This window comes from Pelodiscus sinensis, chromosome 4, assembly GCF_049634645.1.
Source record: "Pelodiscus sinensis isolate JC-2024 chromosome 4, ASM4963464v1, whole genome shotgun sequence".
NCBI lineage: Eukaryota > Metazoa > Chordata > Testudines > Trionychidae > Pelodiscus > Pelodiscus sinensis.
The window spans coordinates 53,407,228-53,479,316 of record NC_134714.1 but is presented as its reverse complement, the minus strand read 5'-3'; the positions used below and the strand labels follow the sequence as shown (position 1 = coordinate 53,479,316).

At 43.6% G+C, this 72,089-nt stretch overlaps 1 long non-coding RNA gene across 1 annotated transcript; it reads right to left on the bottom strand.

Annotated features, from left to right (window-relative positions):
• Window positions 1-30,301: 30,301 nt before the first annotated feature.
• LOC142828980 (uncharacterized) lies at window positions 30,302-49,549 on the bottom strand. Its single transcript, XR_012903175.1, has 3 exons — window positions 49,302-49,549; window positions 42,764-42,933; window positions 30,302-31,175 (listed from the first exon to the last, which is right to left on the bottom strand). It is a non-coding gene; the product is annotated as an uncharacterized LOC142828980 (long non-coding RNA).
• Window positions 49,550-72,089: the final 22,540 nt, after the last annotated feature.

Below are 72,089 nucleotides of genomic sequence, written 5' to 3'. Positions count from 1 at the left end.
CATCGAGGTAAGTCCCAGAGGGAGTAGGATGGGGGGAGGGTGCTGCATTCCAGTCCCAGGGACAGCCAAGACTCCAGGCTGGGTCGCCCAGGGGTTTGGGCCGTCCCTCCCTTGCACAGGCCCGCTGGTGGTGGGGGGGGAGCGTGAGGTGAGGGGGGCCCTGGTGTGTGTGTGTGTGTGAGGACAGAGGGAATCAAGGGGGGGGGCCCAAGGGAGTTCACACTCACCCCTGGCTGTATGTGATGTGTTCCCTTGTGTTTCTCTGCACCCTTCTGCAGGTTGTCCATGCCATCAATGATGTCCTGCTCCCGCGAATCATCCGCCTGCGCGACGTGGATGATACCATGGCCGGCTTCGCTGCCCTTGGGTTCCCCAACTGCGGGGGAGCCCTGGACGCCACCCACATCGCTATCCAGGCCCCAGAGCATCGAGCAGCCCATTTCATGAACCGAAAGGGGTACTGCTCCATCATTCTGCAGGCCCTTGTGGATCACCAGGGCTGCTTCGTGGACATCTACGGGGGCTGGTCCTGCCGTGCACACGACGCCCGCATCCTCCGGAACTCAGGACTGTTTCGCAGGCTGGAGGCGGGCACCTACTTCCCCTGGCGGGACTTGACTGTTGGGGATGTGCCTATGCCCATCTGCGTGGTCGGGGACACGGCCTACCCCCTGATGCCCTGGCTCATGCGGCCCTACACGGGGCAGCTAGACCAGAACCCAGTGGAGCTGGGCCCGAAACCCAGTGGACGCTTAAAAGCCCGCTTCCGTTGTTTGCTCACCCGTCTCGACATGGGTGAGGAGAATGCAACGGAGGTACTGGCCGCGTGCTGCGTGCTCCACAACATTGTGGAGCGCAGTGGGGAGGCCTTCCTCCCTGCATGGGTGGCAGCCGAGGCACAGACCTTGGATCAGCCCGACACAGCTGCCATCCGCCAGGCGCGCCAGGAGGTGGTGCGCATTAGAGAGGCCGTGGTGGACATGTTTGCCCAAGCCCCATAGTAGGGTCACCTGGGTCACCTCAGACTACTCTGTCCCATCTCCTACCCTTCCCCACCTCCTCCCCTTACCTCCCCCCCCCCCAATAGTAAAGCGTCAGGTCACAGTACATCGGCCGTCATCGTGCCTGTTCGTCGGGTGCGTCGGGCGTAGTTAGGGTTTTTCTTTTAAGTTAGGCTAGGGTTTAGGCCACCATCGCCTGTCCTGAAGAACAGCAAACAGGATTTGGGACTTGTGCGGAAGGCTTACGTCAGTGCCATCTTCGACGGATCTCCTGGCTCTTCCTCTCCTGAGGCCCGGAAGGCCCAAAGGATTGACATGGCCAGCTTCGCTGTCATCTTCCATCGAGTGATCTCCTGGCTCTTCCTCTCCTGAGGCCCGGAAGGACCGAAGGATTGAGGTGGCCAGCAACACCACAATAGTCCCTCCCTGCACCTAGACTATGTTTTAGAATCTGTACGGTGCATCTTTTAACCATTTGTGCTTGTTTGTTGCCATGTAAATATAGTTTGTGGTTTACATCTTTACTGAAAAGTCTCAGTATTTCTTTATGCACCACAAACCAATGACCACTGAAAAAGGTCCCCCCCTCTCCCCCGGTGATAGAGTCATGAATTTGTTGTCCACAGTTTGTAACCCTGTTAAATTCAAGTGGCTAATTGGCATCTCACATCATTTCTTACAGTTTCTAGAGGAACACAATAACCACACAAGATTCAAGTGAAAACAGAACTTTTTAATTTACAAAGGGGGGGGGACCTTTAACTGGGAGAAGGAGGGGGGGTCCTTTAACTGGAATGGGGGGGACCTTTAACTGGGAGAGGGAGGGGGGGACCTTTAACTGGAACGGGGGGGAGACCTTTAACTGGGAGAGGGAGGGGGGACCTTTAACTGGAACGGGGGGGGGACCTTTAACTGGGAGAGAGGGGGGGACCTTTAACTGGAATGGGGGGGACCTTTAACTGGGAGATGGAGGGGGGGCAGTTACTGGGACGGGTGGCCCCTGTGAGCGCCCCTCCGGGGGCGGACCTGCCCACGCTGGGCAGATCGCGTCGGGGCAGGCTGCACGGTGAGGTGGCCATGAGTAGGAGCACGAGTAGGAGCACGAGTAGGGTCAGGGTCAGGGTCAGGGGCAGGGGCAGGAGCAGGGGCAGGAGCAGGAGCAGGAGCAGGAGCTGGGAGAGGAGCAGGGATAGGAGGGGGCATGGGCTGTGCTCCGGGAGGGATGGCGGGGGCATGTGGTCCGGCCATGCCATAGTGGATGGCATGCACTAAATGTGCTGTCAGCGTGCCCATTGTGGTGCGCATCCCTCGGCATTCCTCCAGGAAGGCAGCCCAGCCTTCCTGCCACCAGTCCTGGTTCCTCTGCACCCGCTCCGCAATTGAGGTCTGGATCCCCTCCACCGTGATGACGTGACGGCGGAGCAGCTGGTCCCGGTGTTGGAGCCTCGGCCTCCGGGCTTGGGCAGCTGGGGGTGCCGTTGCTGCTGGAGTCGCGGGTCTGGTGCTGAGTCCCGCTGCAGGGAAGAGAAGAAAGGACGGGTCAGTCAGGCAGGACATCCACTGTCCCCACACCGCATGCCCTCCACTCTGGAACCCAGGTGACTGCACAGTTGTGTGGCTTGGGCCCACTCGGTTCCCCTCCTGCTCCCGTGTTGTATGTTGGCAAGGAGGACCGCCCCTGGAGTAGGGTCCTCCCTCCAGTATTGTAAGCACCGGTCTGTATTCTGGCCCCGTGGAGGGCGGGACGGTGCTTGTGCTGCATTCACCTGTGGAACTCCCTGCCGGTGGAGACTGTGAAAAGCTTTGGGCTAATCACTGGTGTTTGACAGGGAGCGAGATGCATCCCCACGGCAGTGCCTGGGAGCACACCTGTCAGTGACGGTCTGGGCTCTCAGATCCCCTCCACGTGGGATATCTCCTGGACGGAACCAGAAGAGTGACTGGGTGGGGGATGTCCCATTCTTGCAGCAAAACTCAGGGGCCCTTCTCCCTCCCACTATCCCTCCCGCAAGACTGGTAGCCCAGGGACAGGTGTGGCCACAGTGGGGACTTCCCTCGGGGAATCTGCCAAGGCACTGGGAGCAGGTGAGGGGCTCGGTGGGGGTCCACAGTCACAGGACTGTGACACTGCGCTTTTCCCAGGAGCTGCTGGCTGTGCCTCACAGCCAGGCATGGGACAGTGTGCCGTTCTCTGTGCTGCACCCTTGGTGGAGCAGCGGGCTCTGGGCTGAGTCCCTGGGGCCCTGGCCGGTTCCAGCCAGCATCCACCCTTCCCCCTGGTCCCACCGAATGTGTGTGAGCAGCACGGTCCCAGGCGTGCCCTGCAGCTGCCTGCCACAGCCACCTGCCGCTCGGTCACCAGGCTGCGTAACCTGCAAAGACTCATCAGTGGGTTCCTCCCCGGCCTCAGAGGAGCTGCTGGAGGGGGCCTGCTGGGTGGCAACGCTGGCCTCCTCTCCTGACGTGCTGCCACTGTCCTCTCCCTCCTCCGGCTCAGTGGGACGATTGATGGGGGGTGCTGGCAAGTGTCCACAGGGACAGCTGGGGCTTGCGGGGCTGGCTGGCCCAGAAATGAGTTCAGCCGCTCAAAATAGGGGCAGGCATCAGGTCCTGCTCCCCTCCCCTCCGAGGCCCACACGTACCCCAGCCGCAGCTCCTTCACCTTCGACCGCACCTGCTCGCAGTTGCGGCTGGGGTGTCCTTGCTGGGCCAGGTTCCGTGCCAGACGGCTGTATACGTCTGCGTTCCGGCGGCAGGACTGCAGGTCATGGAGACCCTCCTCCTTCTCCCACAAGTCCAGGAGGGTCTCCAGCTCCCTGGGGGTCCAGGATGGGGCCCTGCATTTGCAGCCCCTGGGGGCTTCCTCCCCTGCCCCAGGTGACGGTGGCTGACCCGGAGCTGCCATGCCTGGGCTGTGAGGTGGCTGGGCAGCACAGTTGGCATGTGGCAGAGCTGGGAAGGGTGGTCTCCTGCGGGCTCCTGCCACGTGCGGCCAGTAGCGTCTGTGCTCTTTAAGACCTCGGGTTACCCGGAAGTCCGCGGCTTCTACGGGGTCTCCCACCGTCCAAACCGCTTTTTTCCGTTTCTTCTGCTTTTCCGGAAAAGCTGTCTACACTGGCCCTTTTCCGGAAAAGCTTTTCTGGAATACAGACTTATGCCCGAGCAGGAGCAGAATAGTGTTTCCGGAATAGCGGCTGATTTTGTACAGTAAAGCATCGTTGCTATTCTGGAAATTCAAGGGCCAGTGTAGACAGCTCGCAGCTTATTCCGGAAAAGCGGCTGATTTTCCGGAATAAGTGGCCCAGTGTAGACACACCCCTAGTGTTTTGTCCAAATACAGAATAGAAAAATGTATTAAACACTTCTGTCTTTTCTGCATTATTATAGATAATCCTACCATTTCTATCCAGTAATAGACCAACACAGTTGTCAGGATTCTTTTGGTTCCTATTTTTTTTTAAAAAAATTATATTATATATATAATTTTCCTTAACTATGATGGCCATAATTGCATAATTTTTGCCTTGTGGTTCTTGGCTTCCCTCCTCAGTTTTCTACAACCTCTAATTTAAGATTTATTTCCATGATTATTAATTTCCTCTTTTTTTCATTTACTATCAAATTTTATTTTTTTATAGCCAGCTTAATTTCCTCTCTAAATCGTGCCTTTTTATTTTCTAATCTGAATGGCTTTCTTCCTCAATTGTGAGATTATGGATTTGGGGTTATTTAAAAGACGTTATTAAATTATTCAAATTGTCATTCATGTTTTTCTGATTAATTTCTTCCTCCTGGATGAGCTGGCTCATAATGCCTTTCAGCTTTGATGCACCAAGTAGATATACTACAAATATGGCCTTTATTTTGCTTACACATTATAAATGTGATTAAGCTATGATCATTTGTACCTAAGCTACCATTTATTTTTTACCTCAGTTCCTCTTTGTTAAGACAAGGTATAATAAATAATTCTGCAGTGTTGGCTGCAATGCTTTTTGAGTTTGGAAAAATTGCCATCAATCATGTTTAGATATTTCAGTTACATATAAGTTTATACGCAGGTGGTCATCCTGTTCCCTACTTTTTTTGGAAGTCTGCAGTAGGCACTAACTAGTACCCTACATGGTACTCGTTATTATGTCATTGATCCATAAGTTTGCAAGATCATTTTTTCTGAAATTATCATTGATTCAGATACATGTAATGCCATTTTTGAGATAAGTATGCCACTTCCCCATTTCCTTTTCAGGCAGTATAGTAGAAATAGCACTTAGAACATACTAAGAGTCCACATCAGAGATTCCTCCTCCCCTGCAAAGCTGGTATCCAAGGTCTTCGTGATCTGGTGCTCCTCAGCAGTTTCAGACATCAAGTATTTATAAAAAAGTTAACCAAATTTCTTTGAATATCAAATTTTGAGGTTGGGTTAGGGACAAAAATTTTGGTTTTTTTTTATATTTCTTAATTTTGAGCCAAATTCTATCTTTATTTATATTTGTGCAGCCTCATTAAGCTTAATAGCTTTGCATAGAATTGCATAGCACCTTATTCTATGTGCAGAATTTGGCCATTAGTTTCTACATTTCATAATAGGTCAAATATGATCTACAATTGTCAAAACTAAGCATACCATGACTGATTAGTGAGAGAAAAATTGAAACAATGGAAGAGCTTCTAAATTGTTACAGGCTATTATATTTACTGTGTTGTACTATAAATCACTGTGATTTTCCCCCGTGTTATTTCTTTTTTAAATACAACACTACACCACTGCCTTGTTTGTAATTCTTCCCTTTGTATTTCTAGGAAATACATAATAGAATCAAAATTTCAAAATTTTTGTTTCAATTTCTTATATAACAGACTAATGATATTGGATTAACTAGATATATAAAACAAATATATATAAAATTATTTTCATTAATTTGTGCCAGGAGACCTAACACCTCAAAAACACCCATGTGTTTTATTCTGTCTTTGTATACAGTTTGTTTTTTCTTACTGGTATTTCAAAGGGATTTAAAGTACTACTAATTCTTTCAATGAATAGAGAAACATCAGCTCATCTTTAACAAGGAGAGTCCATATTGCAAGAATTACAGCTTGCCAACATAGCAGAGGAAAATGCTAATTCTTTGGATTTGCTGAAATCTGAAATCTTCCCTGCTGCTGATAGATATCATTTCTCCATTTGCAGTGCTGACATAAGCATGTTGGCCCCTGTATAGGAAAGAGGCAAGGTGGGTGAGAAGAACTCTGTATAACTACATCTCTGTTACTATTCTGTATATCTTGAAAGCTTCTCTCTTTTACTAGCAGAAGTTTGTCCAATAAAAAATATTTCCTCACCTACTTTGTTTCTCCATGGTGCCTCCATGTCCTTTGCTATTGGCATTTAAGCACAATCTGGAGACACACACAGGTTCTCTCATTCAAGGGGAGGGTGAATTATATAATAAACTAAACTAAAATGCTAAAAGAAGGTCAGAAAATATTAAACTCTTACTGAATAGAATAACTGATGATGAATTCTCTCAGCTGCGTCTACACAGCAGGACTTACCTCGAAATAAACTGCACAAATTGAGCTATGTCAATTGCGTAGATTATTTTGAAATAGCTTATTTCAAAATTGGGAGTATCTATATAGCGCTTATTTCGAAATAGAGCACTCTTTCTCTGACTTCCCTTACTCCTCGTACAATGAGTGTTACAGGAGTCAGAGTAAGAAATCCTCCAGCTTGCCAGTATTTCGCCATTATTGTGGAATAACTGCCTGCTGTGTTGATACGCACTAAGTTGTTTCAAAATAATGCTAGTTATTTTGAAATAATGTTACTGTGGATCCTAACAGTGGTGTTCAAAGTTATGTCAGGGGCTTTCAATGTGTTGACCTGGATAAGTTGCTGGCAGGCCCGCAATGCCTTGTTTATATAAGGCTACATATAGACTGCGGGTTTTTTTCCAGGGAACGCATTTGCACTTCTGCTTTTTTTTTGTAGACGTGCAAACATGCTCTTTTGGAAGGCCCCATGTTCATTCCTCCTGAATGAGAAGAAGAGGGCTTCCGAAAGAGGGTTTTTTCTCGACATTTGGCTCAGTCTAGATGGGCCAAATGTCAGAAAAGCCTCTTCCAACAAAAAAATCTTAAAAAACCATGCAAAATGCAGAGCCCATTATTAAATCTTGTAGTCTAGACCTAGCCTAAGAGACTATAGCCATGGAGCCTTTCAGTTCCCATTGGCTGTGGTTTATGGTTTCCAGTCAGTGGGAGCTTTGTGAAGTGGCATGGCCCGGGCCACTGCTCTAACAAGGATATGCATGACATCAGTTCTGTCATCAAATAAAGTTCTGGGACTTCAAAATTCTTACTTTCTGGAAGAGTGGGTTTTAACAGAAACTCAAATTTAGTAATGGAAAATTGCCACCAGGGGAATATTGTGTTTCAGGATTATGTGGGAGGAGTTGTGAAGGGAACTGTGATGACTGGGAAACACCACAGAGCTACAAAACATACCACCAGAAGGGACACTATTTGTCATGCGACCACCTGAATCATCCAAATCTCCTCTCTGATTGAGAGGAGAGATTTGAATCCAAGTCTCCTATCTCTCTGTTTATTACTTTAATTACACAGGCTAAAGTATCATTACCATGCTTTCCCTTTGGCACAATGTGGATTTAATTATTCATACAACATAGAATAGCTACAACAGGAGATACTAAGAAAAAATAGCCTACAGACTGATGGCTAGAGAACTTGTCTGGGATGGGGAAAGAGCAGAATTCAAGGCCCCGCTACACCATTGGGATTCAAACCTTTGGGTCTTCTAAATCTTAGCCAAGACTCTTAGGGTATGTCTACACTAGCCCCCTAGTTCAAACTAGGGAGGCTAATGTAGGCATTCGAAGTTGCAAATGAAGCCTGAGATTTAAATATCCCATGCTTTATTTGTATCTTCCCCTACGGGCGCCATTTTTAAATCCACCTAGTCCGAACTAACTGCCCTCTTGTAGTGATGTGTAAAATAAGTGTATTCTGAAATTGTGCTGCAGCCTAGACGTACTGAAATATCCAACGTCTATCTATGCAACAATATAAAATTAATCTATTGCTTCTGTTATACTTAACACGTAATGTCTGATGACTTTCTAAGACTGCTTTGCTCTCCGTAACACTGTTTTCCCAACAGAAAATAAAAGATACCCCTGAAGAAGCTTACAGAAGCTGAGAATAGAAGCAAAAAACTCAAATGCAATCTATTTTTCAGGAAGGCATAATTTGATGGGAAAATATTTGAAACAGAACAATATAGATGGGACTACAGACAGCAGCAATCATCCCAGAGCAAAAGAAATGGATGAGTGAAGCGTAAATAATGTAAATCCTATTACTAAGGAATTAGTAGATTTGCCTGACACTAAGGAATGGAAATGGTAGAAAAGTGATGGAGAATCATCTAGTTTTCCTTCCAATGTAAGGGAAAGTGGTGACAAAGAAAAATCTGGTCTACATGAAAAGGAGAGTAACAATAAAGAAGAATCAACCTCACATGGTGACAGCAACATCAGGGAGAGAAATTGCAAACCAGAAATCAATATATCAGACCCAACTTTATAACCAGAATCCTAAACTCTGCCAATGCTGCTTATACAATTTTGACCAGACCAAGCAAATTTGAGGATATGAAAATTCCAGTAAATCATCAGAGGTCACATTTCTCAAAATCACACTATGAAAGAGTACTTGAAAGCAAGTTTTTTTGCTCTTGTTGACAATGTACAAGCATCCAGCAAAGAAAGTTTTGGAGACATTAAGTAGCACAAAAATACCTGGGTTTTTTTCATGACCGTAATACAGTAAAACTCCATTAGTCCGGCATCCAATGCTCCAGGACTCCTGATGGTCCGGCACCATCAGGAACCCGGAAGTGCTGGGGCAGCCGGACAGGCTTCCCCCATTCAGATGCTGCTGAAATTGACCAGCAGCTGAATCGGGGAAGCCGGGAGCAGAGCAGCTGGGGTGCTGCCGGGTTGGTCTCGTAGCACTGCCCCTCGGGGCTGCGGGACCAACCCGGCAGCACCCCAGCTGCTCTTGGGGAAGCCTGGGGCAGAGCAGCTGGAGTGCTGCCAGGTTGGTCCCGCAGCGCCAAAGGACGGCGCTGCAGGACCAACCTGGCAGGACCATACCTGCTCTGCCCCAGGGATCCCCAATTCAGCCACTGCTGAAACAGATCAGCGGCTGATTCCAGGAAGCCTGGGGCAGATCTGCTCTTCCCCAGGCTTCCTGGAATCAGCCGCTGATCTGTTTCAGTAGTGGCTGACTTGGGGACCCCTGGGGCAGAGCAGCTGGGGTGCTGCCGGGTTGGTCCTGCAGCGCCGAGGGGCAGCGCTACGGGACCAACCCGGCAGCACCCCAGCTGCTTTGCCCCAGGCATCGGGATTCAGCTGCTGATCTGTTTCAGCAACGGCTGAATCGGGGAACCCTGGGGCAGAGCAGCTGGGGTCCTGTCGGGTTGGTCCCGCAGCGCCGTCCTTTGGCGCTTCGGGACCAACCCGGCAGCACTCCAGCTGCTCTGCCCCAGGCGTCCCCAAGAGCAGCTGGAGTGCTGCTGGGTTGGTGCCATAGCGCCACCCCTTGGCACTGCGGGACTAACCCGGCAGCAGCCCAGCTGTTCTATTGCAGGCATCCCCGATTCAGCTGCTGCTGAAACTGACCAGCAGCAGCTGAATCAGGGTCGCCTGGGGCAGAGCCGGACTATCGTAAGGGGGGGCTATGAGGGGTCTGGGGGGGGGCATCCTAAAGGTGCTGGATTATCGGAAGTTTACTGTAATCTGCTTGTGGACGGAAAACACTCTTGAATGATTGTATGGCTCTTCACTGGATTTTGACACATGGAGAATGCTCAGACATCAATGATAAAGACCTGTGTGTTGACCTGGACAACACCCATCATCTTTTGCAACATGGGAAGCATACTCCACTCCCAGTTCTCCAATTCATTCATGAGTCTCCAGGGATAGCCGTGTTAGTCTGTAACTTTAAAAATAATGATTTTTTATTTTTTATTTTCATTCATGAGGCAAAGCTGTAGGACAAATTTCCTAATGTGTGGATAGTTTTGAGGACTCAGCTCACATTGCAGGTCATATCTTAAGTTGTGAGTGCAGTTATTCAAAGCTCTGGCTCATTAAAACATATTTTTGATTGATGATGATCAATGAGGGACTTACATTGCTTACTATTTTATCATTTAAAATGCCATTGGCTAGTCCTTGGATCTCTGTGACACTTTGCTTCTGTTCACAAAGACAAAAGTGACCTTTTGAACTAAAGGACTAAGGTTAACTTTCTAAAGCTATCAACTGCTGTAACACTATTTTATACTGGTCCACCCATGTTGGTGCACAGTTCAATTTTTTGGTGTTAGAATATTTCTGTTATTCTTAAAATTAAAGAGCTTAGAGCAAGTCATGTTTTTATGTGCTTAGATATGACATGAATAAATACAGATTTACAAATCCTAATGTGCAACTTTACTGTCTTATAAAGACAAGGATAAATCAGACATGCAAATTGCACAAAGTTGTTAAACAGGCTACAAGTGACATAAGAATAAAGTATTCAAAAGTTTAACAAATAGGGGGATGCCAAACACCCTCCTTGCCTCAGGTGTCATTTGGTTTAGGGCTGGCCCCGGCTGATGGCTCCAAATGTAGCAAGGGCCATCCAATGGTAGATAAAATGCAGCTTGAGCCCTAGGACAGATTTACCGAGGAGGGTGGTAGTATCAGGTTGACAGAGGGGCAATAGTTGCATACCTCGCCATAACATCTTACAATAACAAGAATCTAGCAGTGTCCATTCTTTACCATTTGGAAGTGGATGTATCTCTGCCATCAACTTCTTTTGCTATTTACATGTGCTCATCTGTTAGTTCTCAGCTGTGGAGACTATTTCCTCTTATCCATCATTCTATAAATGTCATCCACAGTGCAGCAACTAATTTGGGGAGTCAAGTCTCCACGTGAAATAATTTTTTGTCAGACTCTTTCTATGGGTAACCTTATCTCTATAGTCCATTGAAGTTGTCTCCCTTGCCTTTTGCTTTAACAGTGTGACTCCCTATTTTCAGTCTTACACATCACATTCAAAACTGTTGGTTTTTAAGGACAAATTATATAAACACCTGTCAGAGATGGAGTAAGTGTACTTAATCCCACAACAGTGTGGGGGAATAGGCTACATGACCTTTCGTCCTTTCCAGTCCTATATTTTATTATTCTGTTATTCTTTTCCATAAATTAGGCACCTCTTGACTATCTGCCTAACATTGCCTTATTTCATGTTTCTCCATCAACTTGAGCAATGATACCAGCTTTGAATACCCTTTCCCAGCATCTTCATGTGAACTTCCATGGGGCTTTATACTCAGAGGCTACATCTACACTGCAAATTGTTGCACAAGACGATATGCAAATGAGGCATGCTGATGAATATCACTGCACCTCTCTTGTGCAAGAGCCGTTCTGCTGCTTATTTTCAGGAAGAATGGCTCCTGTGCAAGAAGAGTTTTTTGCACAAGGAGCAGTGTAGACAGTTCCTTCTTGCGGAAAAGCCCCTTCCGCAAAATGGCGGCTCAATAGGTATGCAAATGAGGTTCAGTGATATTCATTGCCATGCCTCATTTACATATCTTCGTGCGCAACAATGTGCAGTGTAGACATAGCCAAGGGTACGTTTACACCACACAGAAGATGGATGCTCCAGAGGCCGATCTAGCGCTCGATTTAGCAGATCAGGTATGGACACGCACACCGAATGTTGATGGTAACTCTGGCTGGTGGCCAGTACTCCTCTTTTTGTGAGGAGTAAGAAAAAGCCAACCAGAGAGTTTGCTCCCATTGGCCTCCCAATGGGTGGACGTCGTGGAAATGCTTTTTAAGATATGTCGATTCCAGCTACGTAATTTACATAGCTTGAATTGCATCTCTTATTTCACTCTTCTGCTGTAGTGCAGACCAGACTGAAATGCCCTATTTAAACCTCTTTCTCTAAGCAGCTCCTTTACTACATTAAAATCTCTGCTATTAAATAAATGCTTAACTGTAACCACTTAATGATGCATTAGTGCTGCATTTCTGCATTTACGCACCCCAAGCATATGAACATATGTTGAAAGTTCTATATGTACTTAAGTACCTTCCTGAATCTCGGGCTAAACATATTTAATTTCACTGTTTATATTAAGCACATTAAATGGCATTCCATTCACTATGAATGCTCTATATAAATTGTGAATTTACATTTCCTTGTATATTTGGTCTTTGTGTCTCTTCTGTAAGTACTTTTGTGTGTTACTATAATGAAAACAATTTGCAATCAAGACAGCAATTTAGAAAGAAACAATGTTTTCTGATTTTAGGAAAAAGCTTTTCTTCTTCCTCAGATATTGTTCATGTTTTATGTGTGTTCATTTTCAAATAAAAATATTTGAATTAAAAAATATTTTAAAATTTATATCCATGTAAATATGACACATTTAGCAGCCATAATCCAGAGGGAAGTCAGTCTGATGTGAAAATAGGATCACAAAGCAAGAAATTTAAGCTGGAAACACCTACAAGGCTCACTGTTTTGAAAAGGTGTTCAGGTAACATGTCATTAAAATGTAGTAGGTTGTCCATTTATACCTATTTATTGTTTAGTGTAATTGGAAATGCACTGAATCAAAACTGTTCCCTGATGATCATTCCAGCAAAAACATGCATACTGTTTTGAAGGGTGCTGGTTAAAGTGGATTCTACTGTATGCATGAAAAAGCCCTCCAAAGTTAATACAGAAGATGATGAAAAGAAGAACACCACACACACAAAAAAAGCCATGAATTCCATGTCAAGAACTTACCTTATTCTTATTGTTTTGAACATCTGTCTGAACTACTTTCTTATTATTGAATTCATGTTATTCAGTTACTGGGGAGCGTTAGCTGTATAGCACAAGAACACTGGGTTCTATTTAAGACAAAAAAACCCAACAACTATTGTTGAATTCAATGTCACAGCAGAGTTTTATAGCAGTGAGGAATTGCCTTGATAAATGGCCCTGACATTAGAGTTTTCACGACTCCACCTTCAATGTCATCGCAATACGGTGTATAGTGTTAAAGTAAGGCCACTGCTGGCTTCCCAAAACATATTAACTTGAAGCTCACTCTATCTCTGGATCCCATAGGCACAATAAATGGAGAAAATAACACATTTACAAACTGATAAAACCCAGCAAAGCTAATAAAATCAGACACTTTATAGCTTGGCTAATAGTGTCCTTTGAAGGGCATCAAATAACACATCATGTACTGCTCTGGGGGAAATCAAATTAGGTACAGCAGTGTTCCTTCTGAACTATGCATTTGAATAGGCAGGAGTTACTATACGTCTGATCAGTTCGCTTTGAATGATATTTCGTAATTAGTATATTGTTTATGTTAACATGGTAGTCTACTGCTTCAGTATACAATGGACAGCAATTGCCTGTGAAATTATTCAGATTACAATATAAAACTTCTTTCAAAGCTTTAAAAATGTTTCAAGCATTTAACCATCCTCATTGCTACTATGGTGTCATAATCCATTGACAGACATTATCCTATGTCACCTGAACACATTGACCCCTTTTTTATTTCTAAACAACTGCAACACTGGATACATTATTCATTTGTTCTGTCACCAGATACTAATACAAATGCTTATTATTTTCTGATAGCACATTCTATGTAACCATAAAAAGATATGGATTTTCTTTCTTCTCACCAAATCCATGTTGCAGCATAATGCAATATTTCTATTCCATTTTGCTTTCAATCTATCACATGTGGATTTTGCAGGGTAGTGTTGATCCTCAGTGCTAAGCAGTAGCAATCATCTTTGCAGAGGCTTAGGAATTGATTCCAGCCCCTTGCTCTCAGACCTTTCCTCTCACCCTAACCAATTTTGATTCACAAGGCCATGAAAAAACAAACCTGTTAAATAATATAGAAATGTGGAGTGGGATACCATGAAAGGCAGCAACATTTACTCATTCTCTCATTTTATCAGCTCTGACAAGGTAATCAAGGTTGAGCTTGGTTAGTGGTAGCATAGGTGATTTCCAAGGACACAACAGGGTATTGAAAAAAAATGGTAGCACTCTTCCATTTTTGCAAGTGTTCCAGCATGATGGAAAAATACAACAAAACAAAACAAAACAAAACAAAACAAAACAAAACAATAAAAAAAAAAACCAGTGAGTCCTGTGGTTACCTTAAAGACTAAAAATTATTTGGGCATTTATGTTAAATCTATGTTACATCTGACAAAGTGGGCTACAGCCTACAAAAGCTTATATCCAAATAAATTTGTTAGTCTTTAAAGTGCTATAGGTCTCCTTGTTTTTCTTGGAACACAGTAACTCTCTGAAACTTGTTAGAAAGAAAGGGAGTCTGAGTTGTTAGAGGAGTGTCTTTTCAGATAAGACTTAAAACGGAGGTCCTGGCTGTTGATCATAACTATTTCAAATGAATTAAACAATACAGCTTCCTGCTCTGTGGAGCTTAAAATGTAGAGGCACAGTGGGGTATTATACTATACAGTAAAAACAAACACAATCATGTTGTGCAATTTTTTGATTTCTCTTGGGAAATGCATTTTTTCCTGAACTTGGCTAGTGGTTAGGGCACTAATCAAGGACTTGGAAGGCCCGTGTTAAATTCCATGCTCTGACACAGAGTGTGTGACCTTTGGCAAGTCACTTATCTGCTTTATGCTTCATGGAATAAATGAACCATTATAAGATTTTTTTAAAAAAAGGATAGGAGCTTGGTGTACCATTAATGTGAGGCCATTAGAGATCCTATGAATCTTTCTGTAACATTAAGAGCAAGAGTGTTAGCCCATTTGTCTGAATACCGATTAGCACAATTACAGTTTTCAAACAGAAGGATTATTTGTAGTTTCATCTCAATATATGACATACAATGACTGTGGGGAAAAGTCATTGCCAGGCAACAACCACACCATAATATTGCTAATAATCATCACACCAAGGTGTCTAAGTTATAACAGTTATTTTCCCCATAATTAGAATAGGCAAATAATTATTATATTTCATAAACCATCATGTTAATAAAAATAGAATTTTAATGGTGTCTTCTGTCCAATTCCCTAGAAAAGCTTTAGCCAGAGAGAAGACCTTAATTTAAGCCTCAAACTGTTGTGTAGTGTTTTGCACCATTGACTAAGACAAATTTCATCCCAGAAGATGATGCCTGTCAGAGAGGTTGAATAATGCTTATAGATAGGACTTTTGTAACTGCTTGGGATGCTTCAGAACAAGAGATACTAAACAGAGGTAGGATTTTTTTCTTAGAGCTGCACATAATTTTTTCTATTACTAAATTTAAGAGTATTTTAGAAGCATTCAGCATTGCCCTATCTCTGACGTCAGAGAAATCAATTGGTGGTTTACTGTGAGAGCGGAGATGGGTTAGGTTAGCCAACATTGAGTGCTTTTGAAATTCTGCTTGAGAATACACAATACAGATTAAAATCCTCATGGATTGCAACAACTTTATAAAGTTTGGGTTGTCTTTCAAGCTAAAAAAATGCATAGAATGAGAATGCCAAATGTACTGAAGGGGGTTTAAATTAAATTCTATTTGTGGTAATTCATTAATTCTTTCTTCTTTCAAGAAGTCCCCTTCCATGCTTTAACCTCTTGAAATATTCCTTAGTCCTAATTATGGACTGTAAATGGCATTTTTAATAATGAAAGGTGCTTTCCCCTATTTTGATCAAAAAAATGTCACCATTTCAAATATATTTATTTAACCACAAAATTATGTAGTTCAAAGACATCCAATTAACCATTGACTTAAGTGGAGATGGATGAAACCCATAGTGAGAAGCTCATTTTGTAGAGTATATCAATGTATTATAGAATCTCAATGTTGGATAATTAAACTCAGAATTGTAAAGGCTGACTTGATATTTTAAGCTGACAAATTTGACCTGCATATCCAAGACACTAATTTATAGCTGGTGAAGTTGTAGAATGCTGGAAGTTCTTCCGCCCATACCTTTTGTCATGACAGTACCGAAGAGACATTTCATACTATTATTGAGAATGGGTGGCCTAAGCGAATGGAGGAAACGGGGGGAATAAATATTCAAAAACGTTTCCTCTGGATTAATACAAAGCTTTGGTGACAGTTAAAACAGCTATGTCATTTTTTTAAAGGAAAAATAATCTTTCACACTATGTCAGGACTAAATACTTTCTACCTATGTTTCTTTGCATAGAGTTTTTTCACCTTTTGAATTTGAAATGTTTTTATATAGTGGTCATACAAGAAAACTGAGGCAGGACAGCCTTAATGAATTATTCATACATGTGTGATACTGGAACAGCTATCAGAAGTAAACAGCTGGATTCATCACTTGAATTAAATGGGTCAGGCTTCTCCTTATGAGATCACAGCATGAATTGTTTTACCAGCAAAAGTGCTGCATGCTGTAGCTATGCTAATGGTTGAATACTTACTAGGTCAATGTAGTTCTCATTCAACTGATCAAAGCAAGTATGACATGCCTTGAAAGATCAGAACAAGCATTTAAGGAAACATTATGCCATCAAAGCACATGTGTCTGTTACTATCTACATCACTCTAAATTACTTTAAATGTATGATATGCTGTATGCTGCTATCCAAGGTCACAATGGGCATAGGTCCCTGCATAAAAAATAGCTAAAATAAAGGCCGAAGCTTGTATTCCTAAGGTCTTATCAAGGCAAAACATCCATTGTTTGAAATAGGATGTTTGTCAGAGTATTTTGTAGGTTACGTCTCAAGATAATATCAAGCTTTTTCTAGAAGAAGGGGTAGTTCTACATTTAGAACACAGACCTGGGAGCCAGGTGATTTGGCTCTTACTCTTAGCTCTGCCATAAACTTCTGGGGTGCTCTTGTGATAGCCATTCAAATTGCTTCAATTTTTTTTTCAACCTATGAAATGGGGGGGGGGGAGATACTAACTTTATCTACTTCCTTGGTTTCCAACCTGGGAGGTGTTGCAATTGCTTTAGAAGCTAAGATAAAAATTCAAAATTATCTGTACAAACTGGAGAAATGATCTGAAGTAAATAGGTTTAAATTCAATAAGCACAAATGTAGCATGACCACTCCACAAGGAACAAACAGTGGAATGCATACAAAATAGGAAATGACTGAGTAGGAAGAGATATTGTGGAAAGGGATCTTGGGGTCATAGTGTACCACAAGCTAGATGAGTGAATGATGTAATATTATTTCAGAAAAAACAAAACCATATTTTGGGTTGTATTAGTAGGAATATTATAAGCAAGACTTAAAAAATAATTCTTCTTATCTCCTTCCCCCTGATTAGATCTTAGCTGGAGTATTGTGTCCAGTTCTGGGTGCCATATTTCAGGAAAGATGTGAATATATTGGAGAAAGTCCAGAGAAAAGCAACAAAAGTGATCAAAGGTCTCAAAAACATGATCTATGAGGAAAAGACTGAACAAACTGGGTTTCATTAGTATGAAGAAAAGATGACTGGGGGTAGGGGACATAATAGTTTTTAAGTGCATGAGTGATTGCTACAAAGAAAAAGAAGAAAAAAATGTTTTATTTAACTTCTGTGGATAGGACAAGACACAATGGGCTTAAATTGCAACAAGGGAATTTAGGGTGGACATTAGAAAATACTTTGTCAGGGTGGCTAAGCACTGGAATAAATTGCTTACAAAGGTTGTGGAATCTCTGTCATTGGAGATTTTTAAGAATAGATTAGACAAACATCTGTCAGGGGTGGTCTAATTAAGAGGACTGGATCTCCAAGACCTACAATTCTATGATTCTTCTGAGCCATAATTTGTTGATCATTACGATGCACTTCAAGATCTTCCAATGGAAAGTAATGGAGAAATTCATAATTATAAACATACCAGGACTCCATTTCCTGCAGCAAGCAACAAGGTTTCCCAAAACTAAGAGAACTTTCACTATACTGTGTGAATGCACATGAACTGTATTCTTTTTTTTTTTTTTTGGTCAAGCCACATCTGAACAATGTGTTGGGGCAGGACTGCAGATCCTAGACTTCCCAATAGGAGCAGACAAGTTCTGAAATAGCACAGTCTCACTTATATGCAGATTACTTGGTATTTTGCAATAGCACAACTGACCACTTACACCAGAAAAATTTGGAACCCTTTTTTGGAAAAAAATAGAGGGGAAAGAATTCATAAGCTAAGGGATGAGCTAGCCAAAGAAGATGAAATACTTTGAACAGTAGAGATAAAAACAAACTGGCACTCAGCGGTTTGCCAGCGGTTTTAGCAGTTTTAGCAGGTTTTATGTCCCTCTGGGGTCTTGTACTTTAAATTTTTATATATATTTGTATTGTGTTTAAACATTTTTTTGTAAACTGCTTCAAATATTTTAAATAGAGAGGCAGGGTAAAAATATTTAAATAACCCACATTCAGTCATTTAGGACTTGCTGGACCTTACACCCAGTCATCTTATTTTTTTGTTTCTTGGTGTCTATCACAAGGTGACTCATAAGGTTCTTTCTAACATTTTAAACTTCTAAATCAATAAAAATTATCATTTTTTCTCTTTATTGTTATTAGCTAAATATTTGCCAAATGGTACAAAAGTGGCAGGACATAAAACTTAGGAATGACATTTGAAACTACCAGATATAGCCAAATATGTGCTCATCAAATGAGAGTCATGTTTCTTCAGTGCCCCAACTTTTCTTTCCTGGTTAGGAACCAACCCACACTTTTTGGGTTGGATTTGGTTTTGAATCCCTGTCTTTTATGGCTTTCCTTATAAAAAAAAATCCATCCCATGTACCCTGCTCCCTATATCTTTGCATGGTCCTGATTTGGGCTTGGAAACAACACTTTCCTATTTCTGACCTCACCTGACCTGACCTTCTAACATGATCCTTTCACCCATTACTAACTCCTAGACTCATAAAACTGAGTAGGAATTAGCTGCAGGGGAAAGGCTGGAAAAGGAAGAGTTAACTAAGGCTGATAGGAAAGGGCAACAGATTTACCCCAGAAAAGAATTCTTTGCAAACCTCACCTTCTAGCAGGCTAGCATTTTCCTTGTCTTTGGTATACTTGCAAAACCTTAGATATTCGCTGATCCTCAGATGACTAGCTAGTTTTCCAAGGGTTACGGTTCCCTTTCCTTTCACATTGTATATACCAATGATGAATATTCCTATAAGGAGTTTAATGAGACCCTAATATACATTCTTCAGTATAATACCTTTCCATAATTTTCCTTTGTCTAGAAGGTAGTCACTATGGATGAGATGCACAGGACTGTCCACTTCCTTTTGCCTTTCTATGCCTATGTCTGTCTTTCAGTTTTATGTCTTGACCCCCATCCTCCCAAACCCATATAAAAGCTCATGGAAGGGAAGACCTAATTTAAAAAGACCTGTGATTTACTGGTTATTTCCATTCAATCATGTCTTCCTCTTCTATAAATGGGTGCTGCAACATAGTAAAATGGCCACTAGGCAAGGCCACACAATCTTTCAGAAGGCCACCACTCAGATCTTTTTAATTCCCTCAGCAACCACTTATCACTAGCAAACACAATGCCATTTATTGGCTCTCCACAATGTCATGCACCTACACTGTCCAAGTGTATGCAGAGCTTCAGAGCAGGTGTCACAGCAGCTAACATATGTAGTCATTCACTTAAGATTCAAACTGTATTATGACTTGCACTGTTCTGAATGGTTTCTCCCAGTGGCTGTCATTTGACTCTTCCCAGTCTCTGGTTGGGCATGGTTCTGTCAACCTTATTGAGTTCACTTCAGGCATTGTGACCACCCACATTTGGAAGGGTCTTTTATGATTTGCATCTCTGAGCATCACAAAACATAAGGAAGGAAATGGTCCTCAAGTTCTTATCTTCAGTACTGTCATCTCCTCTGTTCTCTATGGGTACGTCTAAACTACATGGCTCCATTGATGGAGCCATGTAGATTAGGCTGATCGGCAAAGGGAAATGAAGCCGTGATTTAAATAATCGCGGCTTCATTTAAATTTACATGGCTGCCACGCTGAGCCGACAAACAGCTGATCAGCTGTTTGTCGGCTCAGCGCGCTAGTCTGGACGCTCCCGTGCCGACCTGAAAGCCCTTTATCGACCTCCCCGTTATGCCTCATAGAACGAGGTTTACCGGGGAGGTCAATAAAAAGCTTTCATGTTGACAGGGGAGCATCCGGACTAGCGTGCTGAGCTCAGCGCGGCAGCCATGTAAATTTAAATGAAGCCGCGATTATTTAAATCGTGGCTTCATTTCCCTTTGCCAAACAAACAAATCTACATGGCTCCATCGACGGAGCCATTAGTTTAGAAGTACCCATAGAGTTGAGCAACTCACAGTCTTTAATATATTTCTCCTCACAACACTCCCATGAGGTAAAGGAGTATGAATGTCCCCATTTGAAAGATGAAGAAGTGAATCAAAGCAGATAGGTGACTTGCCCAAGGTCACACACACTGTGTCAAAGCATAGACTTGAACGCTGGCCTCCCAAGTCCCTGTTCTAACCACTGACCAAGTTCAGAAAAAATGCATTTCCTATGAAGTCAACCATTGCACCCTTAGTACAATGAAAGAAGAATCTTTATCCTTAAATATATTATTTAGATTTAATAAGCAAATTATGTTAAATTTCAGAGTGTAGGGGAGCAGAAAAAAACCAAGACATTGACAAAACATCTATTAAGATAGACAGAAGTAACTACCCTTACTTTACAGATTAGTCCAGTTTCTTTATGTGCTCAAAAATAAACTTTTTCTGCTGCAGATTTCTGTCTTTATGTGAACAAAATTTAATATCACTACCACAACTGGTTCTAGTAATAGAGTCACGTTTGTGTATGAAATATGAGGCAGATTTTGAGCTATAGGAGAGCCATATGGGTCCAGGGACTTGAGTAGTTCTTTCTTATAATCAAGCTACAGCAGACCATGATTAGTGATGAAGAGGAATGTTTGTTAGGGGGGCAGTTTTATGGTCACATTGCTCTGTACATGCCCATTTGTGCACTTAGACTGACAGAAAATGTGCCCCTCGTGTAGTTTTCTCCTTCCTCTTGTTTATAATGTCAACAAGATTATTACCAAGTTCTGTAGTGATTTATTGCAAGTTGTTGGTGAAGTAACAGAAAGCTTTTCAAGACTCTATATTGCAACATAAGAATATTTATAGGTGAAATGTCTGAATTTTCCAAGCATGCTTGTAACAAATGCTCAGGAATGGATTAAGTGGGGCAAATTTTTGTAAGGAAAAGAGCCCACTACAACAATTCTATATGCAAATCAGGTAACTAATGCTAATAAGAGTCTTTCCATTAACTTTAATGTGATTAGGTTTAGGGGGAAAAATAGTATAGCACACTTTAGAAGTCATAGATTATGTTTTAAAATATCCATCCTTGCAGAACTTCAATCTACCACAGGTAAAGTAAAACCCAGAATAAAAACTTAAGATAGGGAAGAAAAGACGGGGTGTATTTAATGACAGTACATCTGGAAAATATTCTACTGTGTGCATTTTTTTTATTTTTATTTTTATTTTTTTTGTGAGCAAGGTGCTGGTAAATTTATGTATAGTTTCAGGTATACATCAGTGCATACATTCCTTTATGTGAACATTTGCCTTTTTAGTTGTTGAAAATGTGGCTCACTGTTAAAAAAGAACATAAGAAAATGGCTTTAACTTTACATTTTACATAATTATAGACTTTGGATAAAGAACTATCCAGAGTTCTAAGAACTACAGGATGATCCTAACCTGACAATGAATAAAAGAGCAGTTCCAATTCCTCTACCCAAAGAAACAAAAATAGGGTTACTTGCATTCCTTTTTTAAAAATATGCTATACACACACACACGGAGAATTGGAGGGATAAAATACTTATTAGGCCACGTCTACACTGGCATGATTTTCCGGAAATGCTTTTAACGGAAAAGCAGATGATTTTGCAGAAAAACTTGCCAGTCTAGCCATTACTGTTTTGTGCTTTTCCCTTTGCTGCTGTTGACTAGTCAACATTTTGTTTAATTGTAAAATTTCACAAATTGAAATAAAAGAATCAAAAAATTGTTTTAATAATGATTTTTCTGCAGTTTTTTCAACCAGAACCTAGTTACATTGGGCTTTTAGCAGGTTAAATCCCTCCAACTGATCCCCAAGGATCAGCACTCTCTCGCCCCCTACCCCCCACACCTTGGACCAGTGGTCCTGTCCACTTGCTGGACCATAAAAACGTCCTGAGTCATTTTTGATTAAGGCTATTTAACTAAAAATCCTTTCTTTGTCTGTTGGTATATGAAAAATCCACTTTGAGCCAGTATTTGCGAGTCTGTCTCTTGGTGGTGGTCATAATCTAAAGGTGTTAAAATCTGAGTACCTTTGCCTAACCACCTCCTAACTGTTGTAGTTCCTGAAAGTTTATGGTTAAAAGTACATAAACATTTGCATTTTTAATACAAGAAACTCTTAACATATGTAAACTTAATTGAGTAAAGTTTAACTTAATTCAGTTAGTTTGTCCAGGAGGTTGCAGGATAGTGTCATATTTGTCTCAGTTATAACAAACTCAAATAAACCTTGATTTGTTTGAAAAAGTCCTAATTCGCATATTTTCATACACACACACAAGTATGCACAGTTGCAAAGACAGCAAACCTGCTGCCAATCAGCCCATTTCTACTTCCCCCACACCCCCAAACTTCTTGCAGTCCTTCCCAAAGATATGTAAGGGAAGAAGGAAGGTTCAGATTGTCTTGTATATAATGCAGCTGTCATCTTTGAGGTTCATATCAATACACTATTGTGGTGTTCTGTGGAATTGCAAGCTATCACTTTAAGAATGGGGAAGGGGAGCTCTGGTTCAGCTCACATGCAGAGGGCAGTGAAGCATCTGGAAGCAGGGGTCAGACAATGCTAATCAATATTGTACTGAAAGAAGAAAGGGCAAGAGAAAAACTGAGTCATGTTGTCTGGAGTGACTCATGACTCTGATTGCCTACCTCAGGGTATGTGTGGCGGGGTACCACCCGCCTCCGTCCCCTTTCCCCTGGGAACAAAGCGTTAACCCCCTGCCCGGGGGCCTAGTCCGCACTCGCAGCAGGCCCAGCGGCCTAGTCCAGCACTGCGGGGTGGGGTAGGGGGGTCCGGGCCCTCCCTCTCCACCGGACCTCAACCCAGGGCCCTGGTAGTGGTGGGTGGTTCCCACCACTGGCTCAGCGGGGGATCCTCCCCCAAAACATGCTAAGCCCACTGGGGGGGGGGGGGTGTCCCGTCCCCTTGCCCTGGGTTGCTTCCTACCCCCAATCTGGTAGCCAACGGAGGTCCCACCTGGCGATGCTGGGTTGCCGGCAGCGGCTTCGTCCGACGGGCTTGTCCCTGGGGCAGCGGCACCGGGCGTTCTGCAGCGGGGCGGGTGGCCAACGGGCGTCGGTGTTGAGGGCGGGCTCGCCCCGGGGCTGGTGGCAGAAGCAGCAGCGCCTCCTCCGGCTCTGGATCTGGCGGCAGGTCTGGCGGCGGGCCTGCAGCTTGGGCCGGAGCTCCTGCCTCCCCAGCGTTCTGCCTCAACTGAGCAGCCCAGCAGTCTTTTATAGCGAGGCTGCACTTCGAGCATGCCCAGTAGGGCTGTGGGGGAGGGGCGTGTTCTGCCCAATAAATGGGCTCCCCTTCCTCCTGCTCAGTGCGGGGCAGGTTAGCCCCGTCACATACCTCCCCCCTTAAAAGGTTTCTTTCCGGTGGCTCCTCCTTAGGAGCTATGCGCGAAAGAAAATCTGCATTGCCGTGCGCCTTCCCTGGTCTGTGTGCCACTTGAAACGAATACGGCTGCAAGGCTAGGTACCAGGGCATGATATGCGCATTGGTGTCTTTCATTGTTTGCAGCCACCTTAAAGGGGCGTGATCCGTCACTACCAAAAAAGTACTCCCCAGCAAATAATACCTTAGTGCGTCCACCGCCCACTTCACGGCCAGTGCCTCCCTCTCTATGGTGGAGTACCGGGTTTCCCTCGGGTACAACTTGCGGCTTAAGTATAGTAGCGGGTGTTCTACTCCTTCTATCTCCTGGGATAGTACGGCCCCGAGGCCTACCTCGGAAGCATCCGTCTGTAGGATGAAGGGTTTGGCAAAATCCGGCTGGGCTAGTACCGGTCCCCGGGTAAGGTGGTCCCTCAAGGTTTGAAACGCCCTCTCGCATGCTGCTGACCACTCTACCCGCCACGGGTGTTGGTTTTTGGTCAGGTCCATCAGGGGGGCTGCTATGGTGGAAAAATTAGGGACAAAGCGCCGGTAATAGCCCACCAACCCCAGGAACTGCCTCACCTGCCGTTTTGTGGTGGGAGCGGGGTATTCTCGGAGGGCCTGAATTTTGTCTATTACGGGTTTCACCTGTCCCTTCCCCACCGTATACCCCAAGTAGGTTACCTCTTCTTTCCCTAGGTGACACTTGGCCGGGTTTGCTGTTAACCTGGCTTCCCCTAGGGCCCTCAATACCTCCTCTAAGTGGGTTAGATGTTCCTCCCATCTTTCGCTGTACACAATAATATCATCGATGTACGCCGCTGCATACGCATTGTGGGGTGCCAAGACTTGATCCATCAGCCGCTGAAATGTGGCAGCGGCTCCATGTAGTCCGAAAGGCATCATCGTAAATTGGTAGAGCCCAAAAGGGGTTGGGAATGCTGTTTTGGCTTTCGTCCTCGGTGTCAACGGGATTTGCCAATATCCTTTAGTGAGGTCCAGGGTCGAAATATATCTGGCCCTCCCCAGGCGTTCTAATAGTACATCTACCCGGGGCAGGCATCGAACTGGGAGATGGCGTTCACCTTGCGGAAGTCAATGCAAAACCTCACTGAGCCATTGGGCTTGGGGACCAGCACTATGGGGCTCCTCCACTCGCTTCGGGATTCTTCCACCACCCCTAGGGCCAACATTTCTTTTAGTTCTTGGCGCACGGTGTCCCACATCTTCCTGGGCAGGGGGCGGTGATTATCCCGTACTTTCTGCCCCGGTTTTGTGGCAATGTGGTGACTAATTAATGGGGTCCTTCCTGGTTTAGCGGACAATACATGTGGGAATCGCGCTATGAGTTCTTGTAGCTTTTGCTGTTGTCCCTCCTTTATGTCTTGCCCGACATCTACCTGGGGGTTCTCCATCGAGGCTCCCACTTGTGGTCCCAACTCGTCCTCTGGGGGGAAGGGGTGATCATCATTGCTTCCCTCTCCTTCCAGGCCTTCAGGAGGTTTACATGGTACACCCGTAAATCTTTCCGCCGCCCTGGTAGCCTCACCTCGTAGTCGACTGGCCCGACCTTCCGCACGACCTCGAAGGGTCCTTGCCCCTTTGCTAATAGCTTGGACTCCGAGGAGGGCAATAAGAGTAACACCCGATCCCCAGGTTGAAAGATCCGCATCTTCGCCTTCTGGTTGTAGTGGCGTGCTTGCGTTTCCTGCACCATCCGCAGGTTCTCCTGGGCTAGCCGGCCCAATTCTTCTAGCCGCTCCCGTAGCTGTAACACGTAGTGGATGGTCCCCTGGGCGCGTCTCTCTTGTCCCTCCCAAGTCTCTCTTAGTAAGTCCAGAATTCCCCGCGGTCGTCGGCCATACAATAATTCGAATGGGGAAAATCCCATGGAGGCTTGGGGGACCTCCCTCACAGCGAAGAGAAGAGCTGGCAGCCACCTGTCCCACTGTCGCGGGTCGTCGTCGACGAATTTCCACAGCATTGACTTCAGCGTCCTGTTGAACCGTTCCACCAGCCCGTCTGTCTGGGGGTGGTACACAGAGGTTCTCAGGGAATGAATGTTCAGTAGGCGGCACAACTCCGTTATCAGCTTGGATGTTACGTTAGTTCCCTGGTCTGTTAGGATTGTCTTCGGGAGACCCACCCGGGCGAACACCTTTAAAAGTTCATCGGCGATGGCGCGAGCTGTCGTGACCCGGAGGGGGATTGCCTCTGGGTATCGGGTGGCGTAATCCACAATGACCAGAATGTATTTGTTCTTATTAGCGCTTCGCTCCAGCGGCCTGACCAAGTCCAACCCTATGCGTTCAAAGGGTGTCCCTACCACGGGCAGAGGGACCAACGGAGCTCGGGGGACTCCTCCGGGGTTAGCCCGTTGGCATTCGGGGCATGATGCACAATAGGCCCTCACCACATGATGTATTCCTGGCCAGAAGAATCGCTGGGCTAGTCTGCACAACGTCTTTTCCCGGCCAAGGTGGCCTGCCCAGGGCACATCGTGGGCCAATCGCAACACCGTCGTCCGAAGCCGCTGGGGTTCCAGCAGCTGGCAGATCTCGGTTTGGGTCTGCGGGTCTTGGGTCAGGCGGTACAACAAATCGCCCCGTATCTCGAACCTCGGACCTTGGGCCCCCCCCGAGGTGGCCAGGTCTGTCGACTCGGGTTTTCCCGCCTGCTCCCAGGCCCGGCTGAGGGTCGGGTCGTTCCTTTGTTCCTCTAGGAAATCTCCCTCCAGGGCGAAAGCTGTTTCTTGGGGATCTATGGGGGGGGGGGGGCGTCTGTTCGAGAAGGTTGTGGGGCTCCCCTCCTGGCCCCCCTTAAGATCCCTTCCCCGGGGTCTTCTTCCATCGGCAGTTCTGTTAACGCTGCCTGTGGCTGTTCTGGGCCTCCCCCCTCGGGGTCCCCTCGCCTGTAGCCCTGTAGTAGGGTCCAAAAGTGGGGCCAATCCCGCCCCCCACCACCACGGGGTAAGCCAGTCGGGGGACTACCCCTACGCTGCACATCTCTTCATGCGTCCCGATCGCTAGCTTCACCTTGGCGGTGGGGTACGTCCTTACCTCCCTGTGAATACACTGCATTCTCACCGGGGGCCCCCATTGCTCTGGGTCGCCAACTAGGTCTTCTTCTATCAGCGTCTGTCCACAACCCGTATCCACCAAGGCTGTGGCCTCCTCCCCTTGCACCTTAACTGGGATGAGTATCTTTGTTCCACCTTCTTTCTGCGGTTGCACCCCAGCTACTAGTACTTGTCCATAGCTACAGGCCCTGGGGGTGCCCCTCCCTTTCCCGGGGTCTCCCTGGCGGCTCCCTGGGCGGCCTGTCACCCTCAGGGCTCCCCCGCCAACCCAGTGCCCTTTCAATAGGGCTACCGCCTGCCCCAACATCTTGGGCCCCTGTCGCTGGATCCACTCCCGGTCCTCCTTGGGCAAACTCTTCAGGAGCTGCCCCACAGCCTCCCTATTATCTTTCCGGGGGCCCATCTTCCCCCAGACCTCCTCGAGCACCTGCCCAACTAAATCCTGCCCCTTTCCCCCTTTTTTTTTTTTTAGCACCCCTAAAAAAAAAGAAACCCCTCTCTGCGCCCCCTTTTACTCAAGGGGGGGGATTGCCACTCACATTCTCCACCAGTTGTGGCGGGGTACCACCCGCCTCCGTCCCCTTTCCCCTGGGGAACAAAGCGTTAACCCCCTGCCCGGGGGCCTAGTCCGCACTCGCAGCAGGCCCAGCGGCATAGTCCAGCACTCGCAGCAGGCCCAGCGGCCTAGTCCAGCACTGCGGGGTGGGGTAGGGGGGTCTGGGCCCTCCCTCTCCACCGGACCCCAACCCAGGGCCCTGGTAGTGGTGGGTGGTTCCCACCACTGGCTCAGCGGGGGATCCTCCCCCAAAACATGCTAAGCCCACTGGGGGGGGGGGGTTTCCCGTCCCCTTGCCCTGGGTTGCTTCCTACCCCCAATCTGGTAGCCAACGGAGGTCCCACCTGGCGATGCTGGGTTGCCGGCAGCGGCTTCGTCCGACGGGCTTGTCCCTGGGGCAGCGGCACCGGGCGTTCTGCAGCGGGGCGGGTGGCCAACGGGCGTCGGTGTTGAGGGCGGGCTCGCCCCGGGGCTGGTGGCAGAAGCAGCAGCGCCTCCTCCGGCTCTGGATCTGGCGGCAGGTCTGGCGGCGGGCCTGCAGCTTGGGCCGGAGCTCCTGCCTCCCCAGCGTTCTGCCTCAACTGAGCAGCCCAGCAGTCTTTTATAGCGAGGCTGCACTTCGAGCATGCCCAGTAGGGCTGTGGGGGAGGGGCGTGTTCTACCCAATAAATGGGCTCCCCTTCCTCCTGCTCAGTGCGGGGCAGGTTAGCCCCGTCACAGCATGTTATCAAAATATATATCTATAGTTAGATTTTACCAAGTGAGAAATAAATATAAAGTTCTGAATCACTGTGCAACTCCTACTATGAAGTCACAGATAGCCCTCTTAGACTCTCTAAGGGTATGTCTACACTACCACCCTAGTTCGAACTAGGGTGGTGATGTAGGCAACCGGAGTTGCAAATGAAGCCTGGGATTTGAATTTCCTGGGCTTCATTTGCATAAAGCTGGGCGCCGCCATTTTTAAATGTCCACTAGTGCGGACTCTGTGCCGCGCGGCCACACGCGGCACGGACTAGGTAGTTCGGACTAGGCTTCCTAGTCTGAACTACCGTTACTCCTCGTTTCACGTTTCACTGCCCCCTGCCCCTCGTTTCACATTTCACGAGGAGTAACAGTAGTTTGGACTAGGAAGCCTAGTCCGAACTACCTAGTCCGCACTAGCAGACATTTAAAAATGGCGGCGCCCGGCTTTATGCAAATGAAGCCCGGGAAATTCAAATACCTGGCTTCATTTGCAACTCTGGTTGCCTACATTACCACCTTAGTTCGAACTAGGGTGGTAGTGTAGACATACCCTAATATATCTTGCCACCCAGGCAGTGTATGGGGCCTTAATGTACCCATAAATAACATTTAAAAGATCACTTTAAAGGCCACTTTACATTGCCAAAATGATATAAAGAAGGCCTACTGCAAATCAGAACCAGGCCATGCGTTAATGAAATCTTGACTAGTTTGATAGCCTGTTGGTGGAGTGAAGATAGTTGTGAATGAATGAAATGACAAACACAGTTGGGTTAGGTTCAGGAGTTAGTGGGAAGAGATCATGGTCAAAGATATGTAATTATATACACACACACACACACACACACACACACACTTACTTACAGGGGGAGAAAAACTGACCCTGAATGTTATGTGCCTAGAATCAGCTCAGATTTTCCATTTCTTTCCTCTCTAATTCATTGAAGGAAATTTTTCATCTAACATTTCTGTGGCTTTCTTTTCCTTCTTCTTCCTCTTACAGTGGTGCTTAATGCTGATCAAGCAGTTGTTCTTAAAACTCTAACCAGTTACTTTAAATGTAGTTTCCAATAATTTCTAATCTGCAGTGGCTTCTAGAAAGGTTATCGGATTACCTCTGTGTGAAAGCTTTGATGTTACTAAGGGCTATCTCAGCAGCTCTAGTATTTCAAAAGTGCCCATATCTATTCATGGTTTCCTCTGGAGAATTGCACTGAAGTATCACTTGCAATTCTTTACATTGGATGTAATCCTAAATATAAATGCACCCAAAACTTCAGAACGAATACATCTTTATTAAAGTGATAGCTCATCAGATATTTTGTGTGCCAAAGTACCTAGCAGCAAGTGAGGCAGCAATAAGATGTTTAGCCCATCCCAAACCCGCAAAGACACATATTCTGCTCAACCGCTTAAGTCAAGACATGTAAGCATTCACTTGCAATTATAATGTTATGCTAAATGCAACACTACTGAGTATGGCAGCTCAAGGACTTAAATCTAAAGGACTGGTGGTTTCCTTCTGGTACTACAGGTTGTACCTCTAAAATCCGGCACTCTCTGGTCCAGCAGGACCACAGGTACTTCTGGACCAAAGAACCCAGAAACCTAATGGCAGGAGAACTAGCCTGGATGGGGCAACAGAGCTGGCAGCCTGGCTGGGAACAGTGTGGTACTAGGGTTGGAGTCCTGCGGCAACCTCCAGCAGCTTGCAGCAGCGTGGCACTGGAGTCCTGTGGTAGCCCAGGTTGGCAGGGGAATAGAGCCCCTCAGCAGCCTCCAAGAGCAGAGAGCTGAGGTCAGAGTGCCCTGGCAGCCATCAGGAGTGTGAGGCTAGCACCAGAGTCTCCTCGCAGCCTCCCGAAGCATGGGGTCAGAGTCCCCAGCCAGCGTCCTGGGGGGGGGGGGCTGGAGCCAGAGACCTTCAGTAGTCCCCTGGAACATGGGCCCGGGGACACCCCTGGATGTGTAGGGGAGAAGCCCTGTGGCAGAAGCCAGAGCCTGTGCTGCCCAGAGAGCTGGCAGCAGCTGGACAAGCAGCCCAGTGAGGTTTGGGGTGGGAGGGCAAGGCCCACTAGGGCAAGCCTGCCAGCAGCAGGCAATGAATGGATTTGGGGCTAGTGGCTCGAGACCTCCCGTGGTCCAGAAAATTCTCTCATTTGGGACCAATCAGGACCTGACAGTGCAGAGCTAGGGAGGTCCAACCTGTAGTGGACAGTGTGTATGTTGCAAAAGCCATGCCCACCTTTATGTTCAACACCTTACAGACAGTTGGTTCAACAGATTAAATTTACATCTTTACAGAGAGTGAGGGTTTAAGTGTCACATTGGCATTATGCCTTGTAAATTTCACCCTCAATAATAATAATGATTAATATTGTTGTCACCAATCTCCAGAGGCCACGTTCTGAAAAGGCATGGAGAATTATTTACACTCTCACAGTCAGATGTGATCTCTCCTGTATAGAATGGAAGGCACACTGTCAGTATAGAAATATTGGGAGGAAGCTTGTACCGCTACTGTATGTCTTGTGACAGGCATTTAACATTTCCTTAAGCTTTTAATCCCTGTAAAACTCATGCATTACTAAGTGACGTCTGTGTCCTGCATTTTTATTTCAGTTTTCTAAATTCCACCCTGCACTGTGTGACAAAGAGGAAAAATGCATGCAATTTTCATTGTAAGTGAGCTGAGGCATTTATCAGGTATGGCTGCTGGCTCATTCCTCAATTCTACGTGATGTTCAGCAACAGGATTTCTCCTTGCAAGAAAAAGAACATTAAAGACTAGCCAAGGTGCCCTTAGGTTGACTCACAGCCCGGTTCTTCATACTGTTAAACAATGTGATCAAGTTTATGTTCCATCCGTTGGTGAATTTGCTCTTTGGAAGCATTCTCCCTTCATGCCAGAAAGAATAGCTTTAAAAAGAAAGGAAGCACAGTATGTTAGGCAGATACCATGTAGCAGCACCCTAATATCCTTTCTTTGCACTGTGTCAAATAATGGACACAGATGTAACTGATCATCATTTTTTTTCATTTTGTGATCAATGAAAATGAAATTAACACTTAAAACCGATTCAAGTCCTCCTCCTCCCCCCCCTTTTTTCAGTGATTGTTTCTTGTAGAAAGCACTAGGCAGCCTTTCTTGAGAGAGAGAAAGAGAGAGAGAGAGAGAGAGAGAGAGAGAGAGAGAGAGAGAGGGTTTGACTGCCAAGCACACCACAAAACAAGACATAAAACATAAAATATCTGAGCATGAAATTTGCTTCGGGAAAATGAAAAGATGATTCAAGTGCTATGTGCTAACTGCCACGCATACCACAGCAGCTTTCAAAGTGTCAGGGTACAATATCAACATTCAAGTAACGTGTTCAAATGTATGACAAATTATACATTAAAATCATGCCTGTTGGAGCAGCACATGCTCTCAGCAAGCATAAGAGCAGCAAGTAGTCATTAATCACAGAAATTAGAGATGGATGGATCCCACCAGCCTTTACTTTCAGAAGAGATGCAAGGCAATCCCTTTGTGCTGAATGCACATCAGAGGGAATATTAGCATCCAGGTAGCTACAGCTTCCCAACAGTCTGGGCTATACCTTGTTAAGTTTCTTAACTCCATTTTTCATGTAACAAGAATACCGTTTTCTCCATGAATAAACTCATAGATTCCAAGGTCAGAAGAGAGCATTGTGATCACGTAGGCTAATCATAGAGGTCAGAGAATTTCCCCGAAATAATTCTTAAAGCTTGTCTTTTAGAAAAAATTTCAATCTTGATTTGAAATTAGTCAGTGATGGAGAAACCTTCATGACAACTTTGGGTAAATTGTTCCAAGGATTCATTATTTCACTGTTAAAATTCTATGCCTTATTCCAGTCTGTATCTGTCCAGCTTTGACTCTAGCCAAAGGATTGTATTATACCTTTCTCTGGTAGTTTGAAAATCCCATAATTAAATATTTGTTCACCATTTAGATATCTAAAACCATAACCAAATCTTTAAGCTAAATTGATGGATTGAAAATAAATTTCAGAGAGGTAGCCAAATTAATCTGCTACAGGAAAAATTTTAAAAACACCTTAAAGACTAACAAAACATGTAGATGATCATGAGCTTTCAGGCAAAACCCACTTCTTCAGATGATCAGAGTATATAAGTCCAGATCCAAGAATAAATAAGGGGCGGGGGGGCGGGGGAGGAAGAAAAAGAGAGACAGTGAGTAGATAGCTTCGGGGAACGGGGGAGGTAGCCGAGTTAGTCTGTACAGGATAAACTTAAAAAACAACAAATGGTCTGGTAGCACTTTATAGACTAACAAAACACGTAGATGGTGTCATGAGCTTTTGTGGGCACAGCCCACTTCTTCAGATGACCAGAGTTTTGAGTTTAGGATGTGCAGAGATAGTTCAAATAGTTAGACGAGGCTGATAAGAACAATTAGCACATCCATTGTTTGGTTGGCTGTTTAAGTCATTAAAAGATGGAAGATAATGTGCGAGCCATCCTTTGTCCCAGTTCAGACCATTAGCATAAGAGTTAAACTTGTGAACGAAGTTAAGTTCCAATCCTTCTCTGTATATATTTGGCTTGTGGAATTGGTCTGAAACAAAACAGCGACTTGGAGATCCATTAATGAGTGTAAAATAAGTAACATTTTCTAAGCCTTTAATCATTCTTGTGACTTCTTTCTAAGCCCCCTTCAAATTTATCAACAACCTTCTTAATCATGTACACCTCAACTAGACACAGTATTCCAGCCACAGTTGTACCAGTGCAAAACGGAATTGAAATAACCTTTCTGCTCCAACTTGCAATTTCTCTGTTTATGCATCACAGGATTGAATTAACTCTTTTGGCCATAGCCTTACATTGGTGCTCATGTTCAGCTTATTAACTACCATGACTTTCAGATAAAGAACCCCATCCTGTAAGCATAGCCTACATTCTTTGTTCCTACCAGTGCACATTTACAGTTAGCCATATTAAAACACACACTCTTTATATCTGCTCAGTTTAGATCCAGATTGCTCTAAATCAGTGATCTAGTCTCCTCCTCATTTACCACTCTCTCAATGTTTGTGTTATCTGAAAATTTTATCTGTGGGAATTTTTTGTTTTCTTCCATGTCACTGATAAAAGTTGTAATAGCCCAGAGCCAAGAAATGACTCCATGGGACCAGCCTGGAATCATATCTGCTTAATCCTGATTCCTCATTTACAGTTACATTTGGGGACCTAACAGTTAGCCAAGCAGTTTGTTTAGAGCTAAGTCTTATGACTGGCCTCAAACTAAATAGCCAGATATGTCAGGGATAGAATCTGCTCCTTGACAGCTATTGTATCCTTGCTCTAAGAAAGGCCACAACCCGGGTCTTCATGTGAAGTTGGACCTCCCATGTCTGCCCTTAAATCAGGCATGAAGAACCTTTTTTGGATAGGGGCCCACTGATGCACAGAAAAATCAGTTGGGAGACAGCCACAAGAGAAACAAAATATAAACAAAATCAGGTAGTAGATTTTGTGTGATCCAGCCTTGTACGGAGATGGTGGGAGGAAGTGGAGCACCAGCACAGGCTCCCCAAAGCTAGAGGGAGCCCTGAGCTTGGGGGGTCAGATCCAGATAAGCCGGGGGCCACATCCACCCTCCAGGCCTGAGGTTCCCCACCCCTGCCTTAAATGCTGCTGTGTGAAAGGAAATTTGTGTGGCTGAATTCTGCTGCTAACCTGTCTATCCTGAACTGGACTCTGGAGTTGCTATATCTGGGCATTTCCATGGCTTTGGAGAATGGAGCAGCATTTATCCCTTGATGATATTGATAAATAAGTATATAATCACTCATCTCCTCAGATTCCGTGAGAAGATATTCAGCAGTGTGGCTCAGGGCACCTGGTACCTTTCAGACAGAACTTAGTCCAGTGCACATTGACTATTTACCTACTGCCCAGCATGGCTAAAAGGAAGGCACATGGAGGAAACAGTTACAAACAATTGTTAGCAGACCCCTGCACACAATATAAAGAATAAGAAGGCTGCAGAATCCTGAGTCCACAGGGGAAAGCACCAGTGGGGAAGGCTGTTGGAGAAGGCCAGAATCCAGGCAAGAGGTACTGGGTTTCCCTAATCTTCTAGAGGTCCTGTAGAATGGGGTAGATCTTTTAGACATGATGCATACGGGGCAAATCCAGTGTGTGTGTCCCTGTTTCCCATAATATGTGTCTGGGCAGATTCCTCATCCCTTTTCCTTTGTTTCTGGGGTGGCTGAGCTCTTCTGGATTTTCGGATCTCCACAGAATGTTGCCACAGAAGTCTGGGCATTCCTACAACCAGGGCTGGAATACCTGTGGCCATTGCTCCCCTCATGCACGGGAAGGTAGCCATCTCACTGTCAAGGACACCTTTGGCTTTTCAATGTCTCCTTCTTGGATGTGTGCAGTCTCACAATCCTGACAACTATGCCATATGTAGCACCTCCTTGCGGCCAAGTGTGGCTCATTGGGAATTTTCCTCAGGTTGCTGTTCACTCAGGGCCCCTTAAAAAATCCACAGTGTCCAGATATTCAAAACATACCCCTTTCTGGGGTCCAATTTATCAAAGTCTTTTAAAAAAGCCCTCAAAATTGTAAAGTCTTGATTGCAAATCCAGCTGAACCTAGCCTCTCCTCCCAGAAGATCTGTCTTCCTTCTCCCTGGAACCTCTAACCTGGAGTTCGGCTTTCTCCACAGACCTTCCCTTTCTTTTGTCTTCCTCCAAAAAAGACTAAGAGAGGCTTCTTACTTCCTTCAGTGACTATATAATTAGCTGTAGCTATCTCCCCCCTTTATAAGGTCCGAGTGCCTTGCCTTAAGCTCGATTGGGCAGCACCTAAACAGTGCAAGAGAACTAGATCCCTCCCTCTTAAAAGGCCCAGTCACCCTGTGATAAAATGATTTCCTCTTTTTAGTAAGCTATTCCATATTCATTGTCAAGAAGAGTTGTTGTAGAGGGATGTGTGAATTGGTTTGGACAAGATAATTATCCTACACCTCTGTTTCTCACCCAGTTGCCATCCATGTTTAGAAGTAATTCTTTTTGGAGGCACAGAGGTTTTCAGGCAACACTGTTTGCTTTTCTTCATTTTCACAAGCATTTTCATTTTCTGAATTCTGCCCAAGCATGGGAGCTGAAGTTCTATTTCAAACCCTGTGTTGCAGACTCAGGGTATGTCTACACTACAAAGTTAGTTCGAACTAATGGACGTTAGTTCGAACTAACTTTAATAGGTGCTACACTAGCGCTCCGCTAGTTCGAATTTGAATCGAACTAGCGGAGCGCTTAGTTCGAACTAGGTAAACCTCATTTTACGAGGACTAACGCCTAGTTCGAACTAGCTAGTTCGAACTAAGGGCTGTGTAGCCCTTTAGTTCGAACTAGTGGGAGGCTAGCCCTCCCCAGGTTTCCCTGGTGGCCACTCTGGCCAACACCAGGGAAACTCTATGCCCCCCTCCCGGCCCCGGACCCCTTAAAGGGGCACGGGCTGGCTACGGTGCCCGTGCCAGGTGCAAGCCTGCCAGCACCCAGCTAGCAGACCCTGCACCTGGCACGGCACAGAGCCACCCACCCGATGCCCCCCAGCCCACCCCCTCTTGCCGGGACCAGGCTGGCGGCTCCCGGGAGCTTGCCCTGGACCGCAAGAGGCGGGCACCTTCCTGGGCTAGTGCGGACATCGTGGACCTCGTCCACGATCTCCGCACTAGGCACAGGAAAGTGGCCGTCTAGGGCAGGAGAGCTGCCAGCCTGGCCACCCAGGACCAGGTGTGCATGAAAATCAAGGGGGTCCACTGAGACCCCCGACACTGAGCCCTGAGCTTACAATGGCCGTCCTGGGTCAGACCAAAGGTCCATCTAGCCCAGTAGCCTGTCTGCCAACAGCGGCCAACCCTAGGGACCCTGGAGGGGATGGACCGAAGACAATGACCAAGCCATTTGTCTCGTGCCATCCCTCTCCAGCCTTCCACAAACTTTGGGCAGGGACACCACTCCTACCCTCTGGCTAATAGGACTCCATGGACCCAACCTCCATCACTTTATCTCACTTCCCTTTAAACTCTGTTCTAGTTGTAGCCTTCACAGCCTCCTGCAGCAAGGAGTTCCACAGGTTAACTATTTGCTTTGTCAAGAAGAACAACTTTCTCTTACTAGTTTCAAGCCTGCTACCCAGTCCTTTCCTTTGGTGTCCTCTAGTCCTTCTTGATGGGAACTCAGGAAGAACTTTTCTGAATGCACCCTCTCCACCCAACCCCTGCTTTTAGAGACCTCTATCCTGTCCCCCCTCCGTCTCCTCTTTTCTAAGCTGAACAGTCCCAGTCTCTGTAGCCTTTCTTCATCTGGGACCTGTTCCCAACCCCTGATCATGTTAGTTGCCCTCCCCTCTCCCAGCCTTTCTCTTCCCCTCTCCCACCTCCTTTTCCCAGTCTCCCCCAGTTTTTGTTCAATAAAGACAGAGTCAATGTTGGAAGAAACGTTATCTTTATTTTGTACATCAAGAAGAAGGGGGGCTAAGGAAGGGTAAGTGGAAGGAGGTGAGGGAGGAATGGGGTACGAGCCCCCGATGGGGAGGACTGGGCTGGCTCTGCGGGCTTCTGGGGGTGGAAGCTCTCCTGCAGTCCCCCAATTACTCCCTCTCCCCAGATGGCAGCCTGCGGCAAGTGCAGCCGGGCTGATGGCCGAGTGGTGTGATGTGCCCAGTGTGGGCACTCAGGGCACTCCAAGCCAGAACTTCTTTGCAAGCGGGGCACTCCTTAGAACTGTGTGTCCGGGGTGGGGGTCGGGACCCTTTAAGCGCAGCCCTCGGCTAGCCTGAGACAGCATCTCCATGCTCTAAGTCCTCCTTTTATGCCCTGCCGGCACTGCTTCCGGCCATCCTTAAGCCCTGTTCAGAGTCCACTCAATGTGGACTTACTAGTTCGAACTAGCAAAACGCTAGTTCGAACTAGTTTTTAGTTCTAGACGCGTTAGTTCGAACTAGCGCTGTAGTGTAGACATACCCAGGGGCTGGATCCAGGCAAGCTGGGGGCTGCATCTGGCCACCAGACCTGAGATTCCCCCATCCCTGTATTGCACAACCATAATTTAAGACAAATTGTAGCAAAAAACAATGGGAATAGAAGGGGGAGGGTGCAGTGGTATTGAAACAATTAGTATAGTGGGGAGTTGAGTGTCATCAAACCAAACTGTCAACCCTGAATATGATGGAAACCACTTCAAGCCAGGGAGTGATTCTGCACCCTCAGCACTACCCAAGTTCTATGAGAGAAGTCAAGGCTAATGTGATTGGGGTAAAGAGGCTATTGCTTAGCTTGATGGCTCCAAATCATCTTCAATTTCTTACTTTAAGTAAAATAACTTAAATAAGTGGCTACCCCTGACTGGTAGGTATCATGGTATAAATGGATTTTGGAGAGGTATCATTAGAAAGAGCAGTTCAGGAGAAAGTAAGTTTAGAAAGATCATTCTATGGGTCAGCATAGAAGAAAGCCCGGGAGAAACACACAAATTCAAGGCAGGCATCTCTGGCAATGGAGATGGCACAGGAGATGATGAGATAAAGCACAAAACCCACTGATTTCTCTATGGGTATGTCTACACTACAAAGTTAGTTCGAACTAACTTAGTTCGAATTAGTTAATTCGAACTAAGCTAGTTCGAACTAACGCGTCTAGAACTAAAAACTAGTTCGAACTAGCGTTTTGCTAGTTCGAACTAGCAAGTCCACATTGAGTGGACTCTGAACAGGGCTTAAGGATGGCCGGAAGCAGTGCCGGCAGGGCATAAAAGGAGGACTTAGAGCATGGAGATGCTGTCTCAGGCTAGCCGAGGGCTGCGCTTAAAGGGTCCCGACCCCCACCCCGGACACACAGTTCTAAGGGGTGCCCCGCTTGCAAAGAAGTTCTGGCTTGGAGTGCCCTGAGTGCCCACAGTGGGCACATCACACCACTCGGCCATCAGCCCAGCTGCACTTGCCGCAGGCTGCCATCTGGGGAGAGGGAGTAATTGGGGGGCTGCAGGAGAGCTTCCACCCCCAGAAGCCCGCAGAGCCAGCCCAGTCCTCCCCATCGGGGGCTCGTACCCCATTCCTCCCTCACCTCCTTCCACTTACCCTTCCTTAGCCCCCCTTCTTATTGATGTACAAAATAAAGATAACGTTTCTTCCAACATTGACTCTGTCTTTATTGAAAAAAAACTGGGGGAGACTGGGAAAAGGAGGTGGGAGAGGGGAAGAGAAAGGCTGGGAGAGGGGAGGGCAACTAACATGATCAGGGGTTGGGAACAGGTCCCAGATGAAGAGAGGCTACAGAGACTGGGACTGTTCAGCTTAGAAAAGAGGAGACGGAGGGGGGACAGGATAGAGGTCTCTAAAAGCAGGGGTTGGGTGGAGAGGGTGCATTCAGAAAAGTTCTTCATGAGTTCCCATAAAGAAGGACTAGAGGACACCAAAGGAAAGGACTGGGTAGCAGGCTTGAAACTAGTAAGAGAAAGTTGTTCTTCTTGACAAAGCAAAGAGTTAACCTGTGGAACTCCTTGCTGCAGGAGGCTGTGAAGGCTACAACTAGAACAGAGTTTAAAGGGAAGTGAGATAAAGTGATGGAGGTTGGGTCCATGGAGTCCTATTAGCCAGAGGGTAGGAGTGGTGTCCCTGCCCAAAGTTTGTGGAAGGCTGGAGAGGGATGGCACGAGACAAATGGCTTGGTAATTGTCTTCGGTCCATCCCCTCCAGGGTCCCTAGGGTTGGCCTCTGTCGGCAGACAGGCTACTGGGCTAGATGGACCTTTGGTCTGACCCAGTACGGCCATTGTAAGCTCAGGGCTCAGTGTCGGGGGTCTCAGTGGACCCCCTTGATTTTCATGCACACCTGGTCCTGGGTGGCCAGGCTGGCAGCTCTCCTGCCCTAGACGGCCACTTTCCTGTGCCTAGTGCGGAGATCGTGGACGAGGTCCACGATGTCCGCACTAGCCCAGGAAGGTGCCCGCCTCTTGCGGTCCAGGGCAAGCTCCCGGGAGCCGCCAGACTGGTCCCGGCAAGAGGGGGTGGGCTGGGGGGCATCGGGTGGGTGGCTCTGTGCCGTGCCAGGTGCAGGGTCTGCTAGCTGGGTGCTGGCAGGCTTGCACCTGGCACGGGCACCGTAGCCAGCCCGTGCCCCTTTAAGGGGTCCGGGGCCGGGAGGGGGGCATAGAGTTTCCCTGGTGTTGGCCAGAGTGGCCACCAGGGAAACCTGGGGAGGGCTAGCCTCCCACTAGTTCGAACTAAAGGGCTACACAGCCCTTAGTTCGAACTAGCTAGTTCGAACTAGGCGTTAGTCCTCGTAAAATGAGGTTTTCCTAGTTCGAACTAAGCGCTCCGCTAGTTCGATTCAAATTCGAACTAGCGGAGCGCTAGTGTAGCACCTATTAAAGTTAGTTCGAACTAACGTCCGTTAGTTCGAACTAACTTTGTAGTGTAGACATACCCTATGATATCTTTCCAACCAACAATGAGCCTTTTGAAATCATCCCAGCTTTAACCAGAATGTCATGCAGATTCCTTTCTTCTAACCTCTCTCTTCCATATTCATAGAGGCCAATTTCTCTGAAGAGCATAGTGTGTGATAAAAACCGACGGCTCTGTAAATCTCATTGTCACAAAGTACTGTATCTTACACCCTTAATTGATATAACAACATTAACAATATTGTGCTGTTTTATTCATCTCATGCTAACATGAAAGTTGGCTTATTGCCTAGTTCAAATAACCTAAGCTTGTCAAAAGAATTAGGTAAAAGTGGTTTTCTGGAACAGTAATTTGTTAAGTGAGTATCTGGCAGATTCCAGTTCCTGAAGTCATGCACTACATGGAGGATAGGTTTCTAACTTTTTGTTCCAATTCTGATAGTGTTGGGCAGGATTATTTTGTTTTCTATTTGGACTGATGTGAGCAGAATAAAATCTACCAGGTGGCCTATAACTACACTGGCTCTGACTAGAATAATCATGAGCAAACATTCTCCTATAAAAAATGAAAAGGCTTATGCTATTTGACAAGGTTAGATGTATAATTATCCATATACAAAATACCAAGTTCTTGACCCACAACAATGCTAGGAAGTGACAGTTCAAAGTGGGGTTTTATACTTAAAATATTTTTCTTTTTAAAAGGTCACATCATTTGTATCAGTTTTGAAAAGTTAATTCTTGAAATAAACCATTTGGAATGCCTTTGGGGAGAGTATACTGTTGCATACTTCCCTAGCCCTGGTGATCATGTAGAACCCCCCAAATCCAAGGTATAATCCTCTCTCAGGACTTTAGTTTGGGAAACACATTTTTCTGTTTATAAATATTTGAATATCCCTTAAATCCCATTGTCACTTTTCCCAAGTAGGTCACAGCTAAGGAAGGATGCCAGGTTCAGGAAAAATTGTTGAGAAATAGGACAGATTCATCCCAAAACTGGTGATTATTCTACCATTAGACATATCAAGCCAGTAACAAAAGTAAACTTCTGTCTCACCACATTGGTTAACAAGAAGTGCAAATTGCAGTCTAGTTAGGCATCTTTGCCCTTGTTTCACCACTCATCTAAATTTTATGATGATTATTGAAAACCCCTTACAAAGGAAAAGAGCTCTTCTGATCTCAAAAGAATAGTCATAAACTCATTGTTAAATGTGACATTTTTATACATATTGTCCTCAGTTTTGGAAAATGTGTTCTGAACTATTTGGTTGAAATATATTTAATGCTAAATTATGTGAATTTATCACAAACAATGTATTTTATCAGATTTCACCTTGTAACAATATGTTCTTCTTCAATGAAACTAGGTCTAGGGACAGGTCATATATGCTGGATATATAATCCTGATTCTCTGTTGGAGTGGCCATGAAGGACCATGTCAGCCCACAGGGTACAGTATAAAAATGGATTTTATGTGGTTTGCATTTTGTTTTACATTTTATTTATGTATAGCAAGTAGAATATGTTTTAAGAAAGACAAGTAGAACTTCTTTTGTTCATTGTTCACAGCTCTATCTTTCCTGGGACTTTTAAGAAATAATGCTATTTAAAATAAAAAGCAAAGTTTCCAGTGCTGCTCTAATTTTGGAGAGCAAAAAATACAGGCTTACCAGATATATTTAAGAAGTCTCTTAGGAGCTGATAAAAAAAATCACTATGAACTTTTTTTCTGTCTGAAATAATATGATCTCTAGCTTGTATTGCATCTGTAAAAACTTTTTAGAATAATGTATGAATTTTTTAAAGGGGTCAGCTACACAATGCTAGAAATGTGTTTCCCATGAGCATGCATATAGCTTTCTGAAAACAGACTTAGTAAATATTTAGACTAGACAAAGATAATGTTCTTTTGAAAGTTTTAATTACACTATTACTGCCTACAAATAGGCAGAAAGAAGACAGAAAATGAAGCTTGTAATTGTAAAATGAAAGCAAAGAACAAACCCAAATCAAACCAGAACACTTAAAGAGCCTGAATATATACTGGGCTAAATATTAAATTCTGAACCATTTTGTTAAGATTCAAGTAAAAGATGAGTTTTGTTATAAAAATTTCTACTAAAAGTCTCCTGTAGTAAAAGAAAGGTGGTATAACACAATCCAGTTTATTATGCTTCATTCACCCTATCTTCTGAGGAATTCATGCAAGCCTCAGAGATTCCTTTACCTTTATTAGTCCCACTCCTGACTCCTAGAAGTGCTGGTGAAGTGTCTTGAGGTGTACTTCCTCTCTGGGACAGGGTTTTATCTCAATGCCCTGTCAACCTTGTTAAGTACCAATGGTGCCTTTGGAATCAAATAAATTTATTTTTATCTTACGGTGTTAGACACAGAAAAGATCCATCTGGCCTTTTTGTCTTTTCCCCCCTGAGTGCATGATGTCTTCTGGCTGCATATTATGTAAGAACATTTCTGCCACCATTCTTTGTTCTGTGTAGTGACACTGATTTAATGCACATGCCTGCAATATTGACTTCAAGAAGGTTAACTGTGAAGACGACAATAAGAGCCAGATCCTCAACTGGTGAAGTTGGAATAGTTCTATTAAGGTCAATGGAGCTATGTCCACTAACACCAGCTAAGAATCTGGAAAAGTCCCAAGAAAGAAGGGTTTCATCTAAATTATTTTTAAATTAATCTGGTGAAATGTCCTCCACGATTGTCCTTATGAGACTATTGCACAATCTACTAAATCTGATCATTGGGCATTTTTTTCCACTCTCCTGCCTCAATTTACCTTTGCTTCATTTCATTCCATTGCTCTTAGTTATATTGACACACTCTAGACAAATGATCTTCCCCATCACTACAATTCATTAGACATCATTCAGATGCTTGTACTTGACTGCCAAACGTTATTTAGCAAAGCAATTATATATAAGGCATTTTCTAATAAATAAATAAATAAATAAATAAATGACTGTTTCCTCATAAATCAGTCCTTTACTCTCCCTTATCTTATTTCCCTGACCTTGATCTTCTGGATTACTTCCAGCCTCTTGAAATTCTTTTAAGGTGCCTTGAGATGGACAACTTTCAAGTTGTGGTCTCACTAGTGCCATAAATAACTCCTTTGGTTTGCAGCAGAAATTCTTCTTCCTGTGGAGCCTCGGATCACATTCCTTTGGCTACCATATTACACTGTAAGTAAAGGGAGGGAGAAGAACTATTTAGCTAAAAGACAACATTGGCACAAGAACAAATAAGTATAACCTTGCCATGAATAAATTTGGGATGAAATTTAGAAGTGTATATCCATCAGAGGAATGAGGTTTTGGAACAGTCTGTCAATAGGGCTGTGTCCAGACTCAGGGGTTTTTTCGAAAAAAGTAGCCTTTTTTCGAAAAAACTTCACCTGCCTCTAGACTGCAGCCGCTTTCTTTCGAAATTAAATCGAAAGAACGCGGCTTTTCTTTCGACGGCGGTAAACCTAATTCCACGAGGAAGAACGCCTTCTTTCAAAAGTGCTCTTTAGAAAGAAGGCGTTCTTGAAAGCAAACAGGCTTTTTAGAAAGAGAGCATCCAGACTCACTGGGTGCTTTCTTTCGAAAAAGAGGCTTGCTTTTTCGAAATTCCGCGTGCAGTCTAGACGCTCTCTTTCGAAAGAGGCTCTTTTGAAAGTATCTTTCGAAAGAGGCTTGCAGTCTAGACATAGCCTAGGAGTAGTGGGAGCAAGAACTCCACCTAATTTTAAGATAGAATGTGATAAATGAAGGAACTGCTTTATATAATGGGGTTTCCTGCAATAATAGGAGATTGGACTCAGTGCCTCAAGAGGGCCTATAGTCCTATGTTCCTAGCTCCAGTTTATAATCCCTTTGATTTCTAACCAAGGTGATTTGACCCCAAGACCACAAACACTATGGACAGAGAAGTAGATATAATAAAATTACAGAAATCTCTCTATTCCGCCAGCAATTGGACAAATAGGCCATCTCACAGGTATATATAAGGATCCTGAAGTTTGCTTGTTTTGTGCTTCTATTCTTGTGGCTTTGCCTCTTGTTTCAACCATGTGGAAAAGCATTTTAAAATTATCTTTGGTTGTCTTAAAGAAGTTGGCTGAAAAGGGCATATTTGTTCTCTCACAAGACTATGTGTTCTGTTTTGGCTGGAGAAGGCATGGAATTTGTTTCCCCTCTAGAAGAAATAGGTCTAATAATTTCTATACTTGCTCACCCTCTCCCACTGGCATATGAAAAGTTCAATACAGCCCAGAGTAGGATTATACTAGGCTTTGCAACAACTATTCATTTCCCAGTTCCCAGCTCTGACTTTGGGATTGCCCCTTCCAAGAGTCAGAGTCACTTGGCTACTTATAGAGCTTTGTAAATCTCATTGAACAATTTTGAAAAAGTAGCTTACAAGGTGTCTATACTATAATATGTTTTCACAGCAATAACAATGAGAGATACAGCCATGTAGTTGTCATCTTCAAAACACAGTCTCTTCCTGAGCTCTACAATGACTGTCCCACCGCTTCTCTAGATATAGCACCATGCATCTAGAACTCAACCCATGTCCCTTATGGTTTTAATGTCAATTCCAGGAGAGGTGAGTATGTCTGGACGTGATAGGGCACATTCAGGTTGTGTCTAGTCTACATGGCTCCATCGATGGAGCCATGTAGATTAGACAGATAGGCAAAGGCAAATGAAGCCGCGATTTAAATGATCGTGGCTTCATTTAAATTTACATGGCTGCCGTGCTGAGCCAACAAACAGCTGATCAGCTGTTTGTCGGCTCAGCGCGCTAGTCTGAACGCTCCCCTGCCGACATCAAAGCCCTTTGTCGGCAGCCCCGTTATTCCTCGTGGGATGAAGTTTACCGGGGCTGCCAACAAAGGGCTTTGATGTCGGCAGGGGAGCGTTCAGACTAGCGCGCTGAGCCGACAAACAGCTGATCAGCTGTTTGTCGGCTCAGCACAGCAGCCATGTAAATTTAAATGAAGCCCTGATCATTTAAATCGCGGCTTCATTTGCCTTTGCCAAAAAAACAAATCCACATGTCTCCGTCGACAGAGCCATGTAGTTTAGACACACCCTCAGGCTATGTCTAGACTGCAAGCCTCTTTCGAAAAAGAGCGTCTAGACTGCTAGCGGAACTTTCGAAAAAGCAAGCCGCTTTTTCGAAAGAGAGCACCCAGGCAGTCTGGATGCTCTCTTTTGAAATACCCCTGTTTGCATTCAAGAACTCCTTTTTTCGAAAGAGCACTTCTCGTGAAATTAGGTTTACCACCGTCGAAAGAAAAGCCGCGTTCTTTCAATTTAATTTCGAAAGAACGCGGCTGCACTCTAGACGCAGGTGAAATTTTTTCGAATAAAGGCTACTTTTTTCGAAAAAAAACCCTGAGTCTGGACACAGCCTCACGGTTTACATTCCATAAAAGTGGATTTTCAATTCTTTACCCTGATTAAAAGGGCACAGAAAGGGGCTATTTTTACCTTAATTTTACAGGATTATATTTTCAATGTTCCAGAAAAATTCATAGTGTGTTGGAAGTTTGCTTGTTTAAACAGGAGGCAACCCAAGTGACTGGTCATTTTCCTTAAAACCAGTTAACAGTCTTTTAACTCCAAATCAGCAATGTAAAAACAAGCAGCTTTAATATCCTCAAAACACCCAGGAAAATAATCCATCCTTTTTTAATGGTCTGATTCCAGTAAGACTCAGCTGCCTTTGACTGCTTCCATTCAAGAAGCCTCTGAGAACTGGGGCTCTGACTGTTACTGATGTCTGCCTTGGTAGAACTGTCTTCTAGGGGCTCTGCTTTTGCCAGTGTGCAACAGGGATGCAGAACCTCCTCCCTTAAGACAGTGAGGGTATGTCTACACTAGAAAGTTAGTTCGAACTAACGGACGTTAGTTCGAACTAACTTTCCTATGCGCTACACTAGCGCTCCGCTAGTTCGAATTTGAATCGAACTAGCGGAGCGCTTAGTTCGAACTAGGTAAACCTCATTTTACGAGGACTAACGCCTAGTTCGAACTAGCTAGTTCGAACTAAGGGCTGTGTAGCCCTTTAGTTCGAACTAGTGGGAGGCTAGCCCTCCCCAGGTTTCCCTGGTGGCCACTCTGGCCAACACCAGGGAAACTCTATGCCCCCCTCCCGGCCCCGGACCCCTTAAAGGGGCACGGGCTGGCTACGGTGCCCGTGCCAGGTGCAAGCCTGCCAGCACCCAGCTAGCAGACCCTGCACCTGGCACGGCACAGAGCCACCCACCCGATGCCCCCCAGCCCACCCCCTCTTGCCGGGACCAGGCTGGCGGCTCCCGGGAGCTTGCCCTGGACCGCAAGAGGCGGGCACCTTCCTGGGCTAGTGCGGACATCGTGGACCTCGTCCACGATCTCCGCACTAGGCACAGGAAAGTGGCCGTCTAGGGCAGGAGAGCTGCCAGCCTGGCCACCCAGGACCAGGTGTGAATGAAAATCAAGGGGGTCCACTGAGACCCCCGACACTGAGCCCTGAGCTTACAATGGCCGTCCTGGGTCAGACCAAAGGTCCATCTAGCCCAGTAGCCTGTCTGCCCACAGCGGCCAACCCTAGGGACCCTGGAGGGGATGGACCGAAGACAGTGACCAAGCCATTTGTCTCGTGCCATCCCTCTCCAGCCTTCCACAAACTTTGGGCAGGGACACCACTCCTACCCTCTGGCTAATAGGACTCCATGGACCCAACCTCCATGACTTGATCTCACTTCCCTTTAAACTCTGTTCTAGTTGTAGCCTTCACAGCCTCCTGCAGCAAGGAGTTCCACAGGTTAACTATTTGCTTTGTCAAGAAGAACAACTTTCTCTTACTAGTTTCAAGCCTGCTACCCAGTCCTTTCCTTTGGTGTCCTCTAGTCCTTCTTTATGGGAACTCAGGAAGAACTTTTCTGAATGCACCCTCTCCACCCAACCCCTGCTTTTACAGACCTCTATCCTGTCCCCCCTCCGTCTCCTCTTTTCTAAGCTGAACAGTCCCAGTCTCTGTAGCCTCTCTTCATCTGGGACCTGTTCCCAACCCCTGATCATGTTAGTTGCCCTCCCCTCTCCCAGCCTTTCTCTTCCCCTCTCCCACCTCCTTTTCCCAGTCTCCCCCAGTTTTTTTCAATAAAGACAGAGTCAATGTTGGAAGAAACGTTATCTTTATTTTGTACATCAAGAAGAAGGGGGGCTAGGGAAGGGCAAGTGGAAGGAGGTGAGGGAGGAATGGGGTACGAGCCCCCGATGGGGAGGACTGGGCTGGCTCTGCGGGCTTCTGGGGGTGGAAGCTCTCCTGCAGCCCCCCAATTACTCCCTCTCCCCAGATGGCAGCCTGCGGCAAGTGCAGCCGGGCTGATGGCCGAGTGGTGTGATGTGCCCAGTGTGGGCACTCAGGGCACTCCAAGCCAGAACTTCTTTGCAAGCGGGGCACCCCTTAGAACTGTGTGTCCGGGGTGGGGGTCGGGACCCTTTAAGCGCAGCCCTCGGCTAGCCTGAGACAGTATCTCCATGCTCTAAATCCTCCTTTTATGCCCTGCCGGCACTGCTTCCGGCCATCATTAAGCCCTGTTCAGAGTCCACTCAATGTGGACTTACTAGTTCGAACTAGCAAAACGCTAGTTCGAACTAGTTTTTAGTTCTAGATGCGTTAGTTCGAACTAGCTTAGTTCGAATTAACTAATTCGAACTAAGTTAGTTCGAACTAGCGCTGTAGTGTAGACGTACCCTGAGTTACCAGTCCATCCTGTAAGAGTGCACTTGCTTATAGCAAATATTAAGCATAGTCCATGTTGCCTTTGCATAATTTTCTAAATGTTCAAGTGGCAATCTGATTGTTGTTCTATGCATGAGGCACTATATTAGAAAAACTTAAAAAAACAAATAGTCTGGTAGCACTTTAAAGACTAACAAAACATGTAGATGGTATCATGAGCTTTCGTGGGCACAGCCCACTTCTTCAGGTGATTCCAGTCATCTGAAAAAGCGGGCTGTGCCCACAAAAGCTCATGATACCATCTACATGTTTTGTTAGTCTGTACAGACAAACTTAAAAAAACAATAAAGTCTGGTAGCACTTTATAGACTCTCTCGGCTACCCCCTGAAGCTTCTATATTAGAAAAGTAATGCATCATAAAATTGTAATGCAAGAGACTGCACAGTTACTGGGTCTATCCAATAACTGTTGAAATCACTATATAGATGTAGTTGTACCATGGCTTTCTAGAGTTTCACACTTTCCTTCAGTAGGGTTTGGAGATGTGAGGTAATAACAAAGGTAATCTGAAACTGCAACATACAACAGTTATTTTCAAAATGATGAGCTTTATTACAAGTTCCTCTACACTTCCATCCTTTTCTATATACTTTAAATAACAGAATTGATTTTCAGAAGCCAATCTTTTTGTTTCCCTTGTTACCTTATTATTACTTCACAAATTCAGCTGAGATGCTAGAAGATCTTTTCACTTGCCTTCTACACTGAGTAACCTCATTTTCATGACACTGCACAATATAATTTTGCTGTTTATTCAGAGACTAGAATATTGAGCCCAGAGATTAGTCATAATGCAAGTGATGAATAAATAAAGGCCCTAACTAATAGCATATTGAAAGTGCTTGAACATCTCATTATGAATCATCTTATTAATAATAGAAGCTTCATTTTAACCAGGTTTGGGTAGAAATAACATAAAGGTAGGTATCACAGGAAAAATAAAGTTAATATAACTTTAATTATACAGAAAGTACAAAAAATTAAAAATCAGATTTGTGCTATTTGAATTTGGAGATGGACTATATTGAATCAGTTCATTAAAAATATTCATGGGATGAGCTCATAGAACATGAGCCCATCTGGTGCATTTCATTGTACCCATGAGGAGCTGGAAACTTATCACCTCTCACTTTCATAATGAATTAGATGTTAAATGAGTCTCAAAGAAAAACTTGTAGGTTACTTGACTTATATAGAATTGGAAAAATTTGGTATTTCAGGAGAAACACCTTTGTTATGAAAGGTCAAATTTCACAAGAAATAAGTTGAATGTGAGACTATCAATAACAGACTAACCTGTTGGAATGGGTATGACTATTGGAAATTGTGATTAATGACATTTCAGAACATAGTGTAGAACATATTTATGACTGTACAGTTCCATGTGATACTGCATGCTGTAAAGTCATTGTTCATTTTTGTGAGATGGTAATTTGCAGGTATTTTCAAGGGTTACCAATGAAGATCTATTGGAAAATGTTGCAAGATAGGTGGGAACATATTGTTACCCCTTTTGGCACAAGAACTTAACTAATATTGAAGGTCTTGCAGGTTGTTTCCATGCGCATAAATTGCTCATGGAGTCATGCAACCTTATTTATTTACGCAAAATGTAAATAAATTGATAACTCTGAAAACAATATAAATAAAAATTAAAAAAAAAACAGGAGGAAGTTTCTTGGCTCACACTTCCAAGTCTTTAAGCTATTCTTATGTCCCAACTCCACCCCTTCCTTGTTTTCTCACAGGGTCACATTTCCAGTCTCACCTTTCACATTTGCACTGTGTTTCTGGATTTTTGTCTGCTTCTCTGATAGCTGCTTCCAGGTCTGCCAACAGACTTCGCCAAGCTCAGGGCAATGTGGGGGAAGTCTCAGGCCCAAGCCCCCAGAAAGGATGGAATCTCAGGCAGAAGGGTGGAGTCTCAGCCAGTCCTCACTTTCATACAGACCATGTCTTGCCTCCCCCAGCCAGCCCTCAGTGCCATTCAGTCTATTCCATGTGGAGCTCTGGAAGCTTTTTAAAGGGACAGGGGCTCTGGCCCCCACTGCTGCCGTAGTAGTGGTGGCAGCCTGGAACCCTGTGTGATTTTAAATCAAAAGGCCCCAGGGCAACTGTCTCTCTTTGTTCCCTGTAGGTGGCCCTGGGGGCCCTGGCTACCTTATTTTCTGGTTTTAACTGTTCCTGGCTACAGACTCACATGCAATTATGGAACTAGGGTTTGTAACTGAGGTGGTTAATGGGTCATCAGTGGTGAGCTGGAAAGAGAACCCACCTTCTACTCACCCAGCAGTAGCAGATGGTTTTCCACAGAGTGAGACCAAGTTCCACACTCTGCATTTGGCAATCTGCCACATTGGGTTGCAGAGCCATTCAGATTTGGCCTAGCTACTCCTCTGTCATGATGATGATCATCATACCTTCTGACCTTAACTCTGTGAATGGGGAGCTTTACCCAGCCATGTGGGACAGGCGTCATTGCTACTGGGTGAGTGTGGGGCAAACTTATTCTCCAGCCATGTGTGAAGATTTGCTTCATACACTCCTTTTGTCATTTGCACAGTATGCTTCTAAATATGCCACATATAAACCTAAAGGTCACCTCCTGCCACTAGCCACAATATTCTGCCCACATAGATCAGTTTCTCTTTGCATGTGGCCTGTGTTTTGAATGATGGTTCCATTGTTTCAGCTACCCTGAAGGAAAAGCACTCATCCTTTTCAATGACATTTCACATCTGTACTGTTACCTTAATCAGTGAAACTGGTAATCTCATCAAATATTTAAATTTGGGGATTTTGCCAAGAATATTTTCCATAAAACCAAACTGATTGATATAAATTATATTCCTATCCTTTAATTCTTTATCGGTTATAACCCATATCGGCTTTTTCAATTATTTTACTATTAGGCTAACAGCTCTAAAGTTACTTAAGTCATCCTAAATCACTTTTTTGTATATTGGCATAACATTAGCAGTCTTATGCGGCATTTCCCAAAAACGTCAAAGTTTGTTAAAAATTAATATCAGTGGGCCAGATATATTCTCAACAAAATATTTTATAACTCTTGGGTGAAAGTTATCTGATCTTACTGATTTAAAGAATGCTTCTTATTAGCAGATCTTGTTTAAACTTCCTTCTTAGCGATGAATTGTCTGGAAAATGCTTCATTGTCCCCACATGATACAAGCACATCATCCTGCTTCTTTCCAAGTACAGAAGAGAATACTTACTGAACATGTCTGCTTTTTCTGCTCATTGTTAACAAGTGAAGCATCTCCCTCTGATAGTGCACCTATGCATTACTAGGACTTCTTTTCTAAATATACTTTTAAAAAATCCTTTTTATTGTCCTTAATTCCCACTCACCTTGCACCAGACTTGTGCATTAACTTCAAAGGGACTTAAGCACATGCTAAAATATGCCTGTTTTGCTGAATAGGGATAACTGAAAATTGAGACTGGATTTAATCTTTGGCTATTGTTCTACATCATCATCATGATATATTTTTATGGTGCCTTTAAAAAGTTTGCAAAACATCCAAATCACTTTTGTTGTGTGCCAGAAATTGTTAAAATTAATTGTCTATAACCAAACCAACTCTTTTTCAACAGTACTTTAATTTTTGACCTCCTCTTTATGAATCCAGTCATGTTTGAATGCTGGATTCTTAGAACCAAACAACCAACCTTTACTGCAGCACTAACCATTTTTTAAACCTACATTACTGACAGTAAACAGAAGTTTAGTCACAACCCTTTGGCTACTGTTACATCAACCTTATTCTTTTTATTTCATTCCTCTCTGTTCCAACAGAGGTGACAGCCTTGATGCCCCATTCGGGTCTCTCAGAAATGCTCTCAGAAATACTCCCAGATGCTCCACCGACATATCCATGCCTTAACCACAGATGCAGGTTCAGAGCAGGATAGTATTTCATAGATATAAGCAAAAGAATATGAGGTCCTCAGGGAAGGGATTGTGCCTTCTTTTCTGTGGAAATTGTCCAGCATATTGCAGGGGCTACCCCAAATCCTATAAATGAAAAATAAATCCATTATTCCCCTCAAGAAAAGCATTGCACAGAGCAATGTCTGAATAATTTAATGCTTCAAATAATCCCATATTTTAGTTCAGCTCATTTCACAAGTCTGTGTTCTCAAGCTGTCCAAACAACCCAAATAAATTTCAGCCGCACTGCTCACAGCACAGTTAACACACTTAAAAGTAATGAATGCAGTTCTTGAAAAAAGCACAAACGAATTGAGGTCAGTTTACGATGAGCTGCCCTGGGCTCCGTAAATTTCATTAGTGTTTGTCATTTTTTCAATCATTTAAAAAGTTTACAGAGGATCTGGCTCAAGCACTTTTCTGCTTCTCAGGCATTTGTTTTGCAGGCAACTCCCTGTAAATCAAGAAATGCTTCACATGAGTCCAAGAAAAATAGAGTGCTGATGATCCCTGAAGGGACCTCTGTTCAATCCTCCTTCCTGGATATTATATATTATATACAAAATTAGAGCAGAGACCTTACACTGCACCAAATCACAAGTATGCAAATTCTCTGCACAAGGAAGTTCACAGGTGGCATAATACAATGGGATAAAGGGCAGGAGAGATGTGGTCACCATCCATTAGCTCCAATTGGACTACTTGATAAGTAAGACACTATGTAATGGAAGGGTGGCGGAATCTGGACATTAACAGTTTTTGGATTCATAATGGGCTGTGTGTAGAGAAGCACCTCTGGATGAAATAATTAAAAATATTCAATTGTTTTGTATGGATTGACTACTGCTTTGCTATATATTCTTGTGAGTGCTATTGTGGTTTCTCCATGCTTATTCAAAGGTAACAGTATGGCTTGGTTGGTAACGCTCATCTCCTTGACTAAAATGCATGGCTTCAAGTCTTCAGACCCCTTGCTGGGACTTGGGTTCATCTTCATTGTTGACAGTGCAATGTTGAACTACTAGAGGTACTGTCTTTTGGATAAGATATTATATATACACAATAGTCCTTTCCTGCATGGCTAGAAAATTATTTATAGTGAAGCTTTCAACTGAATTCTGTTGGAACTCAATAAATCCGGGTCAACAACTGAAATGCCAGAGGGAATGATAAAGCTGAAAGAGATCTAAAAAGATTTAGTATTAGTCAATGCATGGAAGGAAATTTACTCAACCTTTAGAGAGTGTACTATTTTTCCCCCCAATAGAGTACTTGCTCTCAACATGACAGATTCCTAAGGAGATTCCAAGAACATTCATTTAAAGAAGGATGGAAGAATTAATTCTGTTAACTTTACCATCTTACCCTATGCCAGTGTGCCATACAATGGTAAATCAAAGCCACATACACTTTGAACCATGAACTCTGACAGATTGTACTCTGGACAGCAATTCTCACCATAGAACACTTCTAAAACTAAAATTAACATTTATTTCTTGAGACCATTGTTGGCAATATCCATCTTACTGAAAAAAAGAGAGAACAGCAGCAAGGTAGGAGCATATTATGCTCTCTCTGATAAATTAGTGACACTTCAGAATCAAAAGCTTCAGAATTATATATCATCTCAGGTAAATATCAAGTAATAGGGAAGCATATTTTACCTTTGCTAACTTTTCATTCCATGGCTCTCAAGTAGATACTAGATTCCTCCATTCAAGTACCCTATTGCAGCCTCTAATAGGCTAAAGCTCCCTTCTTCACTGCAATCAATTCTGTAACCTTGAGGATTCTGCATTTGGGATATTTTTAGCTGGTCTTCTTCAGTAAATATAAAACAAAAATAAAGCTGATATCATAGTAAAAACATTTAACACCATTAGAAGGTAAGAACATAAGAACACAAGAACGGCCATATCTAGGTCTATCTAGCCCAGTATCCTGTATTCCATCAGTGGCCAATGCCAGACACCCCAGAGGGACTGAACAGAAGAAGTAATCATCATGTTATCCCTCTCCTGTCATCCATTTCCAGCCTTTGACAAACAGAGGCTAAGGACACCATTTCTACACATCTTGGACCTAACATCTATGAATTTATCTAGTTCTGTTTTGAACCTTGTTAAATTTAGGGTCTTCACAACATCCTCTGGCAAGGAGTTCCAGAAGCTGACTATGTGCTGTATGAAGAAACATACTTTTGTTTGTTTTAAACCCTCTGCTACTTAATTTCATTTTGTGACCCCTTGTTCTTATGGAAACAAAGTACATAATTTTTCCTTATTCACTTTTTCCACATCAGTCATGATATTATAGACCTCTATTATATACCTCCTGGCTGGGTCTAGACTGCACCCCTTTTCCGGAAAAGGGATGCAGATGAGACAAATCGGAATTGCAAATGCCGCGGGGGATTTAAATATCCCCCGTGGCATTTGCATGAACAAGGCTGCCGCTTTTTTCCGGCTCGGGGCTTTGCCGGAGAAAAGCGCCAGTCTAGACAGGATCTTTCGGAAAATAAACCCTTTTCCTAAAGATCCCGTATTCCTCTTAAAATCAGGAATAAGGGATCTTTCGGAAAAGGATTTATTTTCCGAAAGATCCCGTCTAGACTGGCGCTTTTCTCCGGCAAGGCCCCGAGCCGGAAAAAAGCGGCAGCCATGTTTATACAAGTGAAGCGGGGGATATTTAAATCCACCACTTCATTTGCAATTCCGACTTGTCTCATCTGCATCCCTTTTCCGGAAAAGGGGTGCAGTGTAGACATAGCCCCTCAGTCTCTACTTTTCTAAGTTGAAAAGTCCCATTCTTTTTAATTGCTCTTCATATGGCACTGTTCCAAACTCCTAATCACTTTCGCTGACCTTTCCTGAACTCTTTCCAATGCCAAGATATCCTTTTTGAGATGAGGCAACAGATCTGTATGCTGTATTCAAAATGTGGGCATACCATAGCTTTATGTAGAGGCAATACGATATTCTCTGTTTTATTCTATCCTTTTTTAAATGATTCTTAACATCCTGTTTGCTTTTTTGACTGCCACTGCACATTGAGTGAATGTTTTCAGAGAACTATCCACAATGACCCCAAGATCTCTCACTTGAGTAATTATAGCTAAATTAGTCCCCATCATATTGTATGTATAGTTAGGATTATTTTTTCCAATGTGCATTATTTTACATTATCAACATAACATTTCATTTGCCATTTGTTGCCCAATAACTTAGTTTGGTGAGATCTTTTTGAAACTCTTCATAGTCTGCTTTGGTCTTAGTTGTCTTGAGCAGTTTAGTATCATCTGCAAATTTTTCCACCTCACTTTTTACCTCTTTCCTTGGATCATTTATAAATAGGTTGAATATGATTGGTCCCAGTATGGACCCTTGAGGGACACTGCTAGTTATCTCTCTCCATTACCATTTATTCCTACCTTTTGTTTCCTGTCTTTTAACCAGTTATCTGTGTTAATTCTAAGAGGGCCTTTCCTTTTATCCCAAAACAACTAAATTTACTTAAGAGATTTGGTGAGGGACCTTGTCAAAGGCTTTCTGGAGTACTTTACATCCCTGGATCCCCCTTGTTCACATGTTTGTTGACCCCCTCAAAGAACTCTAGTATATTAATAAGGCATGATTTGCTTTGGAAGATAGGGTATTAATTCAAAATGATCTGGTCAAACTGGAAAAATGGTCTGAGGTAAATAGAATGAAGTTTAATAAGGGCGAATGCAAAGTACTCCACTTTAGGAAGGAACAATCTGTTTTACACATACAGAATGAGAGGCGTCTGTCTAGGAAGGAGTACTGAAGAAAGTGATCTAGGGATCACAGTGGACCACAAGCTAAATATGAATCAGTGTGACACTGTTGCAAACAAAGCAAACATGATTCTAGGATGCATAACAGGAATGTTGTGAGCAAGACACGAGAAGTCATTCTTATGCTATACTCTGCACAGATTAGTCCTGAGTTGGAATATTGTATCCAGTTCTGGGCACATTTCAAGAAAGATGAGGAGAAATTGGAGAAGGTCCAGAGAAGAGCAACAAAAATGATTAAAGTTCTAGAAAACATGAGCTATGAGGCAAGGCTGAAGGAATTAGGCTTGTTTAGTTTAGAAAAGAGAAGATTGAGGGGGGGACATATAGCAGTTTTCAGATATCTAAAAGGGTGTCACAAGGAGGAAGGGGGGAAATTGTTCTCATTGGCCTCTGAGGATAGAACAAGAAGCAATTGGCTTAAATTGCAGCAAGGGAGGCTTAGATTGAACATTAGGAAAAAGTTCCTAACTATCAGGGTGGTTAAGCACTGGAATAGATTCCCGGGGAGGTTGTGGATACTCCATTACTAGAAATATTTAAGAGCAGGTTAGACAGATATCTATCAGGAATGATATAGACCATGCTTGGGCAGGGGACTGGACTGGATGATCTCTCACGGTCCCTTCCAGTTCTAGTATTCTATGATTCTATGATTTCCCTTTACAGAAACCATATTGACTTTTCTCCATCAAATTATGTTCATCTATGTGTCTGACAATTTTATTCTTTACTGTCATTTCAACTAATTTGTCCAGTACTGACATTAGACTTACTTGTCTATAATTGTTGGAATCACTTCTTGAGCCCGTTTTAAATATTGTTATCACATTAGCGGTCTTCCAGTCATTAGGTACAGAAGCAGATTTAAAGGATCAGTTACAAACCACAGTTAATATTTCCACAATATCACATTTGAGTTCTTTCAGAACTGTTAGGTGAATGCCATTTGGTCCCAGTGACTTGTTACTGTTAAGTTTATCAATTTGTTCCAAAACCTCATCTAATGACACCTCGATCTGGGAAAATTCCTCCAATTTGTCACCTAAAAAGAATGGCTCATAGTTCGGAATCTCCATAACATCCTCAGCCATGAAGACCAAAGCAAAGTTTATTTAGTTTCTCTGCAATGACTTTATCGTCTGAGTGCTCCTTTAACATCTTGATCATCTGGGGTCCCACTGGTTGTTTAGCTGGCTTCCTGCTTCTGATGTACTTAAACATTTTTCTATTCCTCTGAGTTTTTGGCTAGCTGTTCTTCAAACTCTTTTTTGGCTTTTCTTATTAAGACCATTGCATGGTCTTAAAGAACAACTAAAGGACAGTAATGGTGTTTGGCAAAATGAAACTTTAATACTGAATTCATGATATCCATGCACAATACCTATGCTAAATGCTACATCTGATTTGCCAATCTCTCAATTGCTTCTCTTCTGATGGAGGACAACTTTCAGTTCAGACATGAAGTATATCCATCCCATAGAAACATGGTACACAGTATTTTTCACTTCAGTTACTTACTCCTGCTATGCATGTTCAAAAATAAACTTGAAGAAAATATCATATTTTATAGTGAATTAAAAATCATTGTAAATTCCCTGCCATATATTTCTTATTACTTTAATGTCTCCTTCTCTCTGAATTTGGGGTCTCTCTCACACTGTGTCCTGTAGCTTGACTACTGTCAAGACTGCTCCCCACTCTGGCAGTTCGAGTGCAGAAGGTGCAGGCTGCCAAGAGACTTTAAGTGTGTGTCTACACAGCAGGGCTTAACTCAAAATAAGCTACGCAAATTGAGCCATTTCAAAATTGGGAGTGTCTACACAGCACTTATTTCAAAATAGAGCACTCTTCCTCTGACTTCCCTTGCTCCTTCACAACCAGGGTTACAGAAGTCAGAGTAAGAAGTCCTCCAGCTTGACAGTATTTCGATATTATTTTGAAATAACTGCTGGGTGTGTAGATGTAGACTAAGTTATTTTGAAATAATGCTAGTTATTTCAAAATAATGTTGCTGTGTAGACGTACCCTAAAATACCTTGCTACTGAAGGCTTTTGTTAAAACTCCCCAGCATCAGATTCACAGACCTTGGGTGGTACACAGCTATCATTCAAATGAAAAAACCTCTCTGAGAATCCAGGAAGATGCTCTTAAGAATTTCTTCCCATAGGTTACCCTTAAGCTCTTTAACCCTTACTCTGAAGAAAGCTTGAAGATACACTGTAATTTTCCTAATAGTTTACCAAGCAGTTTTAGACATGTGCACATAGACCCTCCTGCCTTCTAGGACATAGGAATCAGATTAAAGTCTTAAAAAGGTGATTTTATTAACAAAACAAAGATGACATACTTTGTAAAACATGACTTGGTTGCTAGGTTTTAGAGAGCAACTGAAAAGGCAAGATTAAAAACATAGAAAATTGCTTGCCTGGGATTCAGTTAAAAAGTTATAGTGTACTGAGAGTGTACATGTACAGTGTACAAGGGCTCAGCTCAGAGGAGTCTAACAACCCCAAAAATAAAGAAAATAACCTGGTCACATCTATCTAAATATTCTATTGTTTCAAGGTTTAGTCCTTCCTTAGGCATGGATATCACTAGAAGTTTCATGCCTTGTTCCTAGCTCAATCTACCCTGTCTACACTAGGGAGTTATTTAAAAATATCCTCCCTTATTTTGAAATAAGTGGAGAGTCCACATTACCAAGTCCATTATTTCAAATAACAGGCTGGTTATTTTGAAATCTGTACTCCTGCTTTCATTGGGGAATTAACTTATTTGGAAATAATTATTTTGAGAGTTATTTCAAATTTAGTTATTTTGAAATAATTTCCTAGTGTATACATGCCATCCTTGTTCCCCAGCTCAGTTCTGATCCAACAAAGGCTTCAGCAGAAAGGTCCTGCTCTTCAATGCAAGCACCTCACACTATTTTTATTGGTTCTCCTGGCTCCCTGCTAACATTTCCTGGAGACTCGCTAAGACACACTAGCTGTGGCTTTAACCCTTACAGGCAATTTAGTTAACTGAATAGTTGGGATGTCCAGAAAAATATAGCACCCCTTCCATTCACCACAACTACCTAAATAAAGCACTAATTTCTAAAGTTTCTTAATGTTTAGTATTATTTCATTGCCTCATGTGCATTTCAACAAAATATTGTTTGACAATAAGGAAACAGCTAGTAATACAAGTATGCTTAGAGAGAATTTGACAATCAGAAAACAGATTCCTCTGTGCTTTATTTAGTAATATATACATAGCTACATATATTGATAAAATATAGACGCACAGCTCACATTTCCATAAATAAGTCTGAATTGATTTTTGCAGTCAAAACAGAGATTGGGACATTGTTATGGATTAAGAATATACAATATTATTACAAAAGTTACAGTACTTTGAGTACCGACTTTTTTAGAAATGTACAAGTATTCTGGTTAATTTTGTGTGTTAATTAAATGTATAGCTCTTTTAGGAAATATAGGACATATGGCAGAATGTTTCTATACAATGAAGGATCTTAATAATGGTATTATATACAGGTATTTTAAAATCCCCTTTTAGTTAAAAGTTACTGAAATTTGCATATGATAACTTTATAAGAACAAATAATCTGTTACATCAATTGCGTAGCTTAAGGTGAAGTAGCTTATTTTGGGGTTTGGCATTGTCTACACAGCAGGAAGTCTGAGAAAGAGCACTCTTCCTCCCACTTCCCTTACTCCTCATAAAATGAGGGTTACTGGAGTTGGAGTAAGAAGTCCTCCAATTCATTGACAGTGTCAAAATAACTGCTTGTAGTGTAGATACGGAATAACATCAGTTATTCAGAAATAACACTGCTGTGTAGACCTACCCTTATGGAGTGGTGGAAAGCAGCCAAGGTACTGATCAGTCTGTCCATAAATTTTTTTTTAAAAAAAGACTCAAGCTGATACTGCACACATCAGTTCACTCTCATTTGGTATTTATGCATGTAGCTCTTCATATTTTAAAAAAAATCCTCAAACAATAAAGTACATTGAGATGGTTTAAATGTTTGGAATACATGTGAGTTGTTAAAGGGATGACATTATTCCTAGACCACATTATACATCTTGTAAATTCAGAGTTAAAATTGAACTTAAAGAAATCCAAACACGTTAAAGTATACAAAATGCACAATTAATCAAAGAAGTTACATTAGAATTGTATTGTTCATTAGAATTGGAAAAGGTACAGCAAAGGATAACAATTCTTAGGCATCATAAAGGCAACATACATAAAGACAGAGTCTATTCAGCTTGGAAGAAAGACCACTAAGTGAGGATATGATAGGGGTCTGTAAAATCATGAATGATAGGGAGAATGTTAATAAAGAAGTTTTATTTGCAGCTCACATTACCCACAATCTGGGGATTACCCAATGAAATTAATAAGCAGCAATACTCCCAGTCCCAAAGGAAGTACTTAATATTGTCTGTGCGACCTAACTTTTTATTTCCGTACATTAATGTGTTTGGATTTATTGTTACAGAATTCTTGTGACATTTTAACCTAAATTACTTTCGATCCTTGATTTGTTCTTAAAGTAATATTTGTCTGTAGCAATTATTGACACGATATAAAATATATAGTTCTTTACATATTTATCAATCAGAAAATTAACCTTGTAACATGCTATGCTGTTACTTTAAAAAAATATATGTTTAAGCCTACTTATTTTGCTGTTTTAAATGAAACGATATTTAACTATATATAAGACCTGTTCCAAAGTACACCGAGAAGAGAAATGATTCTCAATGGACTACAGTGAGCTCTAAGTCAGTCCTTTAAAACATTTGTTACTCTTTAATTTGGCAACTTCATTGATTTGATAGACTGCAAACAGCTTGGAAATCTGGATAAGCAAACTAAAAAATTTGTAAATAGGCCTTAGTAATATATTGATAAATGTGGCCTCTACATACTATAATTATGCCACTGGCATTGGCATAGAATATAAGGGCTCTATGAAGGTTTTATATATTTAGTAAGTATAAGATTATGGTGGCTATTATACAATGTAGGAGGGAGGAAACACTGAAGAATCCAAGGAATTGTTTACTGATAAAGGGTGCAGCCAACTCACGCGCATAGAAACACTTTCCTTCTCCCCCCCTCCCCCTTTCACTCAGTTTCCATTTGTTTGTGTTTTATTTATGAAACTGTAAGCACACCATCTGGTGGCTATTTCAACACAAGAAAATTCTTGAGCATTTTTTAACAAATACCATGTTGTCTGATGGAAGAGTTTTTGAAATATGGTGTTAAAAACATATGGTTCAAATTCTGCCAACTACTTCATCAGATTATTATTTCAGTAATGTGGGGATGACTTTGTTTCTGAAATAGGCCACCATTTCCCATTGTTTTCAAGAAGACTGAGGTCAGAGGCTGACCACAAGGAGGATAATCTTGATTTCATTAATCACTAAATCATGCATCAGCCTCAAACTGGCCAATGCATGACAAATGATTGGAATATGGATCACCTTTTATTGTGTTCTGTGCTGTGCCATAGCTGACAGGCTGTACAGTTAAAAGCCACTATTATCTGTTTTAGGGGATATTTTCTCATTGGAAAAATGGAAATTCTATTATATGCAGCAATAAAGACCAACTCACATTAGTTATCTGCAGAATTTGAAATCTGGAACTTCAGATGTCTAACAAAGATAACTTCCATTTACCTTCATATTTTTTATATTTGATATAGGCCAGTTTCTAGAAGAGGATGACACGACACACATTTTGCAATTCAGGTTCACACCTTGCTATTTGCAGAACATCAATTGAATGCTGGGAATGGGGATTCTTGGATTCTATTCCCAGCTCTGAGTATTCCAGCAGTTAAAATAAGGGGGAAATAGTAGCCAGGATTCCCAAGTTATTATGTTGGCTGAAGAAGATGAATATGTTCTAGTGATTAAAATGCAGAAACTAGAAGTCAAGAAACTCAACAAAAACAAAATTGATGTTACAATGCAGAACCTTCATTATTACCTCATACTTCCTGTACTAACACATAACACACTAGACAATTAACTTATGCACATGTCAACCTTTATATATGCTAAGGTTGTTGGGGTCGCACAAATAGATTTTGCACTAGACTGTGAGAGAGATCAACGAGTTATGTGTAATCTGTTTCATTGCCAGTTGCAGGCAGAAGGCAATTTTTTGTAGTGATAAATTGGTCACTGTCACTGGGAGCATCCTATATGGGCATCAGGGAACAATTAAGAATTGTCCATAAGTTTTCAAGATTTGATGGGGAAAATCACCACACTTAAAAATTGAAGTGGTGTAGGATTAGTTTTGTTTATGGAATTATCCACATATAATTAAACTCAATGAGGCATTTGGTTTGTTAGCAGTAACCAGGAACAATACAAACCAAATACTGTAAAGAGTTGTAATGAGTATAAATCTAGAATAGCTTCATTGAGTTTGAGCACTGAAATTATTCCAGATTTAAACCAGTACAATGGGGAGAAGAAACCATCATTTTATTTACAAAATTCTCTTTTGAAGGTATATGAATGAGGTAATACATAGCTTTAAATTTGGAAAAGTCTATTCTCCTTGTTTTCTCTTTGAAACAATGAAACATATAGCACTACATTCAGAAGTGACATTAAGTGATGAAAGAAAGTGCATGTTGCTTAAAAAAAATAATCACAAAGCAAGGGAATTGAGGGGGGGAGGGAGGACTTGTACATGGAGAGGATTAGCAAAGACAAGAAGTAAAAGGAAAAACATCCAAAAAGAAGATGCAAGAAACTAACCTGAAATAACGGTAGCCCCCGTTCCTCTTAGGATGATGAAGGGTTTTTTCCAGTTCTGAGGTTTAATTATTTTTTCATGGAGAAATGGTGGGGGAAAGTAGCAGGCTGTTATTTTATTTATTTTAAAATAAAAATGGCCACCACGCTGTGCTAGCTCAGCTGATCATCAGCACAGCGCACAAGTCAAGATGCGGATTGGTTGGTAGGGGAAGCCTTTGTCGATCACTCTCTTATGCCTCATGGAATGAGGTTTACAGGAGCAGCCAACAAAGGCTTCCCCTGTCAACCGATCAGCATCTTGACTCACGCGCTGTGTGACGATCAGCTGAGCCAGCACAACGCGGTGGCCATTTTTATTTTAATGAAGCCAGGGATATTTAAATCCCCACTTCGTTGACTATGTCAGAGAACCTATTTTACATGCCTCTGTCGGCAGAGGCATGCAGTCTAGACATACCCTGAAATGTTACAAAAAAGTTTAAAGCCAGAAGGAACACAATCTGTTCTGATGCCCTGAATGTCGTTTGAGGGCCATGGAACCTCACCCACCCAGCCCTGCAACAAACCCATAATCTCTGAGGCTATGTCTAGTCTACCAGGTTATTTCAAAATAAGTTATTTCAAAAGAATAACTCCCAAAATAACTATTTCAAAATAAGCTTATTCCTCCTTATAAGCAGGAGTTGTTATTTCAAAATAAGGGGCTGGATATTTTGAAGTAAGAGGCTTGATAGTGTGGATGTTCGTCTTGTTATTTCAAAATAAGGGGAGTTATTTTGAAATATATAGTTACGTATTTATGCCCACAAAATGCATAGTTATGCCCACAAAAAGGCCAAACTCTTTCTGTGGTAAGGTAAGTTCTTCATTCCCCCAGTCTTCCTAGTAGCTCTTTCCTGCATCTCTTCCAGCTTAATTTTTCTTAAACTCATAATACCAGAATTGCACACAGTATTCAAAATGGAGGTTTGGCAACACCGTGGACCATGATTACAATGCTTCCCTACATCTACTGGAAAAACCTTGCCTGGTTCATCCTAGAATTATATTAGTGTTTTCACAGATACATCACAGATACATATTTTGGTGGTGCATAGTCACACAAAAAAGTCTTTCTCCTCCTCTTCCACTTTTATTTCCTAAGCCCCCCTCTTATAGCAAAAAAAGATGTTATTATTTCCTAAATGAATGAACTTTCAATTTGTTCCTAAGTTTCATTACAGTTTTATTACTCCAGCTTTTAAAATCTTGTTGTATATTCTAGTTCTTTTTCATATATGCAATGCCCCCATCTGTGTCATCTGCAAATATTATTAGTGTACTCTCACAGGCTCATTAAAGGAAATGTTAAATAAGATTGATCCCAGGACTGAGGAACTTCACTAGTAACCTCCCTCCAACCACACAGTTCACCCAATGAACTGTTCAGTAAAACCTATTGTAATATTTCCTTTAACCAGTTACTTACCTGTCTTTTGGATCTCATTAGTTACCATATTCTCCACTTTAACTAACAATTACCCACATGGAACTGTATCAAGTGGTTTTCTGAAATCTAGATAGATATATTCTCTCAGCTGCACTTCTTTAGCAGAAAAACCAGTAATCTTCTTGAACACAGATCTGGCATGATCTACATGTTCTAACAAAATATTGTATTTTAACCCAATTCCCCAATAACCTCCACGTCTTTCATCTGTTTTACAAAATTTGTTCTAAGAGCTTGCATACAATTGAGATCAACTAAGTGTGGAAGGTAGAGGATCCATCAAGTCCCTTTCAGGCCCCACTTCCAGTCATTTCTAATATCCTTCCCCATGCCTACTTTACAGCACATTACATGTTGTGTAAAATACACACAAGAAAGATCCACACTCTCTTTTCCTTTTAAAAGTGGGGAACCCATTTGAAAACCACAAAAGGTAAAGGTGATCTATCAAGCAGTCTTTCTGGATTCAGCCCCTTGTGCTTAGCCTATTAGCAGGTTTGTCTTTTAATTGGGTCCACTTACAGCTCCTCCTCTTGGGACATGCTGCTTTGTAGGTAGGCCAAACAGTAGTAGGCTTCACTGTTTGTGAAGCTGTCTCCTCACAGCTGGCTGACCTCTGCTGTTAGCAGTCCCTGAGGTAGACCAGCCCAGCGCTCTATCTGTCTTTTTAAGTTTCTCCTGCCTGCTTTAGGCAAAACAAGCCCTTACCCATTGTGCCTCACTGGCCCAAGCAAGCCAGAATTCCCTTCAAATTGTACTATATTTGCAGCTCTCCAGTCATAGGATATGACCCCTGAGTTTTAGGTTAATTAGAAATCCTTGCTATTGTGCTTGCAATTTCATATGACAATGTCTTTAATATGGAGGGAACATATTCACTTAGGTGTTGGGCCATACCTAGATCATCCTTTATTTGCACTATCACAGTTTAGTAGTCTCACTTCTTTCCTTTTTTATTAATATTGTTAAAAACTTATTAGTGGTTTAATTTTTTTGAAAGGTTCAGCTCTGCTTTTGTCAGTTCTCCCTTTTTTCTTACACTTTCTGACTTCATTCCAAGAGGTAGCTTTCCATGCTGATATAGCCCTTTATCTATCTCTTGCAGGATTTCTTCTGCCCCTTAAAAACTTATTTGAGAGACATCTAGCATTTGCTCTCCATGGACAGGAGAAAACCCAAATATGGATTAAAGTGTTGAACTTTAGGGATTCATAATGGAAGAGTCAATGTGTTGTAAGTAACTTACTGTAGTTAAGTTTTTTTTTTAAGAAACTATTTAACCACAGAGGTAGTTATACTAAGGCCTGAGGAGAAACAAGCCATATGCTTGATAACAAGAATCCTAAGGCAGAGAAAGAACCATGCAACAGAGTTTCTTGTAAAACAATATACAAAAGGGCCAATTCGCACCCAAGCACCTCCTCAACACACTCCATAGGCTCTCTTTCAATCACAGCACTTTTAGGAGTCTGGATTTTTCAGATTACATTTATAACATTCTTAAAACAAATGCAAGGCCAACTTTTCACCCAGGTTTTAACTGACTGCCATTCTGCCTACCTGAAGCACTATCTCTGACTCACTACAGTATCACTCCCAACCCCTCTTCCAACTTTGCCCTCACTGAGCTGCCTCTGACCATTTATAGCCCAAAAGCAGCTCCACCCCCTCCCCCTTAATTGGTTCAACTCAGAGGACTTGATTCAACCCAAAAGTGACTCATTTTGTAATCAGGGCAGATTTCAGCAACCCACCCAATTACACACCATAATTTTGTTTAATAATCCTGCGTTACTATAGCAATCTCTGTTTTTGCCAAAACCACATCAGTAGACATCACTGTTTATGATTTTTCTAATTGTTCCATATGAATATTGCATAAAAATTCTATTCCCCTTAACAGACTACAGGCCCACCAAGGGTAAAATGACTAACAAAGGCTTTATATGAACCTGTGTGGTAGCAGTACAGTTATACTGGTAAATTGAACTAAGATGTGGAGCAGACGTTATAAACACAATGCAGAGGAAAAAAGAAAAAGAAATCTGGGTTTCTCAGAAAGTCTGTAATTTAAAGTATTTGTATATTAATTTTCCACAACCACATTGAATTGTTTATCTGATACATTTCCTTTAAGATCTCCATAAACAGGAGACGGGCATGATTTAGTTTGTTCTTCTGTGCAAAATATGACTTAGGGACCCTAAGAATACTGTATGCTCTAGAGTATAGCAATATTAGTATATTAACATTTTTTTCTGTGGTGCTCATCATTACAGTTTCAGATCACATTAATGATTGTATCCTTTTCATTTCACAGTTAAAGTGAATGCTGATTTTTGACAGATCCTTGGTTCCCAGCAAAAAGTTGCCATTATTTCAAAGTTTCAATGAGCAAAAGGTTGCTTTGAAGTGCAGGTCCTAAATATATGTATGGGTATGAATAACAATTTATACTGCTGTAGTTATAGAAATAAAGCATTGAAATAATACAATAATAGCTTAATTTAATATAGTAAATTGATTCTGTGTAGTTGCAGGAAAAAATGGAAACAAAGCAAAATGAGAAAGGGATGTTGGTATTATTTATAATATTATTGATACCAATATTATAAAATTGCAATAAATCTTTTGCAAGATATGACACGTAAGGTATCAATGGAAAAGTTCTTATTTCCCAAATCTTCTTTACATGTGTGTATCATCTTTGTATTGGGAGTTATAAATACGTGAGGTATATTTGTATCTCAAACCTGTGCAGTATTTCTGGGCAACACCCCCAGAAATATTGGTGTCAGCATTATCCATTCTGCTTCATGGCCCACGAAGGGCAATCAGCTGTACAATGAACTCATTAAGGGTACGTCTAGACTGTGTGGCTCTTTCGAAAGACGCTTTTTCGAAAGAAACTTTCGAAAAAGCGTCTTTCGAAAAAGAGTGTCTAGACTACAATATGCGGATTGTAAAATTGATCTGCTTTTTTGAAAAAGAGTGTCCTGAAAGAAAAAGCCACCCAGAACCACTTCTGCTAGGGCATTGGGGCAGTATTTCCTTCTGGGTGCTGTTGCCTGCCCTTTGCAGAGACGCGTGGTTAAAGGGACGCCCCTGAACACCCATTGCTCTGCTCCTGCAGCTGCCTTTGCTGTCCCTCTAGGAGGTAAGCAAGGTATTGCAGTGCTTATTTGGAGTGCCCAGCCTCCTGGGACACTCCAGCAGGTTTTTTGTTTGGAGGTTTTGCTGATTTAGATCCCTTTTTTTGGCATGGAGCCAGAGCTGCCCCTGGGCAGGCGATGGCTCCACGCCATCATACTGCAAGTTTCGCTGCATCTGCATGACACAGTCATGAGGCTACTTCCCCATCTGGACCCAGACCAGAGGTACGAAGGGTTCGCCCATCAAGCAGCCCCACTGCCCTTGCTTCCAAACTTCTTTGTGGACAGGCATTTTTGGAGGCTTGGCTCTGACTGGTGGGACCAGCTCGTTATGGAGCTCTGGGATGACCAGGAGTGGCTATGCAACTTCCGGATGCGGAAGGCCACTTTCCAGGAGCTGTGTACCTGTCTTGCCCCGGCTCTGCAATGGCAGGACACCCACCTGCAGCCCGTTATCCCCCTGGAAAAGAGGGTCGCTATTGCCCTCTGGAAGCTGGCCACCCCCGACAGCTACTGCTCCATGGGACACCAATTTGGAGTGGGCAGGTCTACTGTTGGGTCCATCCTGATGGAGGGTTCTCCTCCTAAGAGAAATGGCACCCCTTCTAAAATTTTGTTGTCTGTCTCTTTCTGCAGGCGGTGAGGGCCATCAATTCTGAGCTGCTGAACAGGCTCGTCCGTCTACCAGAGCTGGACAGCGTCATGGCTGGCTTTGCTGCCCTTGGCTTCCTGAACTGTGGAGGAGCAATCGATGGGACACACATTCCAATCTGTGCACCGCCTCATTGAGCAGCCCAATTCATTAACAGAAAGGGCTACTTTTCAATGGTCCTCCAGGCCCTGGTCAACCATTGTGGCCAGTTTACTGACATGGGTGGTCAGGGCGGGCACATGATGCCTGCATCTTCAGGAACTCATACCTCTACCGGAGGCTTCAGGCAGGAACATTTTTCCCACATTGTGACTTTGCGGTTGGGGACGTGCACATGCCGATGTGCATAGAGGCTGATGCCACCTACCCGCTGATGCTGTGGCTGATGAAGCCCGACACCGGCCACCTGGATGCAAGCAAAGAGCAGTTTAATGCTCATCTTAACTGGGCTTGCAACCAGGTGGAATGTGCGTTCAGACTTATAAAAGGGAGATTCCGGTGCTTGCTCACACGGGGGAACGCAACTTCCCTGAGGTGGTGGCCACATATTGCGTTCTCCAAAACCTGGTGGAGAGCAAAGGGGAGGCCTTCCTACCAGGGTGGGGTACAGGTGCTGATGGTCAGGAGAGGCACTTTGCCTAGCCCCAGACAGCTGCCATCCGCCAGGCTCACCCATCTGTTGTTCGCATCCGGGAGGCCCTACGGGAGCAAATCTCTATTGGAGGCCCTGGCCCGATACAAGCTTCCCTCCTCAGCCCTTATCCTGACCCTGTTTGTAGAAATAATAAACACCAGGGTTTGTCTGAAAAGAATAACTTCTGTTTTATTGTTATAAATATCGATAACTGAAAGAATGTATAACTGTGGCAAACATAAAAAAGTATTTGTTTATTTTTGATGGAAAAACAAACTATGACAAACTATGTACAATAAACATTTTCTTAAACACAATGTTTGGTATTTAACTGGGGTGATGAGGGTGCTTGAAACCTGGAGGAGGGAAGGGGACTTGAAACCTGGAGGGGAAAAGGGGACTTGAAACCTGGAGGGGGGAAGGGGATCAGGTTGCACGGTGCTTGCCTGCTTACAGTCTCCTACTGGTGCCTCGTGTTCGGGGTCCACCATAGCCTTGGGATTGGGTGGGGCAACAGAGGGTATGTGCACTTGGGTCTGGGAGGCCTGGGGGAGAGGAGGGCCAGGAAGAGAAAGGGGCTGAGGGACTGGGGGGTCTTGCGGAGAGGGAGGTACAAGGGAGGGAAGGGATGGTGCTGTGGAAGAGAGGTTTGGTGGGGCGGAGTCATGGGGTGCTGGAGGAGCAGGAGCAAGCACAGGAGCAGGCAAGTCACAGACCTCCCTGAGAGTGGCACACAGGGACATGTGCTGCTGGACAAGCTCCTCCATCAGCCGATCATGCCACCGAGCCTCTGATTCCGTCCTCTCTCGCAGGATGGTGTTGAACTCCTGCAGGGCCACCACATGCTGCCTCAGGATGTCTGCATAGACATGCCTGTGACTACAGCTCCCATGTCACCGGGATGGAGGTGGGGCTGGGGTGCTGCGGCCCTCTTAAATGGCTGGTCCAGCTGTGGAGGAAAAGAGGAAGACACAATCAGTCATGTATGCAACATCTGTCCAAAAGGGCATGCCCTCTCCTTCAGACAGGGGACTCAGACATTATGGGTATGTCTAGACTACATGCCTCTGGCGACAGAGGCATGTAGATTAGACTACCTGGCATAAGAAAATGAAGCGGCGATTTAAATAATCTCCACTTCATTTAAATTTACATGGCTGCCGTGCTGAGCCGATCAGCTGTTTGTCGGCTCAGCGTGGTAGTCTGGACACTCTGCGGTCGACATCAAAGGCATTTTACGACCTCCCAGGTATGCCTCATCCCAGGAAGCATACCTGGGAGGTCGACAAATGCCTTTATTTAAATTACCACTTCATTTTCCTATGCCGGGTAGTCTAATCTACATGCCTCTGTTGCCAGAGGCATGTAGTCTAGACGTACCCTCTGAAAGTAACACCATGTCTCACCTGGGCATCAGCCTGAGCATCACAGGGGTCCCGAAGTGCCAATGGGACCTCGCATTGACAACCCACGTGGGTGTGTTCCGGACATGGTTTATGCCACCATGTGGTGCACCCCCATGTGTCACACGCTACCACTGAACATGTTGGCACATGCACAGCCAGCTGCATGATGTCCATGGTGAACATTACAGGTTTCCCTTGTGCATCACCCACTGTGCACCCACCTCTCCCACCCTGTGTGTTACACGACTTCACTGCACGCACCTGCTGCTTCGTCTCGGCATCAGATGACACCTGGGAGTCCTCTGGGATCTGGGTGACTGGGTCCAGAGTGAGGGTCACCGTCTCCTCGCTGTCTTTCTCCTCCAGCACCATCTCCCTGTCTCCAGACTCCCTGGACTGCTCTAGGTCCTGCTCTGGCGCTTCCACCACAGGGTCCCCCAAGCCAGACTGGATGAGACGCAGTGGTGTGCGTGCTTCCCTACCACCAAGGATCTGGTCCAGCTCTGAATAATAGGGGAAGGGGAGGGGGGCTGCTCAAGAACGGGAGCTCTCCTCCCTGGCCTTCACATAGCCTTGGCGCAGCTCCTTCACTTTAGAGCACACCTGGTCCTGGGTGCGGGGGTGGTGCCCTCTCTTGGCCAGGGCCTCTGCCATGTGGCCAAAAATGTCTGCATTTCGCCGCCTGGTGTTCTGGGCTTGTAAGGCCTCCTCCTCTGACCAGAGCTCAAGAAGGGTCTTGAGCTCTGTCCCAGACCATGCCAGTGCCCGGCGTTTGGAGCCCCTGCTTGGGTCCCCAGAGGGTTGTCTGGAAGGGCCAGGAGGATTACATGGCTGCACTGTAACAGCCATGTGCTCTGGATGCTTTGCTGCCACAACTGGCTCTGAGGGTGACTGTCCCTTTAAAAGATGGCTGCAGACAGGAACCAGAAACATGCAAGGCATGCCCCGGACTGTCCACCAGGGCTTCTTCCTGGAGGCCCTTATTTTCAAAAAAAGGGGCTCCCCACATCCACACTTACTTATTTTCGACGGATCTCCGATGTGATTGCAGAGCTGTTGCCCATTATCTTTGAAAACTTGTGGAGATGGGGAAGGTGTCCTGGATCATAGAATCATAGAATACTAAGACTGGAAGGGACCTCGAGAGATCATCGAGTCTAGTCCCCTGTCCTCATGGCAGGACCCAGTACTGTCTAGACCATCCCCAATAGACATTTATCTAACCTACTCCTAACTATCTCCAGAGATGGAGATTCCACAACCTCCATAGGCAATTTATTCCAGTGTTTAACCACCCTGACAGTTAGGAACTTTTTCCTAATGTCCAACCTAAGCCTTCCTTGCTACAGTTTAAGCCCATTACTTCTTGTTCTAGCCTCAGAGGCCAGGAAGAACAATTTTTCTCCCTCATCCTTGTGACCTTGTGTACCCTTTTAGATACCTGAAAACCGCAATCATGTCCCCTCTCAATCATCTCTTTTCCAAACTAAACAAGCCCAATTCTTTCAGTCTTCCTTCATAGGTCATGTTCTCTAGACCTTTAATCATTCTTGTTGCTCTTCCCTGGACCTTCTCCAATTTCTCCACAGCTTTCTAGAAATGTGGTGCCCAGAACTGGACACAATACTCCAATTCAGGCCTAATCAGTGCAGAGTATAGCGTAAGAATGACTTCTTGTGTCTTGCTCACAACACTCCTGCTAATGCATCCTAGAATCATGTTTGCATTTTTTGCAACAGCCTCACACTGTTGATTCATATTTAGCTTGTGGTCCACTGTGACCCCTAGATCCCTTTCTGCAGTACTCCTTCCTAGACAGACGTTTCCCATTCTGTATGTGTGAAACTTATTGTTCCTTCCTAAGTGGAGCACTTTGCATTTGTCTTTATTAATCTTCATCCTGTTTACCTCAGACCATTTCCCCAATTTGTCCAGATCATGTTGAATTATGACCCTATCCTCCAAAGGAGTTGCAACCCCTCCCAGCTTTGTATTATCTGCAAACTTAATAAGCATACTCTCTATGCCGGTATCTAAATCGTAGAACAGAACTGGTCCCAAAACAGACCCCTGTGGAACCCCACTTGTTATACCTTTCCAGCAGGATTGTGAACCATTAACTACTACTCTCTGAGAATGGTTATCCTGCCAGTTATGCACCCACCTTATAGTAGCCCCATCTAAGTTGTATTTGCCTTGTTTATTGATAAGAATATCATGCAAGTCCTTATCAAATGCCTTACTAAAGTCTAGGTATACCACGTCCACCGCTTCTCCCTTATTCACAAGTCTCGTTATCCTATCAAAGAAAGCTATAAGATTGGTTTGACATGATTTGTTCTTTACAAATCCATGCTGGCTGTTCCCTATCACATTATTATCATCCAAGTGTTTGTACATGATTTCCTTAATTACTTGCTCCATTATTTTTCCTGGCACAGAAGTTAAACTGACCGGTCTGTAGTTTCCTGGGTTGTGCTTATTTCCCTTTTTATAGATGAGCACTATATTTGCCATTTTCCATTCTAGAATCCCTCCTGTCTTCTATGATTTTCCAAAGATGATAGCTAAAGGCTCAGATACCTCCTCTGTCAGCTTCTAGAGTATTCTAGGATGCATTTCATCAGGCCCTGGTGAC